The sequence below is a fragment of the Ornithorhynchus anatinus genome, chromosome 3 (assembly GCF_004115215.2).
Source record: "Ornithorhynchus anatinus isolate Pmale09 chromosome 3, mOrnAna1.pri.v4, whole genome shotgun sequence".
Taxonomy (NCBI): Eukaryota; Metazoa; Chordata; class Mammalia; order Monotremata; family Ornithorhynchidae; genus Ornithorhynchus; species Ornithorhynchus anatinus.
This window is the reverse complement of record NC_041730.1, coordinates 19,621,396-19,693,046: the sequence shown is the minus strand read 5'-3', so window position 1 is coordinate 19,693,046 and position 71,651 is coordinate 19,621,396. Positions and strand designations below refer to the sequence as shown.

The 71,651-nt window shown below is 46.8% G+C and overlaps 2 protein-coding genes, 1 long non-coding RNA gene and 1 other non-coding gene across 5 annotated transcripts in view; 2 read left to right on the top strand and 2 right to left on the bottom strand.

Annotated features, from left to right (window-relative positions):
• Positions 1 to 181: 181 nt before the first annotated feature.
• Positions 182 to 2,331, bottom strand: LOC114810252. The gene is made up of 2 exons (XR_003757971.1): positions 2,215 to 2,331; positions 182 to 441 (listed from the first exon to the last, which is right to left on the bottom strand). It is a non-coding gene; the product is annotated as an uncharacterized LOC114810252 (long non-coding RNA).
• A 17,427-nt stretch (positions 2,332 to 19,758) lies between these two features.
• Positions 19,759 to 20,727, top strand: LOC100084088 (olfactory receptor 1009). Its single transcript, XM_001514559.5, has one exon. It carries the CDS (start codon positions 19,759 to 19,761, stop codon positions 20,725 to 20,727), a length of 969 nt encoding a protein of 322 aa, XP_001514609.5.
• A 12,429-nt stretch (positions 20,728 to 33,156) lies between these two features.
• LOC114810433 lies at positions 33,157 to 33,294 on the bottom strand. Its single transcript, XR_003758133.1, has one exon. It is a non-coding gene; the product is annotated as a small nucleolar RNA SNORA7 (small nucleolar RNA).
• A 34,996-nt stretch (positions 33,295 to 68,290) lies between these two features.
• Positions 68,291 to 71,651, top strand: part of LRRC55 (leucine rich repeat containing 55) — a 7,001-nt gene continuing 3,640 nt past the window's right edge. Inside the window, exons 1-2 of one of the 2 annotated variants that reach the window (XM_001517377.4) lie at positions 68,291 to 68,590; positions 70,453 to 71,651. The exon at positions 70,453 to 71,651 is cut by the window's right edge and continues 460 nt beyond it. In XM_001517377.4, coding sequence (XP_001517427.3) covers positions 71,403 to 71,651 — 249 coding nt within the window. In that variant the 5' untranslated portion in view covers positions 68,291 to 68,590; positions 70,453 to 71,402. Of the gene's footprint in view, positions 68,591 to 68,827; positions 68,990 to 70,452 lie in introns of those variants that run through there. The other variant, XM_029061726.2, reaches the window with a different exon arrangement.

Below are 71,651 nucleotides of genomic sequence, written 5' to 3'. Positions count from 1 at the left end.
AGCCAGCCAAGAGGGATGTGATCAACTTCAGTGAGTGATTCTTCCCAGCGTGAGATTTGGGATGAATCTGAAATGATTCCCAAAATTTAGGATGAAAACAATGACTCACTCAGGGCCTCAGGTAGGACACTGAATTGTAATAATCCACTCCCATTCCTGTTCGATTTCATCACACGTTTAATCATCATGAAAAAGTATTTATTAATCCCCACAAGTACATACTGCTTCACCGGGCACAGTCTAAGGGAACGAGTGAGGCGTTTAAATTATTTTCCTTGATCAGACACAAAGTGGGGAGGGGTTGGGTTATTTCATAAAATGTTGCTCAGTCTTTAATGAGTATCCAACACATACTGGTAACTTCTTGTTTTCTTGGTTCCAAATGCTTCACGGTTGATGATAAATTCAAAGTTCAGACTTGGTTCAGAGGAGCAGGGAGGCCTAATGGAAGGAACATAGGCCTGGGTGTCAGAGAACAGTGCTTGGCACAAAGTAAGCATTTAACAAATACTCTAATTATTGTTATTATTATCTGGCTAATCCCAATTCAGCCATTTGTTATGCCATCTCGGGGAAGGCACTTAATTTCTCTGGGCCTCATTGCTCATTTGTAGAATGGGGATTCATTGCCCTTTCTCTCTCTTACTTAGACAGTGAGCCTCATGTGAGACAGGGACTGTGTCCGACCTGGTTAACTTTTATCAATCCCAGCACTCAGAACAGAGCCCGTCACACTGTAAGTGCTTAGTATAATAATAATCATAATAATTTTAAAGTTTTTCTGACAAGTACCAGTTGCTCTGAAACAGAGCTGAAAGTTAGTCTCCACTCTATTCACTGCACACATTTTCAGTAAAGTTCTTACTTCACAGTCTTTCATGCAGGATTGATGGATGGGAAGACCCTAGAAATTAAAAGGACTTCATGGCCCGCATCTCTTTAGTTGACTGAAAAGCTAGTGCCCGAGTTTTAACTTCTCAATAAAATACATAAACAAAAACTCACAGGAGAGAACCAAATTCATTCTCAATAGCTTTTTAACCTCTGGCTTCTCTGTAATGAAAGTCCCCCCAAAAAATGGATTATGGACCAGAGAAAATAAAATGACCTCGAGCAGGAGTATTTTTCGAGTACCCATTTGGTGCTTGTACTGTACTAGGTGCTTGGGAAGTACAGAATAAACAAGCGACATGTTTCTTGTGCACAAGGAGCTTACTCTACTGAGGGAGACAAAGATTTTTACGACTAGAGGGTTCCAAAATAAAATGTGGAAAAATATGCATGAGTGCTAAGGGAGGATGTAAATAAGTTTGTAACTGCTAGAGTTGGCTGGAGTGAAGTTATGGCTCAGGGTGCTGGGAGATTAACTGGGGAAAGCTTGCTGGAGGAGGTGGGATTTGAATGAGGGAAGACCTACAGCCTGTCTGATGTGGAGGAGGGAGGGAGTGCTAAACTGGGGAAAGAGTTCTAATTCCATTCCACACTGCGTGGATGTCCAAAGGCAGCTGTTTAGGAGTTCCTTTTGAGGCCCAAATAAGAAGGGAGGTCAGAGCTGGGTGCGGACGAGTTGATAAGAAAAGGAGTGACTGAGGGACTCCAGACCACACCATCCCAACCCACAAAGGTGCCCTTAAAAAGAGTCAAGGAAGTCTCTTCTACTTTGTCCTCTGCATTTAATCAAGCAAAGCGGTTTGGCCTAGTGGATAGAGCACGGGCCTGGGAGTCGGAAAGCTCTGGGTTCTAATCCCGACTCTGCCGATCTGCTGTGTGAACTTGGGCAAGTCATTTCAATTCTCTGTGCCTCAGTTACCTCATCTGTAAAATGGTGATTAAGACTGTGGGACAGAGGCTGTGTCCAACCCGATCAGCTTATATCTACACGTCCGCAAACTCTGTTGCACTGTACTTTCCCCAAGCACTCAGTACCCTGTTCTGCAAACAGTAAGCAGCGTGGCTCAGTGGAAAGAGCACGGGCTTGGGAGTCAGAGGTCATGAGTTCGAATCCCGGCTCAGCCACTTGTCAGCTGTGTGACTGTGGGCAAGCCACTTAACTTCTCTGTGCCTCAGTTACCTCATCTGTAAAATGGGGATTAATTGTGAGCCTCACGTGGGACAACCTGATTACCCTGTATCTACCCCAGCGCTTAGAACAGTGCTCGGCACATAGTAAGCGCTTAACAAATACCAAAATCATTATTATTATTAAGCACTTACCTTTTATTGACTGAATCCAGGCCAAAGCCTGAGACCCCAACTATCCCCAGGAATGGGCCGGTAATCACTGGCCTAGCCTTCTGGCCATGGGAATGACTGTCGAGTTGCTTTTCACCCTTCCCCTATTCAGGATAGAACACACAGGAGCCTGGTAGTGATGACATTTATCAAACACGCATTAGGTGCTATGCATAAATACTAAGTGATTGAGAAGTAAAGTGCAAGCAAGCGGCAGTGCCCTTGACTACAATGAGTGTCCTAGTAGAAAGAGCGTGGTATTGGGAGGCAGAAAACCTGGGTTCTAATCCCACCTCCATCCCCTGCCTGTTGGGTGACCTTGAGCCAGTCATTGACCTTTTCTGTGCCTCAGCTTCCTCTTCCATAAATTGGAGATTCAACACGTGTCCTCTCTCCTCTTCAGTTTATGAAACCAATGTGGAGCAGGGACTGGGTCCGATCTGATTGTATCGTGTCTATCCCAGCGCTTAGCATTCACTTAACAAATACCACAGTTAACAGGAGACAGGCATAAAAATGTTCACAACGGATCAAAGTATGCAAATTCTAATTAAACAAGCATATATATTAAAGACATGAGCAAGGACCAGCTTCAAAGGGGCAATAGCTCCCAAGGCTGCATGAGCTAGCTAATTGATAAGGCCCAAAGTTAGGGCTTTCTGGTCTCCTAGATTTTTGAAGCCCCTTCTAATCCCCATTCTCCTACAGTCCCTACCCGCTTTCCACCCTAGCACTGAAAATGGAAAGCTGAAACCTATGGATGGGACCCTTAAACTCTAGTTCCAATAAATCCATTGCAATCTTGGTAAATATACATCTAAGAATCAGCATTCTAACTGCTCCCCTGTGGTGAGAGTCAGGACCAGATTACCATATGAAATTTTGATCAACGGCAATCCAAGACTGTAGCAGGGAGATTTCCATCTCAATCGGTGTTATTTATCGCACACTTAACTGTGCGCAGAGCACTGTACCGAGCACTTGGAAGAGTACAATACAACAGGTTCGGGAGATTCCCTCAGCAGTGAGATTTCAGTGATTAAGAAAAAACCTAAACTGCCTTCCGTTAATACTCAGAGTCAGGGGATGGAGAAGATTTTCGGGCAACATTAATCCAGTTATTTCATTGACATCAAAAAGTTCAAGCACCGAAGTAATGAGATTTAAATATTCAACCAGAAGGAGAAGTCTCCTTCTCTGTAATGAAATTTATTGCCATGTCCTAAGAGGAGATCATGGGGTGGGGGAAATCTAATTAAAGAGAGAGATTCTAAATATGATCCCTTCTATTTTATGACCATGTGCTTTCAAAGCACAGAGGAAGAGGGTGATGACTGATGGGCAGGAGGCCCAGAGCACTGTGGGTGAACGGCCACATCACTTATCCTCAGGCAACTGTGCCGGAAGTCGGCAGTCGTGTTGGAGAGCGGATCGAAACACATCGTGACGGGGACAGAGGATGGGGCACGAATCTCGGCGCTCACCATTTTCCAGTCAACCACAAGTAGGCCACCACCTACACCCTCCATCACTGGGAACAAGATTTGTAAGCAGCCTTCAATTTAGGGACCCATGCGAAAATTTCAATGATTTCCAAAACCTGCCCAGCGACCCAGAGTTGGTCACACACTCCAGGACCAAGTAGAAAGATCAAACGTTCTGTCAATGCTTTTTCTGCCATTTCGACTTAATAAAAATCCAGATTTTCCCCCATATACACACTGGGTTCTTGGGATGAGTGATCTTTGGCTAATGAGTGGTTAACCAGAGTAATGTCTAGAGCCATCCTAAATCGAGCCAAGATTATACAAATACTCAAGTGGGCTTCCAACCTAATCAATGAGTGCCAAGAATTAAGGAGAGTCACCTCTCCCTATCACCACGTGGGGATAAATCTGGTATGAGTCCCCCCAAGGGATGGGGACCATAATTAATTCCCCCCTCTATATTCTTTCCCAGAGCTCAGCATAGTGTTCCACACACAATAATCACTTAATGAATACTATAACTACTGCTCCCCTGGAGACACCCTGGCCAAAACTCTAGTTAAAGACCTACCTGTGCTGCGGCAAAGCTTGCTCTGACTCGATCAGTTGGAAGTTTTTAATCCTCCGAAGCCCCTCAGCCTTATACAATCCTGCAGAAATACTTCCCCGCTAAGGCACACCAAGATTACGGTGTTAAATCACTTCCGCCAACCTGTGTCCTGAGTTGTATCTCCTGAAGGCATAAGAATCATTTGGGGGTGCACTATCCAATCCCATTGGTAAAACCAGCTGTGTTTGAAGGGATGTTCCAGAGTCTAAGGCTCCCTAAGGAAGCAGCATGGAATAGTGGGTAGACTAGGCCTCAGAAGGTCATGGGTTCTAATCCCAGCTCTGTCATTGGTCTGCTGTGGGACCTTGTCAAGTCACTTTACTTATCTGTACCTCAGTTACCTCATCTGTAAAATGTGGATTAAGACCGTGAGCTCCATAAGGGACAGGGACTGGGTCCAACTTGCTTCTTGTATCTACCTCAGTGCTTAGAACAGTGCTTGGCATATAGAAAGCACTTAACAGATGCCACAATTACTAGCAGCTTGGCTCAGTGGAAAGAGCCCGGGCTTGGGAGTCAGAGGTCATCAATTCAAATCCCCGCTCTGCCACTTGTCAGCTGTGTGACTGTGGGCGAGTCACTTCGCTTCTCTGGGCCTCAGTTCCCTCATCTGTAAAATGGGGATTAAGACTGTGAGCCTCACGTGGGACAACCTGATTACCCTGTATCTACCCCAGCGATTAGAACAGTGCTCTGCACCTAGTAAGTGCTTAATGAATACCAACATTATTATTATTGTTATTGTCCTGCTTTATTTTGGATATTGAAAGGCAGCAGGAGCCTTGGGAGGTGCTTGGGACCGCTGGGTTGTCACCCCTTGGGCCCTCTTTCCACCGAGCCACACTGCTTCCCTGTCGAGTACTGTAACGACCGTGTCACGGAACGAAGGGGGAATTTATTTTGCTGGAGAACACAGACCAAGCTCGTGGCAGAGTTGACGCTAAACATGAAGTCAACCCTAAGAGCAATCAGGGATATCCACCTACAAGTTAAAAGCCAGTCCAGACCTTTAGGGTTAAAGACAAGTGCTTAGCACAGTATTCTGCAGACAGTAAACATTCATTTAAACCACTGATTGATTGAAAGATAGAGATTAGATCAGTTTTTGCCTTGCTCGTGGAAGATGCATTTATCTACTGGGGACTGGGGAAAAAAGGCATTAATTATCATTGGCTCCCAGTTGCCTAGAAGCAGCATGGCCTAGCAGATAGAGCACAGGCGGGGCATCAGAAGGATCTGGGTTCTAATCCTCCTCCAGCACTTTTCTGATGTGCGACCTTGGGCAAGTCACTTCAATTCCCTGGGCCTCATCTGTAAAATGGGAATTATTAATAATAATAATAATAATAATAACAATGGCATTTGTTAAGCGCTTACTATGTGTGAGGCACCATTCTAAGCACTGGAGGGGATACAAAGTAATCAGGTTGTCCCATGTGGGGCTCACAGACTTAATCCCCATTTTACAGATGAGGTAACTGAGGCCCAGAGAAGTTAAGAGACTTGCCCAAAGTCACACAGCTGACAAGCGGCAAAGCCGGGATTAGAACCCCCAAGCCCAGGCTCTTTCCACTGAGCCACGCTGCTTCTCTACCCTATGTGGGACAGGGACAGTGTCCAACCTGATTATCTTGTACCTACCCCAGAGCTTAGAATAGTACCTGGTACATGGTGAGCACTTAACAAACACCATAATTATGATTAGTTATTATCCTAATGAAGTGGCCTAGTGAATGGAGCACAGGATGGGAGTCAGAAGAATCTGAGTTCCAATCCCACTTTCACCACTTGTCTATGTGACCTTGGGCAAATCACTTCACTTCTCTGTGCCTCATTTATCTCATCTGTAATATGGGAATTATGACTGTGAGCCTCATGTGGGACAGGGGCTGTGTTCAATCTGATTAACTTGTATCTACCCCAGCCCTTAGTATAGTGACGCATAGTTAATGCTTTACAAATACCATAAAAAATATGAAAAAATATAAAAAATAAAAATAGGCATCACATCTCCCTTCTTGCCAGATTGAACCTCTATTCTAACTCCCTACATCCACTCAAAAGGCACCAAACCCAGATTTTAAGTCCCATGAGAGCCCATCCCCACCAACATACCCAGCATTTGAGCTAGCAAAAACAGCACTGAGGTCCAAGTCCAAGACAGATGCCATTTTTAACACCCTCCCAACTCATGCAGCCTCCATGGCTCATGACTAAACTGCTGTATTTTAAATAATACATTTTTAAATAATGAAGAAACAAAAATGAATAAGGGTGCGTTTTCACAGCCACATATAATTCTAGCTATGACCCACGCAACCCCGGCCCAAAGATAATTCTGTAATGTCTGTGGGTGGAAATGCTGGCCGTCTTTGAGAAAGGCAACATGGCCTACTGAATAGAGCATGGATGGGAGTCAGAAGGACTTGGGTTCTAATGCCAGCTCCGCCCACTCGTCTGCTGGGTGACTTTGGGTGAATCCCTTCACTTCTCTGTGCCTCATTTACCCCATCTGTAAAATGGAGATTAAGACTGAGCGTCATGTGGGACAGGGACTACTCCAACCTGATTTCCTCGTATCTATCTAATGCTAAGTACAGTGCCTGGCACGTAGTAATCATTTAAATACCAGAAAAAAAAGAAGACTGAGCATAGACAGAAACCAATGGGTGGAACATATTGAGATTTTCAAATAAAAGAATCCTATTGAAAAGTTTCACACTCTAGGCTTTTATTAAAACAGTGGAGTCAGGGGATAGATAGAGGGGAACAGTATGTTATGGATAGATACAGCGAAGAAATGAGAAATAGCCTAAGGATAGAGGTTTCTACTTGGAACAGTTTAAGCAGCAAGGTCAGTTATGATATAAAAGTCAGTGGTTCAGAAAATCCCCAAGGTTACAGATGATGTTAAGCTCTCCTGGGTGGTGAAGTTGCTGATCGGGGTAGACTGTGGAAAGATCACATCAAGATAAAAGAGGGGTCAGGACGTGGTAAATGAGCTAATAAAGGGAATTGAAATTCGGAGAGATAATCCAGATTTCATGCCTCAGGAAAGATCTGGGAGTCATTACCCACTGTTTCCTCTAATCGTTGGCTCACTGTCAGGCAGAAATCCAAGATGTCAACAAAATTGGGGATATGATCAAGAATGGTATCAGACCAATAACAGAAGCAAGGTTTTTCCAGTCTAGAAAGCCATTCTTCATCCTGGAATCCCAGTATCTCCAAGGGTCTTGCTGCCATTGTCTGAGACAGATTGTAGAACTGGATGGGTCTTTACTTTTACCAAGAAATGGCATTTCTTAAGAAGATTTGGGGCAGTCATAACTGGAAAAAAGGTTCTTCAAGGAAAACTAGAGAAGAGGGATGGACCGGTTAGGAAAAATAAAAGTTGAGAGGGGGTGGGATTGAAGCTTTTAAAACTATGAAGGATTTAGATGGGGAGAGCTTAAAAATAATAATAATTATGTTATTTGAAGCACTTACTAGGTCCCAGACATTGTCCTAAGCACTGGGGTGGATGCAAGCAAGTTGGGGTGTACACAGTCCCTGTCCCACATGGGGCTCACAGTCTTAATCCCCATTTTACAGATGAGGTAACTGCGGCCTGGAGAAGTGAAGTGACTTGCCCAAGGTCACACAGCAGACAAGTGGCATATCAGGGATTAGAATCCAGGTCCTTCTGACTCCTAGGCCCGTGCTCTATCCACTAAGCCATGCTGCTTCTTGTTGTTATTCACCAACTCCCAAAAACAAGAGGAAGCAGTAGGCCAGGGATAAGAGAAACGGAATTAGTTTCGAAGAAGAAAGTTTAGTAAGCTCAAGAAGGTTTTAAATAGGTTCAGGGATAATAGACCCATAATAAATTACCACAGCGGAAGGTGAGAGATGATAGAAGATATATCCCTAATCACTAGGGTGCATGTTTAATGCGGTATTAAGCGCATTGTATCCTTAAGTGCCACTGTCAGTGATAAAATAGCAGGTTGGATCTGTCAGTGCTTGACACGCTCACAAAACAGAAGAAGCGGAGTTGTTTAATGTAAAAAAAAAATGGTCCTGGGAGTCAGAGCTCTAATTAATTTTCTCATCTCATGTAGGATAGTAGGAAAAGATAAGGTGAAGGATCCATTTCTGGCAGGGGCAGGTCGAAATACTCCATCCGTTTGTGGGCCTCACTCAGCGGTCCAATTAGATGGGTTTTCATTCATTCATTCATGTATTCAATTGTATTTATTGAGCACTTACTTTGTGCAAGGCACGGTAAAAAACAATTGGGAGAGTACACTATAATAACAAACAGACACATTCCTGCCCACAATGAGCTCACAGTCTAGAGGGAGAGATAGATGATAATATAAATAAATAGATAAATAAATGAATAAATAAATAAATTACAGATATATATATATACATATATATGCTGTGGGGATGGGAGGGAGGGTGAATGAAAGAGCAAGTAAGAGGGACGCAGAAGGGAGTGGGAGAAGAGGAGAGGAGGGCTTAGTCAGAGAAGGCTTCTTGGAGGAGATGGGCCTTCAGTAAGAGTTTTTGGTTACCTCATGTGGCAAGATGATCTTTAGGCATTGTAGTGGGATCTAGAGATCTAGATAATAATAATTATTATTATGGTATTTGTTAAGTGCTTACTATGTGCCAAGCACTGTTCTAAGCACTGGGGTAGATACAAGTTAGGTTGGACACGGTCCCTGTTCCACATTAGGCTCCCACTCTTAATCCCCATTTTACCGATGAAGGAACTGAGGCCCAGAGAAGTGAAGTAACTTGCCCAAGGTAACAGAGCAGACATGTAGTGGAGTTGAGATTAGAACGCATGGCCTTCTGACTCCCAGGCCGGTACTCTATCTACTAAGTCACGCTGCTGAATTCTGCCCTTTCCATTCAATCAGTGCTTATTTATTGAGCGCTTACTGCACTTACAGCTGTGTACTAAGTGCTTGGGAGGGTACAACAGAACCGACAGACACGTTCCTGGCTCACAAGTAGTTTGCAGTCTAGAGGGGGAGACAGACGTTAAAATAAATTACGGTTATGAACATTAGAGTTGTGGGGCTGAGGGTAGGTTAATTATCAAGTGCTCAAGGGTAATGCAGAAGGGAGAGGGAATTGGGGAAAAGAAGGCTTAATCAGGGAAGGCTTTTGGGGGGAGATATGATTCTAATAAGGCTTTGAAGGTGGAGAGAGTGATAGCTCAAGAACCCAGTGTTGAAAGCTCTGAATTATCTTGGTCTCAAACTCCTTGGGAGGATCATCCATACTTGATTATCCCATGGAAATCCTTTTCCCAGACTAATCCGGACTACGGAGTAATCCATTGGATCATCCGATGTTGGATGATCTAACTACGGCTTACTTCTTTTGGCCTTTGGAAATGTAGCAAGAATGGCGGAAGATAGTTCAATTATTAATATCACCTAAAGTTGAGCAAAAGACTTTATAATCAATCAGTGGTACCTACCGGGTACTTTCCGTACACTAAAGTAGATATGACCCCCTGCCTTCAAGGAGTTTACATTTGTGATAGGAACAAATGGTCAGCCAGTCAGTGGATTTGGATATACGCAAATCTTTTTTTTTTAATGGTATTTGTTAAGCACTTGCTATGTGTCAGGCACCGTACTAGGATAGAGACAAGCTAATTAGGTTGAACACAGTCCATGTCCCACATGGGATTCACATTCTTAATCCTCATTTTACATAACTGAGAGACAGAGAATTCATTCATTCATTCAATAGTATTTATTGAGCGCTTACTATGTGCAGAGCACTCTACTAAGCGCTTGGAATGAACAAGTCGGCAACAGATAGAGACGGTCCCTGCCGTTTGACGGGCTTACGGTCTAATCGGGGGAGACGGACAGAGGAGAACAATGGCAATAAATAGAGTCAAGGGGAAGAACATCTCGTAAAAACGATGGCAACTAAATAGAATCGAGGCGATGTACATTTCATTAACAAAATAAATAGGGTAATGAAAATATATACAGTTGAGCGGACGAGTACAGTGCCAAGGGGATGGGAAGGGAGAGGGGGAGGAGCAGAGGGAAATGGGGGGAAAAGAGGGTTAAGCTGCGGAGAGGTGAAGGGGGGGCGGTAGAGGGAGTAGAGGGAGAAGGGGAGCTCAGTCTGGGAAGGCCTCTTGGAGGAGGTGAGTTTTAAGTAGGGTTTTGAAGAGGGGAAGAGAATGAGTTTGGCGGAGGTGAGGAGGGAGGGCGTTCCGGGACCGCGGGAGGACGTGGCCTGGGGGTCGACGGCGGGACAGGCGAGACCGAGGGACGGTGAGGAGGTGGGCGGCGGAGGAGCAGAGGGTGCGGGGTGGGCGGTAGAAAGAGAGAAGGGAGGAGAGGTAGGAAGGGGCAAGGTGACGTAGAGCCTCGAAGCCTAGAGTGAGGAGTTTTTGTTTGGAGCGGAGGTCGATAGGCAACCACTGGAGGTGTTTAAGAAGGGGAGTGACATGCCCAGATCGTTTCTGGAGGAAGATGAGCCGGGCAGCGGAGTGAAGAATAGACCGGAGCGGGCCGAGAGAGGAGGAAGGGAGGTCAGAGAGAAGGCCGACACGGTAGTCTAGCCGGGATATAACGAGAGCCCGTAGCAGTAAGGTAGCCATTTGGGTGGAGAGGAAAGGGTGGATCTTGGCGATATTGTAAAGGTGAAACCGGCAGGTCTCGGTGACGGATAGGATGTGTGGGGTGAACGAGAGAGACGAGTCAAGGATGACACCGAGATCGTGGGCCCGAGAGACGGGAAGGACGGTCGTGCCATCCACGGTGATAGGGAAGTCTGGGAGAGGACCGGGCTTGGGAGGGAAGATGAGGAGCTCAGTCTTGCTCATGTTGAGTTTTAGGTGGCGGGCCGACATCCAGGTGGAGACGTCCCGGAGGCGGGAGGAGATGCGAGCCTGAAGGAAGGGGGAGAGGACAGGGGCAGAGATGTAGATCTGCGTGTCATCTGCGTAGAGATGGTAGTCAAAGCCGTGAGAGCGAATGAGTTCATTAAGGGAGTGAGTGTAAATGGAGAACAGAAGAGGGCCAAGAACTGACCCTTGAGGAACTCCAACAGTTAAAGGATGGGAGGGGGAGGAGGCGCCTGCGAAGGAAATCGAGAATAACCGGCCAGAGAGATAAGAGGAGAACCAGGAGAGGACGGAGTCCGTGAAGCCAAAGAAGTGAACTGACTTGATCCTAGGTCACACAGCAGACAAGTGACAGAGCCAGGATTAGAACCCAAGTCCTCGTCACTCCCAGGCCATTCTCTAGGCCAAGCTGCTTCTCAATCATTGTACACTCCAGCCAATGCATTCTCTCCAGAGACTGGCATGTGCAGAAGGGTAATGAAGGAAGGAAAGTACTAATTATACAACAAAACCAAGGCAATACATCTGGGTTCAGTTACCTTGGGATTCAAACAAAGGTGAGAATTTCTGAGCAGATTCCCCAAGGAACAGCACGAGGCAGAGATTGGAGACCCCCAGGCCCAATCGGTTTCCCCCTCCTCTGTGATGCAGTCCTATACCCATTTAAGGGACCATTTCAAACAAACTGTAGAGACAAAGATAACCTGAAATGTATTCCCTCCCAATGAGCAGCAAATCACCGCAGTGACTGGGTAAAGGAGCATAAGAAGATATCATGAAATTTCCAGCACCAAGGCTTCCTGCAAAGAGTTTCTCCCCATTTTTCAAGGTAAGTGAAGGAGAAAGAAAAATAAGTTACAAGAGAAAAGGGGGAAGAGTCAGCACATTTAGGGTTTTCTTTTCCCTTACACACTGGAAGTCAAAAAGAGTTCAATTAATCTGAGAAAAGAAACTGTGTTGTAAGAAAGGAATTGCTAAGACTGGGATATGGGGAACCTGTCAACCCACTCTGTTACATAGTACTCTCCCAAGCAGTTAAAGCAGTGCTCAGCAAATGCTCACTAAATATGATTGATTGATTGATTGGATACCCACGCCCTGGGGAGTCGAACCATTCTTATTTAACCCGTGCTGGGTGAGGCATTTAGGCATAAAGAACCGACAGCAAGGAAACAAGCCTTTCCCCATCCTATAAAAGCACAAGTTCAGGCCGGAGTCAGATTGTGTCTTATGACTGGTAGATGTCAACCATAGGAGACATGACTCCTTTATGGATTGTGATTAAACCCCTTCTGCTAGGGGTTAATAGAGTTGGTAGAGTTGGTTGGGCGCCCAGACACATCTTGTAATCCAATTAAATACCTGTCACACAAATCACACCCCATGTCAAGTACCCAGTGGAAAGAAGCCTGGGGGACTGATGACAACTGACCAAAAACTAAGTCAGCATCCTAACTTTTGAAGTAATTGCATTATATGAATGGGAAAGGAGACATGTAAGAGTGCTAAAAAAGAACTTTCCCATACCCCTCTGCTGGGATCATACCTCTATTCGAGTACAGTGCCCGGTCTTGATGAGCATACTTCAAAAAGGATGAAAAGAAGCTGGAAAGGATACAGGGAAAAGTATCCAATGGGATTATAAAGTCAAAAAGTAAATTCTCTCAAGAAAGGTTCAAGGGAGTGGGTTTGTTCAACCTAAAAGAGAAATGACCAAAGAGTGATCACCTTCCAGTGAAGATGAGTTGGTTTTTTTTAATGATGTTGCCTATTCGTTGGTTGCAATGTCCACTGGGGAAAAATGAACAGAATCAGGTTTAAATGGAACAGGAGAGAATTCAGGTAAACATCTAATAATGTTAAGGTCTACAAACTCTACTGTACTGGTATTCTCCCAAGAGCTGAGTACAGTGCTCTATACACAGTAAATGTTCAATAAATGCCACTGATTGGTCACGACGATTACTAGGTATCTGTTAGATAGCAAGGTCCATGCAGAGCACTGGATTAAATGCAAGATAATAGATCAGGTATAGTCCTGGCCCCCACACAGGGCTCATAATTTAAGAGGTGGAAAAAACATGGAGAAGCAGCATGGTATAGTGGATAGAGCACTGGCCTGGGAGTCAGAAGGTCATGGGTTCTAATTCTATCTCTGCCACTTGTCTGCTGTGTGACTTTAGGCAAGTCACTTCACTTCTCTGTGCCTCAGTACCCTCATCTATAAAATGAGGATTGAGACTGTGAGCCCCATGCGGGACAGGGACCCTGTCCAACACGACTCATTGTATCCATTCCAGTGCCTGTCAAATAGTAAGTGCTTAATAAATACCATAATAATATTTTTTAATTTTTGTTTTTAATTTAATAATTTTAAAAATAATTTTCTTATGGTATAGGTTAAGAGCTTACTATGTGCCAGGCACTGTACTAAGAACTGGGGTGGATACAAGCAAATTTTATTGTTATTATTATCATATCCTATTTTACAGATGAGAAAACTGAAGCCCAGAGAAATTAAGTGGCTTGTCCAAGGTCATACAGTAGACTAGTGATAGAGGAGGAGGAGGAGAAATATCTTGTGATATCCAATCCCATGTTATTTCCACCAGACCCCTCTGCTTTCCTATCAGCGTGCTAGACCCCTGGAAAAGGATGCCAAGGGTCATTTCCATTTTCAACAGATCTTTAAGAATAGACATTCACCGATTCTGGTTGGTTACACCATTCACCTGCCTGGAAGCAGGGGTTGGAGTTCTTGAGATCACTTCCAGCCCTCTGACTGATCTGGTACTAGAGTCCTGAGCCCTGAGAAAAGAAAATATTCCAGAGAAATTAGAAGTGTTGATCTTTTAGTCAACCCTATTCCTAGAATGTAGGCCATCCCCTTAAACTAGAAATTTTAGACTGCATACGGCAGCTTTTTGCAACCTAACTAGCTGCAGTGGAGCCAGTGGCTCTGATCTGGTGGGTGAAATAGAGTAGAAAACAGCCTCGAGGTGAGCTTCCTCCTAAAGAATATTAGCTCAGGAGGCATCTGTGGGAAGATACTCACATTGGTAAGCATCAAAGATCTCAGAAGGAGAGAGAGAAAAAGAGAGGGAGAGAGAAAATGAGAAGGAGAAAGGGAGGGGGCTTGGGGGTCTCAATAACAAGAAACCCTCTAAGAGCCCCCCATTCCTTCAACAAATATAATAATAATAATGTTGGTATTTGTTAAGCACTTACTATGTGCAGAGCACTGTTCTAAGTGCTGGGGTAGATACAGGGTAATCAGGTTGTCCCACGTGGGGCTCACAGTCTTAATCCCCATTTTACAGATGAGGTAACTGAGGCACAGAGAAGTTAAGTGACTTGCCCACAGTCACACAGCTGACAAGTGGCAGAGCCGAGAGTGGAACTCATGCCCTCTGACTCTGAAGCCCAGGCTCTTTCCACTGAGCCACGCTGCTTCCCATATAGTGCCTAGGGCTACCAGGATTTCTGCCCCCCATCCCTTTAAAAGATCTGCTAAAAGCCTGTTTCTTCAAAAGCCGGAAAGGATTCCAGAGGTTCAACCAAAATAAAAATAGAAACCTCAGAGGATGAAAAGTGACCACACTCCAGCTCTGATGGTAGAATCCCAGCTTCCTGATCCAGAAAGGGATTTCCAGTTTGTGAAAGGTAAAAGAAGATGGGCAAACTGGCAATCACATACGGAGTAGTGGCCTGAGAAGTAATTTGAGCAATTACTTACTAATTAGCAATTCAAAAGCCTCTGAAATGATGGCTGTCAGGTGCACACTATGTAGTTCTCATAGAAGCAGCCTGGCTCAGTGGAAAGAGCATGGGCTTTGCAGTCAGAGGTCATGAGTTCGAATCCCAGTTCTGCCACTTGTCAGCTGTGTGACTGTGGGCAAGTCACTTAACTTCTCTGGGCCTCAGTTACCTCATCTGTAAAATGGGGATTAAGACGGTGAGTCCCACGTGGGACAACCTGATTCCCCCGTGTCTCCCCCAGCGCTTAGAACAGTGCTCTGCACATAGTAAGCGCTTAACAAATACCAACATCATTATTATTATTATTATTCTCTGCGTTGCTATTGAGCTCTTCTTCATTAGAAGGACCCCAGGATTTCACTGCTCTTGTGTGACCTCCCTTCCCTTTCTCTCGGCAGCCTATCTCTATTACTGGTTGGGACAAGTACTAGTCAATAAGGACCTTGTTTACTGAGAGATGCCCAGTAACAGCAGATGCCATCAAGCAGCTGAAACTCCCTCTCGTGGATTCAGGCACATTTCTGAGCCACCCATCTCAGGTAATATCGTAAGCACCTTTAAGGCAGAAACTTCCCCTTGTATGTTCCCCGAGTACTTAGTAAAGGTTATCCACTGTGAAGCTCCTCGAGGGAAGGGATCGTGTCTATTGTACTGTACTTAGTACAGTGCTCTGCACACAGTAAGCACTCAATAATTGCCACGGGTTGATTGAATCCTCATTACAGAAAAGGTCACGGATCAAGCCAATCACGGGCCACAGGGAAGAGCAGACCAGGCAACCACACCACCAAAATGGACTCCGAGTGGAACAGTAGGAAAAGCCCGGGAATTGGCTGAGAAAATAATCTCAAGTGTAAAGTCAGAGATGCAATGCCAACTTGGCAGGAAGTTTTCCACTGGAATCCACTAAATAATAATGTTGGTATTTGTTAAGCGCTTACTATGTGCAGAGCACTGTTCTAAGCGCTGGGGTAAACACAGGGGAATCAGGTTGTCCCACGTGGGGCTCACAGTCTTAATCCCCATTTTACAGATGAGGGAACTGAGGCACAGAGAAGTTAAGTGACTTGCCCACAGTCACACAGCTGACAAGTGGCAGAGCTGGGATTCGAACTCATGAGCCCTGACTCCAAAGCCCGTGCTCTTTCCACTGCGCCACGCTGCTTCTCAGTTCTCAACAGGGCCCAATACCAAGTGTTGTTGACTTGAAGAAAAGTGGATAATAAGCCTACATTTTCATGGCTTTAAATGGAGGTCGGTGGCCAGGACTTGAGGCTCTTTGCGATTCTATCCCTGCACTCTGGACAACTTGGTTGAATGGTCAGAGTTAAATGAGCTGACATCAGTAAGGAAGAATGCAAGGCGGTGCACTGAAGAAGGAAAAATTGAATTCCACAAATCCAATTGAAAGGGCAGGACAGACTTAAACAGAATACAAGGCAAAGAATGTAGAACAGCTGGAAATAAAATGAAATTGGAGGAATTCGTGGATGAAAAATAAATTCTACACTCTATGGGTCACTGAGGAAACTCGGAGATCAGATCCAGTTTGGGATACCACATTTGGAGAGAGACAGGGATGTGCTTAAGAGGGTGAAGAGGAGAAGGGATGAAATGGCTCCAGGGACTATGATGGTGGAGATTTATTTGGACTTATTTGTTCTGTGCTGCCTAATCCAGTTTCTAACATGGATACAGTTTCCCAAATTGTGATTCTTCTTAGAAAAATTTTCCAAATGGCCAGAAGGCAGGGAGGAAGGAGATGGAAGAGGGCTGACTGAACCAGTAACTGACCAAGGAACTGAAAACAGAATGAAAACAGCAGAGAGAATGAAGTTATCCATCAATGGATTGACATGCTACAGCCCTAAGAAGGAGATGAGGCCGAGAGCCTGAACCAAGATGCTTCCCCAGCCTATTTTTCCCCAAAGATAATTCAGTAATTTGACATAGTAAACTATGGTTATAGAACCATCCTCCCAGGAGATTCTAACTACAATTATAAAAATAATTATGGTGTTTGTTAAGCGCTTACTGTGTACCAAGCACTCCTCTAAGAACTGGAGTAGATACAAAGTAATCAGGTTGGATTACAGTCTTTGTTCCTTATGGGTCTCACAATCTTCATCCCCACTTTACAGATGTGGTAACTGAGGCACAGAGAATAATAATAACAATGTTGGTATTTTTAAGTGCTTACTATGTGCCAAGCACTGTTCCAAACACTGGGGTAGATACAGGGTCATCAGGTTGTCCCACGTGGAGCTCACAGTCTTAATCCCCATTTCCCAGATGAGGTAACTGAGGCCCCGAGAAATGAAGCGACTTGCCCAAGGTCACACAGCTGACAAGCGGCGGAGCCGGGATTAGAACCCGTGGCCTCTGACTCCCAAGCCTGGGCTCCTTCCACTTCCATAAGTGAAGTGACTTGTCTGAGGACACATAGCAGAGAAACGGCAGAGGCGGCATTAGAACCCAGGTCCTTCTAATTCCCAGGTCTGTGCTCTATCCACTAGACCACTAAGCCACGCTGCTTCTATGTGAAGCCGTTGAAGATCACTTGACTAGTGAACGGAGGAAAAATGTCACAAAAACATGACCTTGAGATATCTGGGAGGAAATTCTACTTTAGTACTGGAGTACGGAAGTGTACGTGAACAGAATTGAAGTCACCAGCTAACTCGGCCATTGTCAAAAGGATGACACCCAAGGCAAAATTTGGATCACTGAAGCTCTTCAATTCCACCAGGGTTGAGATTTTGGCACTAGTGAAAGATGTCCCACTAAGAGTGCCTGATTTCTGATCCCCAATCCTAGTGATTTCACCTCTTAAGAAGTCTCTAAGGACATTAGATGTACTGCTTGAAAGTAGCAATGATAATGAGAGTGACTTAGTGGAAAGAGCACGGGCTCAGGAGTCAGAGGAAGTAGGTTCTAATCCCACCATCGCCACTTGACTGCTGTGTAACTTCTCTGCGTCACTTACCGCATCTGTAAAATGGGATTAAGCCTGTGAGCCCCACGTGGGACAACCTGATTACCTTGTGTCGAGCTTAGAACAATGCTTGGCACATAGTAAGCACTTAACGAAAGCATAATTATTGTTATTACTATCATTAATAATATAGCAATAGCTGTGGAATTTCTTAAGCATTTGTCATGTACCAGGCACTGTTCTCAGTGCCGGGGTGGATACAAAGAAATGGGATTGGACACAGTCCTTCTCCCACGTGGAGCTCACATTCTTAAAGTAGATTGCTGCAGTTGATCAATTAATGTCATTTGAGCACTTATTGTGTGCAGAGCACTGAACTAAGCCTTGATAAAGTACAATAGAGCAGAGTTGGTAGACACATTCCCTGCCCACAAGAAGCTTACAGTCTAGAGGAGGAGAAGAGAGAAAAATAAATTCTACATTCTATGGGTCATTGAGGAAACTCAGATATCAGATCCAGTTTGGGATACCACATTTGGAGAGAGACAGGGATGTGCTTAAGAGGGTGAAGAGGAGAAGGGATGAAATGGCTCCAGCATTTGTTCTGTGCTGCCTAATGGAAAGAGCACAGGCTTGAGAGCCTGAGGTCGTGGGTTCTAATGCCAACTCTGCCACTTGTCAGCTGTGTGACTTTGGGCAAGTCACTGAACTTCTCTGAGCCCCATCTGGGTCAACCTGATAATCTTGTATCGCCCCCAGTGCTTAGAACAGTGCTTGGCACATTGGAAGTGCTTAATAAATACTGTCATTATCATTAAATGCGTAGCACAGTGCTCTGCACAAAGTAGGCACTCAGGAAATGCTATTGAATGAAAGACATTAAGTTAAATTACAGGTATAAACAGAGTGCTATGTTCTCAGTGCTTCAGGGATGAGGGTGAGCTGAATATCAAACGGTTAAAAGGTACAGACCCAAGTGCGTAGGTGAGGCAGAAGAGAGAGTAAGCCTGGCCCAAGGAAACTAGTAATAATAATTGAGGCTTTTGTTAAGCACTTTACTTATGTGCCAAACACTGTACTAAGCACTGGGGTGGATGCGAGATTCCCCTGGAGAGTCGCACCTGGAGAGTTTCCAGTTCTCTACCAGTCTCAACCATGGGAGGGAGAGTTAAGCAGAGGCCTGTCCATTCCATTCCTAGCTTGGGCAGTGGCTAGCGAGTGGAAAGCGATCTGCTACAAGTCAAAACTCCCCTGTGCTGGGCAGCAGCGACATGGGAGAGAATTAAGGGCGAAGACTCGAGTTCACTGCGTGGAAGGAGGCGATGGTAAACCACTTCCAGATTTTGACCAAGAAAGCTCTAAGGATTCACTACCAGAACGATTGCAGATGGAAAGCGGGGAGTTCTGGGAGAGATGCGTCCGTGGTGTCGCTAGAGGTCGGAGACGACAAGACGGCATAAGACAAGACAAGATGCGAGACACAGTGCCTGTCCCATGTGGACCTCACAGTTTAAGTAGGAGGGAGAGGGAGTATTGAATGTCCATTTTACTGATGAGGAAACCCGAGGTCCGGAGGAATTAAGTGACTTGCCCAAGATCACGCAGCAGACAAGTGGTGGAAAGGGGATTAGAACTCGGGTCGTCTGACTCCAGGGGCTTTGGTATTTCCACTAGGCCATGCTGTTTGTCCCAGTCTTTCACTCTAACTGGAGATAGATTGAAAGTCACGGGCGGGAACGATTTCTTTACTACTATCGCATGTTACAGACCTCTAGTTCAATGCTATGCCCACAGAGGGACTCGAAGAGCGATGATAATGGAGGTCTAGTACTAGGAATGGTCCATCGAACCTCGCTTAATGTTTCTTATCTTCTATGCTTCTTCGGCAGAAACAGATGGAGAAAATGACACAATCTCCGGGTTCATTCTCATGGGACTGACAGATGGTCCAGGACACCAAATCCCGCTCTCCATCCTATTTCTAATGATCTATGGGATGACCCTAGTGGGAAATCTCGGAATAATTACATTAATCGGGATGGACTCCCGTCTTCAAACCCCCATGTACTTTTTCCTCAGCCACTTGTCTTTCGTTGACCTCTGCTACTCATCAGTGGTTGCCCCAAAGTTGCTAGAAATCCTCTTCACTGAGAAGAAAGCCATCTCTTTCCTGGGCTGTGCAGCCCAAATGTGGTTCTTCGGCATACTGGTGGCTACCGAATGCTTCCTGCTGGCTGCCATGGCATGTGACCGCTATGTGGCTATCTGTAGCCCCCTAGTTTATACTATCATTATGTCCCCAAAGACCTGCATCCAGCTGGCGACTGCTCCGTATGTAATCGGGTTGGTGAACGCCACGATCCACACGACTGCTACCTTCGGCCTCACTTTCTGTGGCTCCAGGAAGATCAATCATTTCTTCTGTGACATCGCCCCACTTCTCTCCCTGTCCTGTTCCAGCATTCAGGTGAACGAGATCCTCACTCTTCTCATGGCGTCTCTGATTGGAGTACTGAGTGGGGCGGTGATCCTCATTTCCTACACCCGCATCGTCTCTGCCATCCTGAGAATCCGGTCTGTGGAGGGCAGATATAAAGTCTTTTCCACCTGCGCTTCCCATCTGACTTCTGTCATCATTTTCTACGGGACCCTCTTCTTCACGTATGTCCGACCTCCTTCCCAAGATAACGCTGACAAAGTGGCTTCCGTGTTTTACTCTCTGGTGATCCCAATGCTGAATCCCTTGATCTACAGCCTGAGGAACAAGGAAGTGAACAACTCTCTGAGGAGGATGATAGCAAGGAGAAGGCTTTCTACAAGATATTAAATATGCTTTAGGACACTATATCTTCCCCTTTCCAGAAGATGGCTTGGTGGGAGTATCTTTTTCAAACTGTCCTGTACGGTTCTGACAGTTTTCCATTGTCATTACTGAGGTGCTCTCACCTACATGGTTGAGTTCACTGAAATCATCCTTTGTCACACTATTCCTTTGGAGAAATCCGGAGCCCTGAAGGACCTTATTCATGAGGAAAAGGAGAGGCTGGCATGGGGAATGAGAACAGCAGTGTGGCCTAGTGGGAAGTGTACAAACCTGGGAATCAAGGAACCTGAGTTCTATTCTCAACTCCACTATTTGCCTGCTGTTTGACCTTGTCAAAGTCACTTCACTTCTCTATGCTCTGTTTCTTCATCTGTAAAATGGGGATCAATACCTGTTCTCCCTCCCTCTTAGAAAGTGAGTCCCATGCAGAACAAGGACTACGTCTGGCCTGCTAACTATCCCAGTGCTTAGTTTGGTGCTTGGTACAATGTAAATGCTAAACAAATAACAAAATTATCATTATCATCATCATTATTACTATTAGGGAGGAAAGGGAATCAAAGGATAGGGAGGAAAGTGAATCATACAAACATAAATATATAAGAAATGTCTTATTAGATCAGCACAATCACCTTTCCAGTCCGGAATTTTACCTCCGACAGAGGGATCGATGGACATCTGAAGCTGATATTTCCACTCTTGCAGTCCATTCTCATTCTTAGCGACGTAACCTCCAGCATCCCTAACTTTTCCCTTCAACAACCAACCATAGATCCATTATCCATGAATTTACCATAAACCTCTTGAACCACTATTTTCTGCCCACATGCTTGCACCATTGTTTTCATATGCAGGGAACATGTCTACCAACTCTGTTGTATTGTACTCTCCCAAGCACTTAGAAATGGGCTCTGCACATCGTAAGCAGTCAAACACCACTGATTGAAGAATATTTTCTTGTTTTTTGCTTTCTATCTACACTTATTGTCAAGGTGTATCTTCTAGCTCTGAAGGGATTTGGTAAACAATAGCTTTTCACTCATTTTGACACTCCTTTCATGACTTTGTACATCTCAGTCACATTCCCCCTGCCTAGGACTGATGGCCCAAGGGACAGTGGAATTAGGTGGGGTTGTTGTATAATAATAATTAATAACAATTATTATGGTATTTGTTAAGTGCTTACTATGTGACAAGCGCTGTTCTAAGCGCTGGGGTAGGTACAAGGTAATCAGGTTGTCCCATGTGGGGCTTACAGTTTCAATCCCCATTTTACAGATAAGGCAACTGAGCCAGAGAGAAATGAAGTGACTTGTTCAAGGTCACACAGCAAACAAGTGGCAGAACCAGGATTAGAACCCAGGTCCTTCTCTCTCCCAGCACTAGACCATGCTGCTTCTCAGTCCACAGGGAAACCAATGTGACTCCCTATTTACTGAGTGCTTACTGTATTTAAAACTCTATACTAAATATTTGGAAGAGGACAATACAATAGAAACGATCCTTTTCCTCAAGGAACATATAGGCTAGCAATCTTCCACTCCCTCCTGCGTATATGCATATATCTATAGATTTATTTATTTGTATTGATGTCTGTTTATTTGTACTGATGTCTGTTTCCCCTTCCCTAGACTGTGAGCTTGTTGTGGGCAGGGACTGTCACTCTTTATTGTCGTACTGTACTTTCCCAAGTGCCTGGCACAGTGCTCTGCACTCGGTAAGCACTTAATAAATACGACTGAACAAATAAATGAATGGTTCCCCGTCAGACAGAGCTCCTCAAGAACAGAGACTGTGCGTTTCACTTCTATAATACTCTCTGACATGCTTAGTAAAGTAGGCGCTCCAGTGCTATTGAATGACTGCTACCGGCTCCACTTATTGCTTGAGTTTTTCTCGCCTGTGACTCAGTTTGGAGGAGATCCTTTTGTCATATACAGTTAGAGAAAGCCTTCTTAAGGGCTGAGTGGCGAGGGCAACTCGCAGGAAGAGATGCTTTCATTTTGGCCCACACATAAGAAAAGGAAGAGGAGACCGTTCTGGGCAGAAAGAATTGCCAGACAAGTACTTGGTCATAGGACCAGCCGTTAAAGAACACGTAGAGCACTGAAACACTCTATTCCAACTGGCAGACCAAGAATGCCACAATAGCAGGGAGAAATTATTACCAGAAGTGGCTAGACCCTAGCGACAGCATGTTCTAATGGAAAGAGCACAGGATTGGGAGACCCTGATTCTAATCCCAACTCGGCTGCTGGTGGAATAACATTGGCCAAATATTTAGCTTCTCAGTGCTTGGGTTTCCTCGTCTGTAAAATAGAGGTAAAAAAACGGTTCTAGTCGGTCGGTCGATCGTATTTACTGAGCACTTATTGTGTGCAGAGCACTATATTGAGTGCTTGGAAGAGTACAGTACCACAATAAACAAACATATTCCCTGCCCACAATGAGTTTACCGTCTGGAGGGTTCAACGCAGTCCCTTTCCCTCACAGTCCCTTAATCCCTTACTCTCCATTTTACATATGAGGTAACTGAGGCATAAAGAAGTGAAGGGACTTGCCCAAGGTCGCACACCAGACGAGAGGCAGAATCAGGTCCTTCTGACTCCCAGACCCATGCTCTAACCAATCTACCACACTATGGCTGGGAGTCCCATGTGGGACTGGGCCTGATCTGATTCTCTTGTCTACCCCAGCACTTAGCACAGAATAAGCATTTGCTACACTCTTCAAAGATTGAAGGCACATCTCCTCCAGGAGGCCTTCCCTGATTAAGTCCCCTGTTTCCTCTTCTCCCACTCCCTTCTGCAACACCCTGGCTTGCTCCCTTTGTTCTTCCCCCCTCCCAGCCCCATAGCACTTAAGGACATATCTGTAATTTATTTATTTATATTAATTATAAATCTGTCTCCCCTTCTGGACTGTAATCTCACTGTGGGAAGGGAATGTGCCTGTTTATTGTTGTACTGTACTCTCCCAAGTGCTTAGTACAGTGCTCTGCACACAGTAAGTGCTCAATAAATACAACTGAATGAATGAATGAATAAATACCATTATTATTGGGCCAGTCCCCCTCAAAAACAATCAATTTGGAGACTTTAGTACAGTATCCAGCACATGATGAAGTTCAGTAAATACTGATAACCTGATGACTTGGGCAGGAAAAAAAAAATCAAGAGAGCCAAGAAAGAGAGACAGAAATTGTTTTACTTTGAGGGTTTTAGTTGATAACCCTTAGGAAGAATGAATTTTTGTCTAGATATCCTAAAGGAGAGTTTGTAAAAGTCCTGTCAGCTTTTTCACAACACATCTTAAGCAGGTGGCATCACTTCAGCAGCTCAGGGACAACCTTACTGCCTTCCACATGTCTCTGCCAAGTGCCACCTCTCACCCTTGGGTGTCACAAAGAGGAAAACAGCCCTCACCCTGCAGACGTTTCCCCCCTACCAGCTAGATGGAGGTTTTAAACGAGTAAAAGAGAAGGCAAATCAATGCTGTCTCACCCCAGAGACTGCCAGGGAGGGTGCTTACATAGCAGAAACGTACAGTTATCCTCTTATGAAATTACAGTGTAATTGGAATTGGTGGTTTTCCGAGACGTTCAGCTGTCAGTTAAGCCATAATAAACTTCTAGACCTGAAAGTATTCAAGGCAATCAAATGGGTTGGAAGTTAATGACATTCATTATCCAGAAAAACACAACAGGAAATAGAACAGCACGCTACTCTGCGGTATAAATTCATCTTAATTACGAATAAATTTAGAGTTACTTGTCAGGCAGCAAAAAATGCTAATAAGAAAACTGCCCTTAAATAGGAGTCAAGTTGGACTGCTTGGCAGAAACTGGGAAGCCAAAAGAGGTTCAAGTTTACCTGTGGAGCCCTACTTCTGTTCTCTGCCAACACCCACTTCCACCCAACTCCTCCTCCCCGAACCTGACGGGAGGAAGGCCTGAGGCAAGCCACAGTCCCCTGGCCACTCCCGCCAGATCCATTGTGATCCAGTTTTAACCACTGATAGACAACCCTAAAATGAAAGGTAATTGTGGACAGGGATTATGTCTCCCCAGTGCTTAGTACACAGAAGCAGCCTGGCGGAGTGGATAGAGCACGGGCCTGGGAGTCCGAAGCTCATAGTTCTAATCCCGGCTCTGTCACGTCTGCTGTGTGATCTTGGGCAAGTCACTTAAATTCTCTGTGCCTCAGTTACCTCTTCTGTAAAATGGGGATTGAGACCATGAGTCCTATGTGGGTCAAAGGACTGTGTCCAGCCTGATTTGCTTGCATCCACCCTAGCGCTTAGTACGGTACCGGGAAATAGTAAGCGCTTAACAAATGCCCTAATTATTATTAGTAGTACAGTAAGTGCTCAACAAATACCGCTGGTAGGAGACTATCAGAAGAGAGGGCATTTAAGACAGAAGATGGGGCTTACTAGAGAAGGGTAAAGGCAAGTCAATCCTGGCTGAGGGCCAGTGAAAAGAAACCAAGGTCAGAGTTGGGCCATAATTACCTATTAGACTTACCCTCCCATATTGCGTGTTCGAGCTACCTAATTCCCTCTTCCACGCTCTTCCTCAAACTACATTATAACACAGTTTAATAATCAACCCTCCTTCTCTTCCTTCCCCAGAGGCAAGGAGTTGAACGAGATGACTCCTCTACCTCTCTGAGTCAGTGGTGCCGCGTCCTATCACAGCCCATCTCCTTCTTCTATAAAACCCAGCTAATTTATGATCTTGTTCAATAGGCAGCTGTCTTTTCAGCAAAGTTACTGACCCCCTCCGGAAAGTGCTAATCTTTCTCTACCAGGTGTCCTGTCATGGCCATCTTCCAGGCCCAAACAAGAATAACTCAGCAAGAATAACTCGGCAGCTTCCTACTTACTATCCTTCTCTAATTAGCTAGGCGGTTCAAACCTCCCTCCAGAGACATAAAAGCAATTAACAATGCATATTTAACAGGTATTTTCAAGTTTGATTAAATGTAATTTCCACTTCTGAGTTTTAAGAGCAGAGGGTTTAGGGCATTCTGGATCTCTGGATTTGCTCCCGAGAAGGAGAAAATTTGTGTGATCAAATGATCGGCATACTCTACTAACCCAGAGAGTTGTGCGGTGCTTAAAGTTCTGTCACTGACTGGCTGAATGACCCACTGTACTTGACCTCTCTAAATTCCTCAGTATCCCAGTTTATAAAACAGGGATGGAGCATTTACAGCAATCATTCCGTGGTATTTATTAAGTACAGAGCACTGCTCTAGAATTAGTAATAAAACAGAATTAGCAGACACATTACCTGCCCATAATAAGTTTATAGTTTATAGGGGGAGACAGACATTAGTATAAACAAGTAAATTGTAATATAGAATTTAAAGATATATATATATATATAAAATCACCCTACACAGACGTGGCTCTAATGGGCTTGAAGCTTTTTGGAAAGTGATTGGCTTAAATGAAGAGCTATTGCTTATTTTATATTTTCAGGCCCTAGTCCAAACAGGCTAACGCTTTCCACCTTCACTTGATTGGATAGCATCTTTTTATTTTAAAATTTGCATCGTTCTGGTGTTACCAGCTTTACAATTCTGTAGCATTCCCCCTACTCAATTTTCTTTTAGAGAAGCACCATGGCCTAGTGGGAAGAATAGAGGCTTGGGAGTCAGGGGATCTGCTGAATGATCCCGGGCAAGTCACTTATCTCCTCTGTGCCTCAGCTACCTCATCTGTAAAATGGAGGTAAAATACCTGTTCTCCCTCCTCTTCCTGTGTGGGAAAAGGATTGGGTCCGATCTGCTCATATTGGCATCAACTCCAGTGTGTAATACAACCTTTGATACATAATGAACCCTTAACAAATATCAAAATTATTACTTTACTTTTTGTGAATTCCACCTAGCATTTGGATGTGAATGTACTTTGTTTTCACTGAGAATAGGAAAAGAGCAGCAGAGGGATTTAGATTAGACTTTAGGAAATGTCCAGACTAGAAGCAGAGTGGCCTAGCGGATGGAGCATGGGCCTGGAAGTCAGAAGGACCTGGGTTCTGATACCGGCTCTGCTGCTTGTCCGCTGGGAGACTTGGGGCAAGTTGCTTTCCTGCTCAGTGCCGCAGTTACCTCATCTGTAAAATGGGGATTAAGACCGTGAGCCCAATGTGGGACAGGGATTCTATCCAAGTCAATAAACTTGTACCTACCCTAGTGCTTAGTGAAGTGTCTGGCACATAGTAAGCACGTAACAAATACCACAGTTATTATTACAAGAGCTGCAAGTGGCACTAAAACAAATATTCAAAAATTAAACCACAAATGACCAGTCCTCTAAACTGAAGGCCTGTTGTGGGCGGGGAATATATCTGTTTATCGGTGAATGCTACTCTCCCAAGAGCTTAGTATCTGCTATGCTCTGCCCATAGTAAGCATTCGATAAATAATAATAATGTTGGTATTTGTTAAGCGCTTACTATGTGCAGAGCACTGTTCTAAGCGCTGGGGTAGACAGAGGGGAGTCAGGTTGTCCCATGTGGGGCTCACAGTCTTAATCCCCATTTTACAGATGAGGTAACTGAGGCACCGAGAAGTTAAGTGACTTGCCCAAAGTCACACAGCTGACAAGTGGCCGAGCCGGGATTCGAACCCATGACCTCTGACTCCAAAGCCCGTGCTCTTTCCACTGAGCCACGCTGCTTCTCATATGACTGAATGAACAAAGGAGGGTCAATCCGTCAATCTGATCGCAGCCCATTCATCGATTAACCCAATCACCATCCCATGGACAGAGTGCCCCATCAGAACAGCCCCTCTTTCCACCTAAAGCTGCCCCTTCCATGCCATGCCATGGAACAGCTGGAGAGGAGAGGAGAAGAGAAGGAGTCACATCAATCGATGGGCTCCCCTCCGTTCCAGAGGGTGGGCCGGCCTCCAGTGGGAGGCTTCACAGTAAGCGCTCAATAAATACGATCGAATGAATGAATCCTTTCCACGGGAGGACGCAGAACCAATCAGAGCAGCTTTCTCTGCTCCGACCAAAGAGACTGTAGCAATTAAAACAGGGTACCGTTATTCCAACTTCACCCCTCTTCCTTTCAGTGCGGTGACAACTCTCATAATAATAATAATAATGGTACTTATTAAACGCTTGCTGTTGCCAAGCACTGTTCTAAGCACTAGGGACTGATACAAGTTAGTCAGGTTGGACACAGTCCCTGTCCCACAGGGGCTCACACTTCTAATCCCCATTTGACAGATGAAGTAACTGAGGCCAAGTGAAGGCACTTACCCAAGGTCACACAGCAGATATGTGGCAGAGTCGGGATTAGAATCCAGGTCCTTCTGACTCCTAGGCCTGTGCTCTATCCACTTAACCACTAATCCTCAAACCCTGGCAACGCCACAGAGTAGCCTTAATTCATTCGTTCATTCATTCGATCATATTTATCAAGTGCTACTGTGTGCAGAGACCTGTACTAATCCCTAGCTACTCCTCCATTCCATTCTAGGGGTCTTTTATTAGAGAAACCCCCATCACTCAGAGGAGCCAGGACAACTCCATCCACTAAACGATTTTTTAAAAAATTATCTGCCAGTTGGTGAGTGGAATTTGTCAATAAACTGGCCATTGGAGGTTGCATTTTCGATTAGCGGTCGCTTCTCCGTTGTTGGGCAATGGAACTGGTTTCAAGAAATCAGTATCGTGGAGTCTTTGTCTCTAAGGGGTTTTTGTCATAGGTGAGGAGACAAACTCTCTGGAAACTTTGGTGCAACCCTGCCTGGAGCGAAGGGGATGGATTAGATGACCTGTCAAAGGTCCTCTTCAGCCCTAGAATTCTACAACTAAAGAGTTTTTGTGGAAATTGTGTCTTTTTTTCTTACCTACCTTAAAATTCTCCCTAAAAGAGTCAAAGAAGGGGGAAAAAACTCCGTCCATTAGAACGATTTGTTTCTTTCATTTTAAAATAAGAGTCCAAAGAAGCGCTTACTTAGGGGTCCGGTAATGGGCCTTGCCCTGCATCCTCAAAGATAAAGTAATTAATGGGTAACAGTGCATTATCTGGGAGCAGGAGGAAGGAAATAGCCCTCAGCATTTTCCCGGCCACCTGACTGTGGCTAATTAGCACTTTCGCCGGAGGATTAGCTTCAAATCCTTTGTCCCTAGCTGAATTAAAATTAGATCTCGGAGGGGTTGATTGAATTTTTGATGGGCAGGGAGCAGATCTACCAACTTCATTATATTGTACTCTCCCAAGCTCTTAGTCCGGTGCTCTGAACACAGTAAGCACAGAACAACATTGACTGATTGATTGAGGGGCAGGAGCATGGCAGTGTGGCTCAGTGGGAAGAGCCCAGGCTTGGGAGTCAGAGGTCACGGGTTCTAATCCCGGCTCTGCCGATTGCCAGCTGTGTGACTTTGGGCAAGTCACTTCACTGCTCTGTGCCTCAGTTCCCTCATCTGTAAAATGGGGATTACAACTGTGAGCCCCACGTGGAACAACCTGATTACCTTGTATCCCCCAGTGCTTAGAACAGTGCTTTGCACATAGTAAGCGCTTAACAAATACCAACATTATCATTATAATTATTACTACATTATTATTTATTGTAGCAATTAAAACAGGGTACCCTTATTCCAATTTCACACCTCTTCCTTTCACTGCGGTGACAGCTCTAATAAGAAGAATAATAATGCTACTTATTAAACGCTTGCTATGTGTTAAGCACTGTTCTAAGCACTAGCTTACGGCTTAGCACTTAGTTCTCAGTGCTTAGCTTAGTTCTTAGCACTAGCGACTGACACAAGTTAGTCAGGTTGGACACGGGTCCTATCCCACAGGCAGTGTGGATCTACCTGAAGTAGAAGAGGAGGGTGGGATGAGAAAGAATGAAGGTAGGAAAGCGGCAACAGCAGCCTGAAGAAAACAGCTCCTCTCTGGAGGCTTTGCTCTTCCCTCAGAAGCCCCAAGGGGTTTCTTCATGACTCAAAGGTCCTAATAATAATAATAATGATAATAATGGTATTTGTTAAGAAGTGCTTACTATGAGCCAGGCACTGTACTAAGCAAATTGGGTTAGACACAGTCCCTGCCCCACATGGAGCTCACAGTCTCAATCCCCATATTACAGCTGAGGTAGTTGAGGCCCAAAGAAATGAAGTGAGTTGCCCAAGATCATACAGCAGACAAGTGGCAGAGCCGGGACTAGAACCCATGACCTTCCGGCTCCCAGGTCCACGCTCTATCCACTACGTCATGCTCCTAAGCGCCTCCGGAGACTATTGCTGCCTTTCAATATAGAACCCTGGTCCTTCTGACTCCCAGGCCCGTTTATCCACTAGGCCATGGTGCTTCTCTGCCTTGCTCTGTACCTCCCGGAGTTATTCACTCCATCAATCGTATTTATTGAGAGTTTACTGGGTGCAGAGCACTGGACTAAGCATTTGGGAGAGACCAATATAACAAAGTTGATGGACACGTCCCCTGCCCACAATGAGCTCACAGGCTAGAGGGGGAGGCAGAAATTAATGTAAATAAATCATGGCTATGTACGGAAGCGCTGTGGGGCTGAGGGAGAGCTGTGAATAAAGGGAGCAAATCCAAGTTCAAGGGGAATGCAGAAGGAAGTGGGAGAAGAGGAAATGAATGCTTAGTCAGGGAAGGCTTCTTGGAGGAGATGTGCTTTTCAGGAAAGCAGCGAGGCCTAGTGGGTAAAGCACGGGCCGGGGAGCCAAAGGACCTGGGTTCTAATTCCGGCTCCGACACTCGTCTGCTGTGTGACTTTGGGCAAATCACTTAACCTCTCTAAGCTCAGTTTCTTCAACTGTAAAATGGGGATTCAATACCTGTTCTCCCTCTTACTTGGACTGTGAGCCCCATATGGAACAGGGATTCTAAACAGCCTGATCAACTTGTATCAGTGCTTAACACTAGTAAGCCAAATAGCATAAAAAAACTCTGCCCTCTTGAACCATTATAATTTTGAAAAGTAGCATGGCCTAGAGGGAAGAGCATGGGCCTGGGAGTCAAATGACTTGGGTTCTAGTTCTGGCTCTGCCACTTGCCTGCTAGGTGATCTTGGATAAGTCATTTCACTTCTCTGTGCCTCAGGAGCTTCATCTGTAAAATGGGGATTCAATACCCGTTCTCTCTCCCGATTAGACTGTGAGCCTCACATGGGACAAGGACTGTCTCCAGTCTGATAATCTGGTATCTACCCCAAAACTTAGTTTGGTCTATGGCACCCGGTAAATGCTTTACAAATACCATCATTATTTACTGAGCAATGAATTAGATGCTTGGGAAATAAAGAATGACAAAGGGACACATTCCCCGCTCAAAATGTGATTACACTCTAATAGGGGAGGCAATGTAAAACCATGTATTAGTGACAAAATAAAGAAATTGAATGGACAGAGATGAATGTGGACGTTTCCCCCACTAGACTGTAAACTCCCTGAGGGCAGGAATTATATCTACTAACTCTGTTCATTCATTCATTCAATTGTATTTATCGAGCGCTTACTGTGTGCAGGGCACTGTACTAAGCCCTTGGAAAGTACAGTTCGGCAACAGATAGAGACAACCCCTACCCAACAACGGGCTCACAGTCTAGAAGGGGGGAGAGAAACAACAAAACAAGTAGACAGTCATGAGTAGCGTCAATATAAATAGATAGAATTATATATATATATATATATATCATTCATAAAATCAATAGAATAATAAAAATGTATGTATATATACACGCTCCCAAGCACTTAGTACAATGTTCTCCACCAAATTTGTATTCAATAAATATCACTGATCAAGTGATATGTGAGTATTAAGAAAGGTGTAAGTAAGTTTATAAGAACTAGAGATGGCTGAGGGATGATATAACGCAAGGCCCTGGGAGATTAATCTGGGGATGGCTCGTTAGAGAAGTCCTCAGAAGGAAGAAGAGCCTGGAAGAACTTTTGGGACTATTTAGATAAGGCTCTAAGTCTTTTCATCCTACTTCCTGGGAGGCAGCCCAAAATTCTCCCTTTCTTCCCTAAGGTTGTTGCCTTCTAGGTATTTATAGGATTTGCTCAGGTCCCCACTGATTCTCCTCCTCTTTTCTATGAGATAAATATAACTTCCTTTTGTGTCTTACTTTCTCTGGATTTGGTGGGCTTCGTTTCCCTGCTTTTTTCCTTCTTTGTTTTCTTCGACAGCTACTTTCATCTGCCGAGCCCCGAACGTCTTATTCAGAGGAATTTCTCCGGAGCCAAACCCAACTCTGGTTCTTGATATCCTTTACCGTGCAATGCTCCGTAACTCTCCTTTTAAAAGGTGGTTTCCCCCACCACATCGATAATCCCTTCTTTGAGCATAAGAACCTGAGAACATGAGGGAAGCAAGTAGCCGAATGGATAGAGCACGAGCCTGAGAGTCAGAAGGACCTGGGTTCCACTCCCAGCTCTGCCTCTTGTTTGCTGTGTGACCTCGGGCAAGTCATTAACTTTTCTGTGCCTCAGTTAACTCTTCGGTAAAATAGGAATTAAGACTGTGAGCCCCGTGTCCGGCCTGATTACCTTGTTCCAGGGTTCTGTCTCTGACATTGGCAACAGGATGCTTGGAGGATCCATGAGGAGCAGCGGGGCCTAGTGGAGTGAGAGGACCTAGGTTCTAAACCCAGCTCTGCCACTTGTCTGCTGTGTGACCTTGGGCAAGTCACTTACTGCTCTAGCTTCAACTTTCTCATCTGTAAAATGGGGATCCATTGACCTAGGTTCTAAACCCAGCTCTGCCACTTGTCTGCTGTGTGACCTTAGGCAAGTCACTTACTGCTCTAGCTTCAACTTTCTCATCTGTAAAATGGGGATCCATTAGCTATTCTCCCTTCCTCTTCAACTCTGAGCCCCACGTGGGACAGGGACTGGATCTGGCCTGATTAGCTTGTATTTCCCCTTTGCTTAATACAGTGCTTGGTCCATAGTAAACGCTTAACAATGAACACTATTATTATCATTACTCCACTCTGTGCTGAGATCTGCCAACCTCCAAATTTACTAATCTGCTTCCTTCTAAAATGTCTTCTCAGACCAGACCCGACTTCTCTCTGGCTCTTCTTTCCATTAGACCCCATGAGACTGAGCTGTGAGAGAGGGACATTCGTCCGGGTTTCAGCTGACCTGTCCCCTGACTACTACTGACAAGAGACTATTTGCTTTTGTTATTATCAGTAGTAGCCTTGTCTTATGCCGTCGAGTCGCCTTCGACCCATAGTGACGCCGTGGACACATCTCTCCCAGAGCACCCCACCTCCATCTGCAATCGTTCTGGTAGCGAATCCGTAGAGCTTTCTTGGTAAAAATCCGGAAGTGGTTTACCATGGCCTCCTTCCGCGCGGTGAACTCGAGTCTTCGCCGTTAATTCTCTCCCGTGCCGCTGCTGCCCAGCACGGGTGAGTTTTGACTTGTAGCGGATGGCCTTCCACTCGCTAGCCACTGCCCAAGCTAGGAATGGAATGGATATCCCTCTGCCTGACTCTCCCTCTTGTCATGGAGACTGGTAGACTCCTGGAAACTCTCCAGGTGTGACCCTGAGAGAGGATCAATAGTAGTAGTCATAGTAATAGTAATAGTAACAGCATGGCATAGTGGAATCAGATCATGGGTTCTAATCCTGCCTCTGCCACTTGTCTGCTGTGTGACCTTGGGCAAGTCACTTCACTTCTCTGGGCCTCAGGTACTTCATCTGCAAAATAAGGATTGAGACTGTGAGCCCCATATGGGACAGGGATTGTATCCAACCTGATTTGCTTGTACTCACCCCAGTGTTTTAGTACAGTGCCTAAGGAAGGGCTTAATAAATAACTTTTTTTTTTAGCAGCACCAGGTAGTATTTGTTAAGCACTTAAAATGTGTCCAACACCATGCTGGGGTAACAAGAGAATCAGATCAGGCACGGTCCCTTTCGCTGCTCACAGTTCAAGGGGGAGGGAGAAAAGTCATTTTATCCCTGTTTTTCAAAGGAGGAAACGAGACCCAGATAAGTTAAGTGATTTGCCCAAGGTCACACAGTAGGCAAGTGGCAAGAGCTGAGATCAGGACCTCAGTCTCTGACTCCCAGGCCACGGTCTTTCCCCTAGGCTGGCGCCTCTTCCTGATGCCAGTCTGCATCCCAGGATCAGAGGGCTGCATCTCCGCCCCACGGGGGATGGTCTCCGGAGGCTGGGAATGGGGTCCTCACCGGGGGAATGTCCGGAAATTGGGTCTGAGATGTTAAAGCCTGCAGAGCAGTTTGTCGGTCAGCTGCCAGGGCGGGCTGAGATGGAGGAAGCAGGTCCAGCCCTTAAATGTCCTCTGGGTGTTGACAACATCCCTCAAGATGAAGATTGCTTCATGCATCTGGGAGATTTGGAAGCAGCGCGGCCTAGTGGGAAGAGCGTAAGCCTGAGAGTCAGAGGACCTGGGTGCTAATCCCAGCTCCCCCACTTTTATTCTGTGTGACCTTGGACAAATCACGTCACTGCTCAGGCTTCAATACTGGTTTCTCCCTCCTACTTAATAATGTTGGTATTTGTTAAGCACTTACTTTGTGCAGAGCACCGTTGTAAGCGCTGGGATAGACACAGGGGAATCACGTGGGGCTCACAGTCTTAATCCCCCTTTTACAGATGAGGTAACTGAGGCACAGAGAAGTTAAATGTCTTGCCCACAGTCACTAAGCTGACAAGAACCCATGACCTCTGACTCCCAAGCCCGGGCTCTTTCCACTGAGCCACGCTGCTTCTCCGTCTACTCCGTCACAGTCTACTTAGACTGTGAGCCCCGTGTGGAACCTGATTATCTCATGTCTACTCCAAGTGCTTAGTATAGTGCTTGGCACATAATAAGTGCTTAAGAAATTCCACTATTATTGTTAGTATTAATATTATTGTTATTGAATCAAACCAAATCAAAAACCCAGGCGGGCTTGGCCTATAATTTCATTTGCTGTTCATGCTTACGGCCACAGGGTGGCAGTGTGGCCCCACCCCCAGCTTCAATTGATGGCGACAGCTACGTGGAATCGGAGTAATAATAATAATAACAATAATAATAACGATAATTATGGTACCTGTTAAGCGCTTACTATGTGCCAAGCCCTGTTCTTAATCTCCATTTTACAAATGGGGTAAATGAGGCTAAGTGAAGCAGCGTGGCTCAGTGGAAAGAGCGAGGGCTTGGAAGTCAGAGGTCATGAGTTCGAATCCCTGCTCTGCCACCTGTCACCTGGGTGACTTTGGGCAAGTCACTTCTCTGGGTCTCAGTGACCTCATCTGTAAAAGGGGATTAAGACTTTGGGCCTCACATGGGACAACCTGATTACCCTGTATCTACCCCAGCTTTTAGATCAGTGCTCGGCACATAATAAGTGCTTAACAAATACCAACATTATTATTATTATTATTCTCTGTGCTTCAGTTACCTCATCTGTAAAATGGGGATTAAGGCCGTGAGCTCCACGTGGGACCACCTGATCACCTTATATCCCCCCACTGCTTAGAACAGTGCTTTACACATCATTCATTCATTCAGTAGTATTTATTGAGTGCTTACTACACATAGTAAGTGTTTAATACCATCTTTATTATTATGATTATTATTCAAGCTAATCAGGTAGAACACAGTCCATGTCCCACATGGGGTTCCCTGGCTTAATCCCCATTTTACAGATGAGCTAATTGAGGCACAGAGAAGTTGGAAAGTATATTTGCAAGGAGAGACCCCCTGAATTTGAGTGGCCAAGCTTTAGCATGCTGAGGACATTACAAAGCCTTAACACCCTGGTAGTATGGTTAATATGGCAGAAATCTTTCCTTCCTTCCTTCCTTCCTTCCTTCCTTCCTTCCTTCCTTCCTTCCTTCCTTCCTTCCTTCCTTCCTTCCTTCCTTCCTTCCTTCCTTCCTTCCTTCCTTCCTTCTTTTCTTCCTTCCTTCCTTCATTCAATCGTATTTATTAAGCACTTACTGTGTGCAGAGCACTGTACTAAGCGCTTGGAGTGTACAATTCGGCAACAGCTAGAGACAATCCCTGCTCAACAACGGGCTCACAGTCTAAAAGGGGGAGACAGACCACAAAACAAAACAAGTAGTCAGGCATCAACAGCATCAAGATAAATACAAACATAGATATAGACACATCATTAATTCAATAGTATTTATTGAGCACTTACTATGTGCAGAGCACTGTACTAAGTGCTTGGAATGAACAAATCGGTAACAGATAGAGACAGTCCCTGCCCTTTGACGGTCTAATCGGGGGAGACTGACAGACAAGAACAATGGCAATAAGTAGAATCGAGGGGATGAACATCTCATTAAAACAATAGCAAATAAATAGAATCAAGGCGATGTACATTTCATTAACAAAATAAATAGGGTAATGAAGATATATACAGTTGAGCAGACAAGTACGGTGCCGAGGGGATGGGAAGGGAGAGGGGGAGGAGCAGAGGGAGATGGGGGGAAAAGAGGGTTTAGCTGCGGAGAGGTGATAGAGGGAGTAGAGGGAGAAGGGGAGCTCAGTGTGGGAAGGCCTCTTGGAGGAGGTGAGCTGTAAGTTGGGTTTTGAAGAGGGGAAGAGAATTAGTTTGGCGGAGGTGAGGAGGGAGGGCGTTCCAGGACCGCGGGGGGGCTTGGCCCAGCGGTCGATGGTGGGATAATAAAATAGAGTAATAAAAAATATATATAGATATACATAGATACACCAGTGCTGTGGGGAGGGGAAGGGGATAGAGCAGAGGGAGGGAGGAGGGAGAATGGGGAGGGGGGGAGGGGCAGAGGGAAAGGGAGGGCTCAGTCTGGGAAGGCCTCCTGGAGGAGGTGGGCTTTGAAAGGGGGAAGAGATTTAGTTTCCACACACACACACACACACACACACACACCCCAACATCCCTCCATCATCCTCTCTTTGCTGAGAGGGTCAGCATCCCGCACCTCATTCCATCTGAACTGAGAGTTTTCCACAAAAGTCAAGACCTGAGAACCGGGCTGAAGGCCCGGGTGCCGGGTGCCCAGAAGGAGATCTCAGAGCCACTTCCTCACCCTGATTTTGGCTGGGCCCTCGGGCTTCCAGCAGAAGTGAAGAAAGAACTGTTCCCTGCCATCCTTCCTGAGTTCAGATGTCAGAATTTGTGTTCGGTCTCACATCTGGAGCTTAAAGCTGTTTAATGACTGCGCCCAAGGCCTGACTTTGAAACGCGCAAGATGAGAGAGGTGAACAGCTTTCAGCTCGTGTTTATCAAGTTTCTCCCTCTCCCCAGCCAACCCGGCGGGGGGACAGGGACTTTAAAATCCTCTTAGAATCAACGATTATGTTTTCGGAATGATTGCCTGGGGGTAAGTAGTAGCAGTGATAATGATAAAAATAATAATAATAATGCTGGTATTTGTTAAGCACTTACTATGTGCAAAGCACTGTTCTAAGCACTGTGGGATACGAGGTGATCAGATTGTCCCACGTGGGGCTCACGGTCTGAATCCCCATTTTACAGATGAGGGAACTGAGGCACAGAGAAGTGAAGTGACTTGCCCAAAGTCACATAGCTGACAAGCGACGGAGTCGGAATTCGAACCCATGACCTCTGACTCACAAGCCCGGGCTCTTTCCACTGAGCCACGCTGCTTCTCTGATAATAGTAACTGTTTATTGCCTACTATGTGCCAAGCACTGTATTAAATGCCAGGGTAGATATGCGATCATCAGAACAGTACCCTTTCCACATGGAGGTCGCAGTCCAAGGCTGAAGGAGACGAGGTATTTAATCCACTTTACAGATGAGGAAACTGTGGCCCAGAAAAGTTAAATGATTTGCCCAAGTTCACACAGCAGGCAAGCAGCAGAGCCAATATTAATAATAATAATAATGAGGATGGTATTTGTTAAGCGCTTACTATGTGCCAAGCACTGTTCTAAGCACTGGGGTAGATACAGGGTAATCAGATTATCCCACGAGGGCCTCACAGTCTTAATCCCCATTTTACAGGGGAGGTAACTGCGGCCCAGAAAAGTTAAGAGACTTGTTGACCAGAGTCACACAGCTGACACGTGGCGGAGCAGGGATTAGATTCCCAGGCCTGATTCCCAGGCCCCTGCTCTTTCCATTAGTAATAAGAGTAGGACTAGTAATAATTTATTATTAAGTGTTGTCAAGTCGTTTCCGATTCATAGAATAGTAATGGTATTTATTAAGCACCTACTGAATGCAGAGCACTGAACTAACTACTGGGAGGAAAGTACACATCTGAGAATTAGACCTAGCTTCCAGGTCATTTACAAAGAATAAGGTGAGAGAGAGAGGGATGCGATGACAGATACGCAAGGAAAAATAATATACTAAAAGCAGTGGTGGAACAGAGCAGGGACCTACGTATGGGAAGCCTCAGTGGTGAGGGAACAGAGCAGCTTTTCCCCCGGCTCTGTGGAAAAAAGATGAGGACAAAGGCCTTCTAGTCTAAGCCATCCTTTGATCAAGATCCTGGCTTTTCGGATGGGGAAACTGAGGCCCAGAGCTGGAAGTGATTCAGGAAGCTTTGGGCCTGAAGTAAAACTCGGGCCAATTTCCCTTTCAGTCGCATTTCCCCGTGGACATGGAACGTGTTCGTTCGGTTGAATTTATTGAGCACTTGTCTTGTCTTCTGCCGTCGAGTCGTCACCGACCCATAACGACGCCACGGACACATCTCTCCCAGAACGCCCCGCCTCCATCTGCAATCGTTCTGGTAGTGGATCCATAGTGTTTTCTCGGTGAAAATACGGAAGTGTTTTACCACTGCCGTCTTCCGGGCAGTAAACTAGAGTCTCCACCCTCGACTTTCTCCCATGCCACTGATGCTCAGCACAGGTGAGTGTTTACCAAATCTGTTATATCGTACTCCCCCTACTATCTAGTACAGCACTCTGCACACAGTGAGCGCTCGAGAAACATCACTAATTGATTCAACGCTAACCGCTTCATTCATTCATTCAGTCGTATTTATTGAGTGCTCACTGTATGCAGAGCACTGTAGAGAAGCAGTGTGGCCCAGTGGAAAGAACCCGGGCTTGGGAGTCAGAAGTCATGGGTTCGTATCCCAGCTCTGCCTCTTGTCAGCTGTGTGACTGTGGGTAAGTCACTTCACTTCTCTGTGCCTCAGTTACCTCATCTGTAAAATGAGGAGTAACTGTGAGCCTCACTTGGGACAACCTGATTACGCCGTATCTACCCCAGCGCTTAGAACAGTGCTCGGCACATAGTAAGCACTTAACAAATGCCAACATTATTACTAGATAGTTGGTAGATTACAATAAACGGGCAGGTTTCATTCTTCTACAAGGAAGGAACCAGATGGTGCTTCAGTGTTCAGAAGGCCCTGCTGAGCTGGGGAGCAGGGGGACCGGAGGAGTGGATGGGGCTGACCATTTAGCAGCACGGCGTAATGAGTAGAGCCAGGCCTGGAAATCAGAAGGACCTGGCTTCTAACCCCGGCTCCACCACTTGTCTGCTGTGTGACCTTGGGCCACTCACGTCACTCCTCTGGGCCTCAGTTACCTCATGTATATATCTTCATCACCCTATTTATTTTGTTTAACGAGATGTACATCACCCCGATTCTGTTTATTTGCCATTGCTTTCATGAGGTGTTCTTCCCCTTGACTCTATTTACTGCCATTGTTCTTGTCTGCCCGTCTCCCCCGATTAGACTGTGAGCCCGTCAAACGGCAGGGACTGTATCTGTTGCCGATTTGTCCATTCCAAGCGCTTAGTACAGTGCTCTGCACATAGTAAGCGCTCAATAAATACAATTGAATGAATGAATCTGGAAAATGGGGATTGAGACCGTGAACCCCAGGTGGGACAGGGACTGTGTCTAACCAGATTTGCTTGTCTCCACTCCAGTGCTCAGTACAGTTCCTGGCACGTAGTAAGTGCTCGACAAATACCATAATAATAATCATTTGGCAGAAATAGACCTTTTTGGCCTCAGATTGGAGCACACAACCCCTTACCCCTTGGGGAATTTAGCCCAGGATGCTGCTGAGGAAAAGGGCCATGGGATGGCAGTGTGGCTTCAAACAGAACGTGTGATGGGCAAGGGAAACTGTCGAAAGAATTCAGGAGACTTGCCCCCCTTCTCCAATTCCCCCTCACCACCCTCACACCAGGATCTCCGCCCCCAGGCTGCCCCAATTTCCTGCTTTCCCTAGTGCTTTTTTTAAAGAGCTCCAAGCCCTTCACACCTACCACCTCATTAATTCTCACTCTAGCCCTGTGGAGGAAGCAAGGAGTCCTTTCAAGCTGAGGAGGCTGAGACCTATAGAAGTTGCAGTTAGTGACTTTTTTATGGCATTCGTTAAGCTCTTAAGTGTCCAGCCTGATGTGCTTGTACCCACCCCAGCGCTTAGTACGGTGCCCGACACAAGGGAAGCGCTTAACAAATACCAGAATTATTATTATTACTTATTATGTGCCGGACACCGTAGCAAGGGCTGAACGGGACACGGGGCTCACAGGAAAAGCAGCCTAGGGTAGTGGATAGAGCACGAGCAGGGGCCTGGGAGTCGGAAGGTCATGGGTTCTAATCCCGGCTCCACCCACTTGTCTTCTGTGTGAGGTTGGGCAAATCATTTCACTTCTCTCTGCCTCAGTTACCTCATCTGTAAAATGGGGATTGAGACTATGAGCCCCACGTGGGACAGGGACTGTGTCCAACCCGATCTGCCTGTATCCACCCCTGCGCTTAGAACAGTGCCTGGCTCATAGTAAGCACTTAACAAATACCATTATTATTATTGTTATTAATTTTAACAATCCTCATTCATTCATTCAATCCTATTTATGACAGCCCTTACTGTCAACAGAGCACTGTCCTACATTTTAGTTAGACCCATGCTCTATCCCTTAGGCCACGATGCTTCTCTAAGGCAACTTTTGCAAGGTCACCCAGCAAATGAGTGGTGGGGCCTGCTCCGATGGCAGCAGAGTGCCAACGCCCTCGCTTTAATCCGGAGGAGCAGTGCAGGCATCCCCAGGTACACCAAGCAAATATCACATTAGATGCCTAAAAAATACGAGTACTAGTAGTCACCAGATTTCAGTCTCTGTCATCTCTCACACTCTCCCTTCTTTTCTGCTTTGTCTCCTCCATAATTCCCTTCATTTTTGCTCCACCTCTCCCCTACTGCCATGTTCTCTTATCTGCCTCTTCTAGAAGTCTTCTCCTAACCAGATTCCTCCCTCTCTCCTCCATCTTCCCTACCCCTTTTATCTAATCCCTTTCTCCCATTATATTCCATATCTGCCCCCCCATATCTGCCTCCTCACTCTTTCATCGCACCTCCTCTTATCTGACCTCTCTGTCCCATTACGCTCTATATCTGCCTCCTTTCTCTTCCATCACAGCTCCTCTTATCTGCATCCTCTCTCCTCCATCTTCCTCATTCCTTCTTATCCAGTCCCTCTCCCTTCCATTGCTCCGCTTATCTGACCACCCCTCTTCCCTCTACCACTACTATTTATTTTTTCTCTTTCTTTTAAACTACAAAGTCAACTTTGAGACATTTAGGAATTGGATCCAGGGTGATGTCAGATCCTTGAAAGAGGAAGGTGTAGGTGGTCTCGAGGAAGGCCCCATTCCCAGAATAGAACCAGATCTGAGCCCCCACGAAGAGCCGAATTGTCCTTGGTCAAAGACAACGCTGCTGCTGACGGCAAGACCGTGCCCAAGAGCCTAAAGGTCACGGAGAGCGGGACAACCCCCTTCCCGTCCCCCCACAAACGGCCACCCCTCTGGCCCGTATCCCGCCTCGACTGCTGCATCAGCTTCCTTGCTGACCTCCCTGCCTCCAGCCTCTCTCCACCTTCCAGTCTGCACACCACCAGCTGCCTGGTTCGTTTTTCTAAAATAGAGCCTTGAACACTGAATCAGTCATATTGATTGAGCGCTTACTGTGTGCAGAGCACTGTACTAAGCCCTTAGGAGAGTGCAATATAACTATAAACGGACATATGCCCTGCCCACAACTAGCTTAGCGTCTAGAGCACGTCTCCCCGCTCCTCACAAACCCCAGTGTTTGCCCATGCCTCTCCACATCAAGCAGTAACTCCTGACCACTGAATTTAAGGCACTCAAATGACTATCTCCCATCCACCTGCCCTCGCTTCTCTCCCACAACACCCCAGCCCACATTCCCCTCTCCTCTAATGCCAGCCTACTCGCTGTGCCGCATTCTCTTCTCTCTCACTGCTGACTTCTTGCTCATGCCCCTCTTTCTTCACAGAACTCCCTCCCCCTTCACATCTGGCAGTTCACTACTTTTCCCATTTTCAAGGCTCTTGTGAAATCACATCTCCTCCAGGAGAAACATTCGCTGACTAATTTCTCATTTCTCCGCCCTATTTTTCCCATACCTTGAAATTCTGTTGCTTCCCTCTATCTGTAATTTATCTTAGTGCTTGTCTCCCTGCTAGGTTCTAAACTCTTCAAGTGCAGAGATCAGGTCAACTAAATCTGCTGCACTCTCCCAAGTGCTTAGGACAGTGCTCTGCAAAGAGGAAGCGCTTAATAAATATTTTTGATTTATTGATTGACTGTAGGTAAAGACATAAAAAAGGACAACTTTTCTGTTTCCCCATTTTGGCTGGAACTGTGGACCCTACATTGGACATTTCAGCCTCCACACACTCAAGGGTGAATTTCACCATCAGTGGCTTCCCTACATCCTCTTTTCCTTTTCTTCAACTCCCTTCTGGGTCACCCTGACTCGCTCCCTCTATTCACTCCTCTCCCAGCCCCAAAGCACTAATGTCCGTATCTGTAATTTATTTATTTATAATAATGTCTGTCTCCCCTTCTAGACTGTAAACTCGTTGTGGGTGGGGAATGTGTTTATTGTTATACTGTACTCTCTCAAGTGCTTAGTACTCAGCTGTGCACACAGTGAGTACTCGATAAAAACGACTGAATAAATGAATGAATGATGTCTTCTTCAATCAATCAATCAATCAATCCTATGTACTGAGCGCTTACTGTGTGCAGAGCATTCTACTAAGTGCTTGGGAGAGTACGACATGACAATATAACAACAACTGTACAACAACTACACAGAGAAGGGCAAGCAAGATGATACTGGTATTAGAGCAGCTCCTTTGAGAAGATAGACTTAAAGAGTTATAACATTAATAATAATAATAATAATGTAATGTTAAGCTCTTACTACGTGTCAAGCACTGCTCTAAACACTGATTCAAGTGAATCAGGCCAGTCACAGTCCCTGTCCCACTTGGGGCTCACAATCTAAGTAGGAGGGCGAACAGATATTTAATCCCCGTTTTCCAGATGAGGGAACTGAGGTCCAGAGATGCTACGTGACTTGCCCAAGGTGACACGGCAGGCAGTTGGTGGATCTGGGATTAGAACCCAGGTCTTCTTTCCACTAGATCATGCTGCTTTCCCTGAAGAGTTTGGACACTTCTGTCTACAAGGACGCAGGCTGAGAGGGGACATGACGCCATTCACAAAACCATGAAAGAGTGGACAGGACAAATATGGAATTGTTCACAGGGGAGCACACCCATTGGAGTTTAAAGGAGGCTATAAAAAGCAAGCAAAAGCAGACCTCCCCACCCTCTTTTACCAGCAGGCTGTAAGCAGATGGAATTCTTTGCCAAAGGCAGGAAATTTCCACAGGATCGAGAGATTTGGCTACATTCATGAATGAGAGCCACCACCCCCCCCCCCCCCGCCCTTTAAAGGACCCCTTCAGAAGCTGAGTAATCAATCAGCGGAATTTATTGAGAAATCTCTGTATGCGGGGGGGACCTGTACTAGTTGCTTGGGAGAGTACAGTAGAATTGGTAGACTTGACCCGGGCCCTCAGGGAGCTTACAGTGGTAAGACAGTGAGTTAGATCTTCCAGAAGGCTTCTGTAGGGCTTGAGGGACACCTGAAGGAGGATTACAACTTCCAGGGAGGAAGAGAAAGGCAAGAGAGATCTCAAGACGCTACATCCCCTTGAGCCATTTCAGGCATCCTTGCCAGCACTTTGCAGTCTTTCTCACCATGTTGATTTCAGGATGCCCAGAAGGAGCAGCAGCACTTAGCAGCACCTTCTGATGACTGAACAGCTGCCTTCTGGAGGTGATTGTTTTCAGGAGCCTGTGAATTTGAACAACTGCCTTCTGGAGGTGATCGTTTCAAGAGCCTCTGAGGTTGAACAACTGCCTTCTGGAGGTGATGGTTTTCAGGAGCCTGTGAGATTGAACAACTGTTTCTGGAGGTGATTGTTTTCAGGAATGTGTGAGGTTGAACAACTGGGTTCTGGAGGTGACTGTTTTCAGAAACAGACCTCCCAGGAGAGAGTAGCCACTCCTGCAGAACTTCAACAGCTGCTGCATGGTTGTGGAACAAGATATCTGATTATGATAGTTTTGATTTGGCAGAAAATTGCAGAGGCTGGGAAAATCTCAGGTCTTTTTACTTACCCTCCCGCTTGAACCCATGAGGCAGCCCACAGTGGCCATTTTCACAATGGTCTGGGCGTCAGAAGACCTGAGTTAAAAACCCAGCTCCTCCGCTTGTTTGCTGGGTGACCTTGGCCAAGTCACTTAAATTCTCTGTGTTTCAGTTTCTCATCTGTAAGATGGGCAATAAATACCGTTTTCCCTTCCCCTTAGACTGTGAGCTCCGTGTGGGACAGAGACCATATCCATCCCATTAATCTTACATCTTCTTCAGCACTTGGTACAGTCTTTGCTATTTAGTAAACGTTGAACAGAAAAACAACTATTTACATCTTGGGGAGGTGGATTGGAGAAGCTCCTCCTCCTGGGATCATTCCCATGGTGTACCTCTCTACTGACACCCCATCCTACAGTACACCCACTGCCTCAACTTCCTCTCCTCCAATTCTCTCCTCGACCCTCTCCAGTCTGGCTTCCACCTCCTTCACTCCTCAGAAACTGCCTTCTCAAAAGACACCAATGATCTCCTTCTTTCCAAATCCAACGCCCTCTACTCCATCCTAACCCTCCTCGACTTCTCAACTGCCTCTGACACTGTCGACCACCCCTTTCTCCCGGAAACATTCTCCAACCTCGGCTTCACTGACCCTGTCCTCTCCTGGTTCTCCTCCTAGCTCTCTGTCTGCTCCTTTTGTCTTATTTGCGGGCTACTCCTCTGCCTCCCACCCCCTAATTGCAGGAGCCCCTCGAGAGTCAGTTCTGGGTTCCCTTCTATTCTCCATCTACGCCCACTCTGAGAACTCAATGGCTTCCACGGCTTCGACTGCTTTCTCTCTGAGGCCGAATCCCAAAACTACATCTCCGGACCTGATCTTTCTCTTTCTCTGAGGTCACGTATTTCCTCCTGCCTCAGGACACTTCTACTTGGATGTCCCACTGACACCTCAAACTTAACATGTCCAAAATAGAACTCCTCATCTCTCCACCCAAACCCTGCCCTCACCCTGACTTCCCATCACTGAAGACAGTACCACCATCCTGCCTGTTTCACAAGCATTACGCTCAATTCATCTCTCTCATTCAACCCACAATTCAATCTGCCACAGAATCCTGTAGGTTCAACGTTCACAACATCACTAAAATCTGTCCTTTCTTTTCCACCCAAACTAGTACCGCATTGATTCAAGCACTTATCTTGCCTTGATTTCTGCATCAGCCTCCTTGCTGAGCTCCCTACCTCCTCTTTCTCTCCACCTCAATCCATACATCACTCTGCTAAAAAGCCATTCAGTCCATGTTTTTCCATGTTGCCCATCCACTCTGCATCAGGCAGAAACTCCGCACTATAGGCTTTAAAACTGTCAATTACCTTGCCTGCTCTTACTCTACCTCTCTGATTTCTGAATACAACCCAACACAGATGCTTCACTGCTCTAATGCCATCGTACTCACTGTACTTTGATCTTGTCAATTTGACCATCAGTCCCTCCCTCTCGTCCTACCTCCGTCCTGGAGCTCCCTCCTTCTTCATCTCCTACAGTCGCTCACTCTCCCGACCATCAAAGCTTTACTAAAAGCACATCTCCTCCAAGAGGCCTTCCCTACTAAGCCCTAATTTGCCCTTCTCCCATGTCTTTCTGTGTCACCCTTGCATATGGATTTGTACCCTTTATTCACTCCTCCCTCAGTCCCACAGCACTAATGTTCATATTCATAATTTATCTATATATCATTATCTGTCTCCCCCTGTAGACTGTAAACTTCTTATAGGCAGGGAACATATCAACCAACTCTATTATACTGTAGTCTTCCAAGAGCTTAGTACAGTCTTCTGCACATAGTAAGTATTTAATAAATGCAATTGATTGATTGATTGATTGATTAACTGAGAGAACTGTATCAAAAAAACTAAAGTTAGATTGAATTTCCAGGAAAAGAGAAGGGCTTCTGGCGGCAAAGGGAGCAAGAGATGATAAGATCCAGTGTGCATTCAAATTGATATGTGGGGGAGCTGGGGTGGAATAGGTAGTCAGGACAGTTGAGGGAGGAAATAGGGGGCTGGGGTGTCTTCTTTCCCTGGGAGTCAGGGAGAATGGAAGAAAGAGATGATGATAATTGTGGTATTTGTTAAGCACTTACTATGTGCCAGGCACTGTACTAAGTGCTGGGGTGGATAAAAGCAAATCATGCGGGTCACAGTCCCTGTCCCATGTGGAGCTCACCATCTCAATCCCCATTTTACAGTTGAGGCAACTGAGTCCCAGAGAGGTGAAGTGACCTGGCCAAGCCCACACAGCAGACAAGTGGTGGAGCCAGGATTAGAATCCACGACTTTCTGACTCCCAGGCCCTTGCTGAGGCCCCTCAGAAGAGACCGGTGCCAGCAAAATAGAGCCAGGTCTCCATGACAGGGAAGAAGAGGAGGAGAAGGAAGAGGAGTGGACAGAGAATGTGTCTACCAACTCTGCTATATTGTACTCTACCAAGTGCTTAGTAAAGTGCTCTGCATACAATAAGAGTTCAATAAATAGCATTGATTGAGGAGCGACTGGGTTAGGAATAATAATAATAATAATGACGGTATTTGTTAAGTCCTTACTATATGCCAAGCACTGTTCTAAGCACTGGGGTAGAAACAAGGTAATCAGGTTGTCCCATGCGGGGCTCACAGTCTTAATCCCCATTTTACAGATGAGGTAACTGAGACACAGAGAAGTTAAGCAACTTGCCCAAAGTCACACAGCTGACAAGCGGCGGAGCTGGGATTAGAACCCACGACCTCTGACTCCCAAGGCCATGCTCTTTCCGGGAAGAGGTTCAGGGTCAAAGGAAGTTTGTTCATGATGGAGCGGGGATTCCACAGGCCACAGGTGGACAGGTTCGAAGAGTCGGGGACCGGAGAAGATAGGGCACGAAGGATGGAAAAGGGTCGGACAGTCCCTGCTGCTGGGGAGGGGTGGTTTACAGCAGTGAGTGACAAGAGAGGAGACGGGGAGCAGAGAGAGGAATCATAGGGGTGGGAGATGTGGTGAGAAGAGGACCGTGGTGAGCCGGGAGTGAAGTGGAGGAGGATGTGGTGAGTGGAGTGGAGTGGTTGAATGGGAAGTGGTGAGCAGAGAAGGGAATGGGTGAACAAGAAGTGGTGAAGAGGGGGATTCTGTGAGCAGAGAGTAGAGGGGTGAACAGGAAGTAGTGAGGAGGCAGTGTGGGTTGCGGTGAGAGGGGAGACAAAGACATGGTGAAGCTCTGGCTCCTCAGGACCGCAGCTTCCAAGCCTCCTAAAAGCCGTGAAGGCAACCAACTGGTGGCTGGCCCTCTGAGCTGTTAGATTGCACTGTCGTCTGTCAGGTAGCCGTCCATCAGGTTGGGAACAGCTTCCCCCTCCGTGTACTCCAGACGCCACCGCTCTCCTCTCCTTCAAACCCTTAGTAAGGTCACATTCATTCCATCGTATTTACTGAGCACTTACTGTGTGCAGAGCACTTTGCGAAGCACTTGGAAAGTACAATTCAGCAACAAATAGAGACAATCCCTGCCCATAACGGGCTCACAGTCTAGAAGTGGGGAGGCAGACATCAAAACAAGCAAGGCGTGCGGGCTGGGTTGTGGTACAACAGTAGGGATGTGGGATGTGGAAGGAAGGTGTTTGAGTGCTTTGAAGATGGTGTTTGTTAAGCACTCTCTCCTCCAAGAGACCTTTCCCAATTAAGTCCTCTTTCCCCTACTCCCTCTCCCTCTGGATCGCCCGTGCACTTGAATCCGTATCCTTCGAGCACTTGGTATTCACCCCACGCTCAGCCCCGCTCCACTTTTGTCCATATCCTTACCTTATTTATTTATATTAATGTCCATCTCCCCCCCAAGACTGTAAGATCCTTGTGGACAAGGAACCCCTCTACCAACTCTCTTGTGTCTCCTCCCAAGCACTCCGTTAGTCCCCCCAGGGGTTCACTTGGGCGAGGGAGTGATCCTGAGTGGTAGCCGCCGCTGAAATCTTGTTCCTGGAATGAATCTTTGCTCCCTCAAAGGCTCTGGCACACATCCTCAGCCCTTTCTGTATTTGCCAGAGTGCTGACTGCCGGTCACTGCTAAAACCCGAGCAGTATTTCACACCTCTGCTCCCACCCCAACCTCGCTGGGCTCAGGAACAGCTGCTGCTCCGTCCGCACCCCGAGGCTGGGGGAAGGTGAGGGCGGCTGTGGATGCTACACCAGCCAGCGGGGAGCAGATGGGGCTTCGGAGGGCCAGAGCCACCCCCTGCCCCGCTGCTGCCGCCGCCGCCCCAGTCAGAGCGGTTTGCCATCTGTTCATCTGAGTGTCGGCTGGTTGGTGCCTACGACGGTGACGCCTTTGCCTTCGAGAAACGACGGCCCACCCCACCTTCCCCCGGAGTTAGGGACCCAGACCTGTGCCGAGGGACCCAGCGCGTTCAGGGCAATGTCAGCCGAGCGAAAGGCAGGCCTGCTTCCAGTCCGGCCGGGGGGCCGGCTGGGCAGTGGGTATGAAGAGGAGAAGGAGGTGGAGGAGAAACAAGGGGGAGAAGAAGGAGAAAGAGGTGGAGGAGGAGGTGGAAGAGGAGGAGGAGGAGGAGGAAGGAAGAGGGAGGAAGAGGGAGGAGGAGAAGGGAGGAGGAGGAGAAAGACAGAAGGCAACAAAGGGCTAGAAATTAGGCCCAGAGTTAAACAAGGGAGGGAGTTAAATTGCAAGTCAGAATCCAAGGGAGATGGAAACAGGCTGGAGAGAAATGGAGGAAGAAGATGACAGGGAAGAGGGGGAGAAAAGCGGCTGGGAAACTTAGTTAACAAGAGTGGCAACTGCATTCCTATTTTTAAAAATGAACCAGCATGCTGCTCATTTGCATATTTTGCACAGATTTGCATATCGAGGTCAAGAAGCCTTAACTCCAAGTATGCAAAATTAAACACAAAATGAATTAGGGTTGCCTTCTGGGATTTTATTCAAAGATAAAATTCACGGCAATTCCCACCCAAAATGTGATATCTAATCCATTTTTAAATCAATGCATTAAATCCCATCATAGTTTAGGAGAGACAATTGCCTATTAGGGAAGAGTAGGGTAGGAGGGGAGATCCAGATAGCCAACCGGAGGCTCTTCTTCCTTCTCAGACAGTCCCATCGCCCTACCGGCCTCAAGGCAAGAGGACTTCCAGCCAGGAAAAACTGAGTAGCCACCCTCCGTTGGCCAGCTGAAGAGCCAGGGCCTGGCTTTTGAGAGCCCTGTGTGGCTGGACCTGTTTGGTAGGGGAAAGGCTAAGACCACTGGCCTGATGACCTGCAGCCCCTAATTGGGAGGGGGAGGCCAGGACGATGGCAACGGTGGCCGGAGAAGCAGAGCTTCCCTTCTGGGGGCCTGGGATGACCTCTTCCCACACTGGACCTCTAGTGCTACCCTGGGGCCCTGGCTTGCTGTTGGGATTCCTGGTCTATCACGACATCGATGAGTTATACTCATTGAGCTCCTACTGCATTACAGTGGTACTGAGATCTTGGAAGAGTACAACAGAGTTATTAGACATAATCCCTATCCTTAAGGAGCTCACAATCTAGCAGGAGAGGCAGGCACTAAAATAAGTTGCAGGTAGGGAAAGTAACAAAGTTTTAATCAATCAATCAGTGGTATTTATTGAGTATTTACTATATGCAGAGCACGGTGCTAAGTACTCGAGAAGGTACAATAGGGCAGAATTAGCCACTAAGTGCCCTACTCATAATGTTGAGATATGAAGCTAAGTGCTGAGGTCATGAGGGTGAGTTCAGTTCTTAGGTACTTAACAAGGGAAAGGGCAGAGGCCTGGGAGCCAAGAGAGCTGGATTCTAATCCCAGCTCCACCACTTTTTTGTTTCTTAATTGGTATTTGTTAAGCACTCACTATGTACCAGGCACTGTACTAAGTTCTTGGGTAGATACAAGAAAATCAAGTTAGACGCAGTCCATGTCCCACGCAGGATTCACAGTTTTAATCCTCATTTTACAGATGAGGTAACTGAGAACAGCAAAGTTAAATGACTTGCCCGACGACACACAGCAGAGAGGTGATATTCTTGATTCTATTTAGTTGCCATTGTTTTTACGAGATGTTCTTCCCCTTGACTCTATTTATTGCCATTGTTCTCGTCTGTCCGTCTCCCCCGATTAGACCGTAAGCCCGTCAAACGGCAGGGACTGTCTCTATCTGTTGCCGACTTGTTCATTCCAAGCACTTAGTACAGTGCTCTGCACATAGTAAGTGCTCAATAAATACTATTGAATGAAAGGTGATAGAGCCGGGATTAGAACAGGGGTCCTCTGACTCTCGGGCCTACGCTCCCTCCACTATGCCACACTGCTCCTCTGCCTCTTGTGTGACCTTGGACCAGTCACTTAACTTCCCGCCTCAGTTCCCTCATCTGTAAAATGGAGATTAAGACCCACCCCACAGCACTTGTGTATATTTGCACATATTTATTATTCCGTTGATTTGCTTAATGCTGTGTATATATCTATGATTCCATTCATCTATTTTGATGGTATTGATGCCTCCCTACTTGTTTTGTTTTGTTGTCTGTCTCCCCCTTCTAGACTGTGAGCCCATTGTTGGGTAGGGATTGTCTCTATCTGTTGCCAAATTGTCCTTTCCAAGCGCTCAGTACAGTGCTTGGCACGCAGTAAGCGTTCAATAAATACGGTTGAATGAATGACTCTGAGCCCTATGCGAGACCGGGACCGCGTCCAACCCGATTCGCTTGTATCTACCCCAGCGCCTAGAACAGTGCCTGGCACATAGTAAGCACTTAACAAATACCATAATTATTAATATTAGTAATAGTATTATGAAGAAGATACCACTGATGGTGAAATTCACCTTAAAGTATTTATGTAGCTGAAAAGGCCAGTGGCAGTCACGTTGAACATACAGAATGTTTCCTGGTTATGCTGCGTTGCTTCTCTGTTTTTTCTCATTCCTTGTATGGCAACTCTATAAGGCAGAGTCACTAACGGAGGAAAAGTCAGAGTTAACGGTCGCTGCACTGTCTTCATAGTAAGAAAGAAATGGTTCTCTTCAACAAAAGCTTCATAAGGATTGAGTTGGTGAATTCTAGTCGTCGTTTGACGAAATGTGAAATCAGCTCTAGCCAGGTGAGTTTCCACTGCAGGAAGCAGAGCCAATAGCAAGCATCAGGGAAGGGTAAATGACATTTTCTTCTGGGGAAATGGAGTCTTTCTGTCTTCCTCTGAGGGCTCTATCTCTCTGGCAGTTTTGTTTGGCTGGCCGTGCTTCAGGTGACAGTTTGGAACAGAGCTAGAACAGAGGTTGCAGTCGCCTGAGAAGAGGCCTGGGGTCACTGAATTAATTAGGGAAACAGTGTGCCTGGGGACTTCAGAGTGGAATTAGATTACCACCCCACTGCCAAAATTCAGGTACAACTGAACCTCGAAAAAAGTCTTCCCTAACAGCTCTCTCATTCTTAGAGATATTGACGGAAAGCTTTAAAAGTCTAATGATCATTTCCTTTTTCTGCTAGACAGGACCAGGGGAGAATGGGAGTGTGGGGATAGGGAGAAGGTTAGTTGTATGTTTGTTTGGGGGGCAAGAGGGAAAAAATGGTAAAAACTGAGCCACCCGACTACCCTCTCCTTGTTCTGGTGGTAGGTAACCGTTGCTTCCGCACTCCTGATCATTGGCATTTGCCTAATCGACCTATCTCCCGGAGAGTTGATTTAGCTGTAGCCCTTGATTTGGCTTGATTGCCGTCTCCATTAACTGAGTTGAGACACTTGCTTAGGATTGTTTCCGCCTCAGGTCCAAGCTCTTGATTAGGTGTTTTTCCATTCTTGCCTTGTCCTTAGAAAGTAGATCTGCAATTTGGGCAAGTGCTCTTTGAATGAAAGGAGAGGTCTAGATTGTCAGCTCCCTCCAGACCGTAAGCTCCTTGTGGAAAAGGGAACGTGTCTACCAACTCTGTTGTACCGTACTCTCCCGAGAGCTTAGTACAGCGCTCGGCACAAAATAAGGGCTCAGTAAACACTGTCGATTGACTGACTGATTCAACGGGCCTTCCGCTCCTCCTCAGGAGTGTTCGCGTTTAAGCCTGGGTCTTTGGACTTTGTTGCTTTTCCATGGTATTTGTTAAGCCCTTATTATGTGCCAAGCACTGTACTAAGCACTAGGAAAGATGATACAAGATATTAATGTCTGTCTTTCCCTCTAGACTGTATGCTCGCTGTGGGCTGGGAATGTCAGCCAACCCTGTTGTATTGTACTCTCCCAAGAGCTTAGTAAAGTGCTTTCTGTGCATAATAAGTACTCAATCAATACCACTGATCGATTGATTGATAATCCGCATAAGACTCAGTCTAAGTAGAATGTGCAGATATATCTAAATTCCCAGAGGAGGGAGCCATTAACTAACCACCCACGCTGAGGTCACCTACCTAATAATAACAATAATAATAATATTTGTTAAGCGGTTACTATGTACAAAGCACTGTTTTAAGTGCTGGGGGGATACAAGGTGATCAGGTTGTCCCACATGGGGTTCACAGTCTTCATCCCCATTTTACAGATGAGGTAACTGAGGCACAGAGAAGTTAAGTGACTTGCCCAAAGTCACCCAACTGACAAGCGGCAGAGCAGGGATTAGAACCCATGACCTCTGATTCCCAAGCCCGGGATCTTTCCACTGAACCACACTGCTTCCCACCCCTACCCGCTCAAGGCAGCTACTTTGGGATGAGGTGGAACTTTGGAAACATCATTGTACTGAGCCTCAAGCTCTTTGTGAGCAAGGATCATGTCTACCACCTCTAAAGAACAGCAGAGCTAGAGAAGCAGTGGGGCCTAGTGGAGAGAGCATGGGCCCAGGAGTCAGGAAGACCTGGGTTTTAATCCTGCCTCTGCCACTTTTCTGCTGTGTGACCTCGGATGAGTCACTTTACTTTTCTTTACCTCAGTTACCCACATCTGTCGAATGGGGATTAAGACTGTGGGTTGGAAGCGGCAGGGCGTAGTGGAGAGAGCACGGGCCTGGAAGTAAGAAGGTCATGGGCTCTAAACCCTGCTCAGCCACTTGTCTGTTGGGTGGCCTTGGGCATGTCACCTCACTTCTCTGTGCCTCAGTTACCTCATCTGTAAAATGAAGATTAAGATTGTGAGCCCCAGTGTGGGACAGGGACTGTATCCAACCCGATTTGTACCCACCCCAGCATTCACTAAAGTGCCTGGTACATAGTAAACTCTTAATAAACACCTCAAGTATTTTTATTATTACATTATTATTTTTATTATTACATTGACTGTGTCCAACCTGATTATCTTGTACCTAGCCCAGTGCTGAGTACAGTGCCTGGCCCATAATAATAATAATAATAATGTTGGTATTTGTTAAGCGCTTACTACGTGCCGAGCACTGTTCTAAGCGCTGGGGTAGACACAGGGGAATCAGGTTGTCCCACGTGGGGCTCACAGTCTTAATCCCCATTTTACAGATGAGGTAACTGAGGCACCGAGTAGTGAAGTGACTTGCCCAAAGTCACACAGCCGACAAGTGGCCAAAGTAGGCGCTTAACAATTTCCATTTAAAAAATATACCAATGATTGATTGACTGACTGAGTCAAAAATCCTTTTTTCTCCCCCGTCCAAGCCTGCTATCATTCCCACCCTGGAGGAGGAGGAAATCGGCAAACCCAACAAGACCTGCCTCCCCATCAACTCCGAACTGATTTCTAGTCAAGCCACACAAAAGGCGGTTTGTCACAACGTCCCCGATAGACGGCCAGACTCTCCGGCAGCCCCGCCGTTCACTTTCTCCCGCGCGCCCCCCTGGTCCGACACTTGCACGCTCGCCTCTCCCGAAGCCAATTCCTTCCACCGAACCAAATCCGGCTCTGGAAAATTAGAGCTCGGCTTCCCCGCATCGTTTCTCCATCTAATCTTCCACCCCACATCCTGCCGGGAGGGTTCGAACCCGTCATCCATCTGGTCCGGCACATCCTGCAGGGGTGATCTGGACCGGCTAGATAAGACCAGCCACCGTTGTAAAGTCTCTGATGAGGGAGGCCGATAAGGCCTCTGATGCTCCCAGCAAAGCTTAAATGATAATAAACGTACAGTACATCGAAAAGTGATGATCCGGGGTAGGAAGCGTGAACCCAAATGGGAATCCCAGGAGGGAACGGGAGCTGGGATGTGCTGCTCACCAACGGAGCGGCGTTATCGACATCAGCGCTGGTAGCATCAGAAACTGAACAGCCCAATCTGTTGGCGAGCGTTTGGTCCGGATCCCCCGGGGGCAAGACGTCGGTTATCAGTAGTAGTAGTATTTGTTAATAATAATAATTATTATGATGGTATTTGTTAAGTGCTTAGGATTCATTCGTTCATTCAATAGTATTTATTGAGCGCTTACTATGTGCAGAACACTGTACTAAGCGCTTGGAATGTACAGATCGGTAACAGATAGAGACAGCCAGGCACCGTGCTAAGTGCCGGGGTGGGTACGAGCAAATCGGGTTGGACACAGTCCCTGTTCCACATGAGGCTCACGGTCTCAATCCCCATTTGACAGATGAGGGAACTGAGGCACAGAGAAGTGAGGTGACTTGGCCAAGGCCACACAGCAGACAAGTGGAGGAGCCAGAATTAGAACCCATGACCTTCTGACTCCCAGGCCCGTGCTCTATCCCCTACACCATGCTTTTAAGACTAAGCACTCGTCAGGCACTTACTATGTGCCAAACTCTGTTCTAAGCATTGGGGTAGATATAAGTTGATCAGTTTGCACACAGTCCCTGTGTCACATGGCCCTCACACTCTGAAGCCACATTTTACAGATGAGGTGAGTGAGGCACAGAACAGTGAAGTTACTTATCCAAGGTCACACAGCAGACACGTGGAGGAGCCGGAATTGGAACCCGGGTCCTTCCGGCTCCCAGGCCCGGACTATCTCCACCACGCTGCTCTGTTGGTGTAAGGGGCTTTGTAATCTGATCAACAGTCACTAACAATATTCTATCTGATACAGACCAGGGCTAAGCAGGTATTGTGTCAGTGTGTGTTTACATTCTGGCAGGATTCACATCAACTCAGTGTTTCCCTTTTTGCCGGGTAATGGGCATCCACTAGCCCGGGAAGGGAAAATAAACTTTCTTCAGTTCCCCCAGGGCCACCCCTCCCGTCCCGTCCCACCTTCATGAGAAGCAGCGTGGCCTAGTGGGTAGCGCCTGGGAGTCGGAAGGAGTTGAGTTCTAATCCCTGCTCTGTCACTTGCCAGTTTGACCTTCACTTAACTTCTCTGTGCTTGTTACCTCACCTGTAAAAAATGGGGATTCAAAATGGGAGCCCCATGTGGGCTGGGTCCAACCTGATTAGCTTCTATCTACCCCAGGGCTTAGAACAGTGTTTGACACATATTAAGTCCTTAACAAATGCCATCGTTATTAAAGCTCTTAGTTCAGTGCTTTGCGCACAGTAAGTGCTCATTAAATACAATTGAATGAATATGGGCTTGGAAACGAGACATCTTCCCTCAAGAAGGTTACACTCTCACAATCCCTATTTTCCCGTCTTAGAAAACAGCCCAGTTCCAGTGCTGGGCAGAGATCATCATTTATTCATTCATTCATTCAATCATATTTATTGAGCGCTTACGGAGTGCAGAGCACTGTACTAAACTCTTGGAAGAGTGAAATATAACAGTATAACAGACATATTCCCTGCCCACAATGAGCTCGCAGTCTAGAGCGGGGATGAGACAGAAATTAATGTAAATACATATATTACAGATATGTACATAAGTTCTGATGGGCTGGAAGCAGGGGAGAAGAAAAGGAACAAGTCAGGACGACCCAGAGCAAACCGAAGAGATTCCTGGCAAATGCATCTCTTTCGCCTACTTCTTGCCCTGCCCTCTGACCTCCTGAGGTAATGATAAAAATAATAATGTTGGTATTTGTTAAGCTCTTACTATGTGCAGAGCACTGTTCTAAGCGCTGGGGGAGATACAGGGTAGTCAGGTTGTCCCACGTGAGGCTCACAGTTAATCCCCATTTTACAGATGAGGTAACTGAGGCACAGAGAAGTGAAGTGACTTGCCCACAGTCACACAGCTGCTAAGTGGCAAAGCAGAGCGGAGGTGGGAGGATCTCCTTTCCTTTCTACTCGTTCTTTTGCCTGCGTAGAATTTTTTCTGGTTCCCACGTTGCTCTGCCCTCATGAAAATTCAAATAATAATAATAATAATGTTGGTATTTGTTAAGCACTTACTATGTGCCAAGCACTGTTGTAAGCACTGGGGAAGATACAGAGTCCTCTGGTTGTCCCATGTGGGGCTCACACTTTTAATCCTCATTTTACAGGTCAGGTAACTGAGGCCCAGAGAAGTGAAGTGATTTGCCCAAGATCACACAGCAGCAAAGGCGGGATTAGAACCTATGACCTCTGACTCCCAAGCCCGGGCTCTTTCCACTAAGGCACGCTGCTTCTCTGGAATTATGGTATTTGTTAAGCATTTACTCTGTGCAAAGCACTGTTCTAAGCACTGGGGTTGACACAAGGTATTCAGGTTGTCTCACATGGGGCTCACAGGCTAGCGGCTGAATGCGGGGGAAGACTAGCCAGTCCCCAGCAGCTTCAAGCAATGGGCCTGAGTCCCCTAAGCTATTAGCCAGTCGAGGGGCTCTGGTACGGGTAGTCCAAGTGGGCCCCATGCTGGCGGTTGAGGAGCTCCCTCAGGAATCACTACAAAGCGTCAGATCCCGGGAGTTTCTTCCCATCAAAAGCACCTGTGAGTCAACTCTGATTTACTCCAAGAAAGCCCGTGTAAATTCCCGTCAAGAGACAGGCCTCCTTCTTCTCTGGGACCTCTTGTCATTCCGACCGTTGAGAACAAACCCTCTGGGTGACCACTTCCTTAATCGCTCCCACACGTGGGCCCTCCATTCGGTGAGTCACAACAGCGTGGGCAAGTCGTCAGACACGGAGACCCCAGAGGGGCCGAGAGTTTAGGGCCGATGGATCTCGGGGAAGGGATGAAAGCAGTCGGAAGGAGAAGCAGAAGGGAGGACTTCAGGGCCAGACGACCGACGGGCTGTCTGAAGTGCAGCCGGCGGCGGTGCCCGGACCAGCGTCACTTCGGTGGAATTTGCGGGTGGTTCTGGTAATAACAATAACAATCGTGATATCTGGAAAGCGCTTACTATGTGCCGGGCACTGTATTTCGCGCCCAGATAGATACGAGGTAATCTGGTGGAACGAGGTCCTGTCCCGCACGGGGCTCAGACTTAATCCCCATTTTGTAGGGGAGGAATCTGAGGCACAGAGAAGTTGATTGACTTGCCCAAGGTCGCACAACAGCCAAGTGGCAGAGATGGGATTAGAATCCAGATCCTCTGACTCCCCAGGCCCCTGCTCTCTCAACTAGGCCACACTGCTTCCCCAGTAGAATTGGTAGATATGATTCCTGTCCTTAAATCGGTCGATCAGTCAGTCGATGGTATTTACTGAGTGCTTACTGTGTCCAGAGCACTGCATTAAGAAGTTGGCAGGGTACATTACAACAATAAACAGACACATCCTGCCCACAACGAGTTCACAGAGTAGAGGGATGATGGCATTTGTTAAGCACTGACTTTGTGCCAAGCGCTGGGGTAGATGCAAGCCAATCATCACCTCCCTTCTCTCTTTCTACAGCCCACCCCGTACACTCCGCTCCTCTGCCGCTAACCTCCTCACGGTACCTCCTTCTCGCCTGTCCCGCCTTCGACCCCTGACCCACGTCCTACCGCTGGTCCGGAATGCCCTCCCTCCTCACATCCTCCAAACTAACTCTCTTCTCCCCTTCAAAGCCCTACTGAGAGTTCACCTCCTCCAGGAGGCCTTTCCAGACTGAGCCCTCCCTTTCCCCCTACCCCTCCTCCCCTCCCCATCGCCCCGACTCCCTCCCTCTGCTCTTCCCCCTTCCCCTCCCCACAGAACTTGTGTATATTTGTATATATTATTTATTACTCTATTTATATTAATGATGTGTATCTATATCTATGATTCTATTATCTATTTTGATGGTATTTACACCTGACTACTTGTTTTTTGCTGTCTGTCTCCCCCTTTTAGACTGTGAGCTCGTTGTTGGGCAGGGATTGTCTCTATCTGTTGCCGAATTGTCCATTCCAAGAGCTTAGTACAGTGCTCTGCACACAGTAAGCAGTCAATAAATATGAATGAATGAATGAATGAATGAATGAAAGATTGAACACAGTCGCTATCCCACAGTCTTAATCCCAGTCTTAATCCCCATTTTACAGATGAGATAACGGAGGCACAGAGAAGTGAACTGACTTGCCCAAGGTCACCCAGCAGATAAGTGGCAGATCTCGGATTAGAACCCAGGTACTTTTGACTTCCAGGCCCAGGCTTTATCCACTAGGTCAAGCTGCTTCTTAAAGAGCTTACAGTCCAGTGGTGGAGACAGAAGAGCAGGCAACATCCAGGTTCCTTAACTTCCTGCTCCCCTCCCCCATCCCTGCCTGTAGATAAACACAGGAAAAGATTAAAGGAGCTAAATAGATTTAGGTTGCCTAAGTGATGGCTAAATGGGAAAATGGTAATACTGCAGATAGAAAAACGTTCAGGACATGTCACCCCACTCCTCAAAAAACTCCAGTGGTTGTCCAGCCACCTCTGCAACAAACAAAAACCCCCGTACCACTGGCTTTGAAGCAGTCCACCACCTCACCCCCTCCTACCTCACCTGGCTTCTCTCCTTCTACAACCCAACCTGCACATTTCCTAGTGCTAACTTTCTCACTGTGCCTCAATCTCGCCTATCTCACCTCTGAATCCTAGCCCACCTCCTGCCTCTGGCCCTCCCACTGCAAAACTGACAGACAATTCCTCTCCCTGCCCTTCAAAGCCTTATTGAAGGCACATCTCCTCCAAGAGGCCTTCCCAGACTAAGCCCCACCTCTCCTCATCTCCCACTCCCTTCTGCGTGGCCCTGACTTATTCCCTTTGCTCTTCCCCTCTTCCCAGCCCCACGGTACTTATATACCTATCTGTCATTTTATTTATTTGTATTTATGTCTCTCTCCCCCACTCTAGACTGTGGGCAGGGAATGTGTCTGTCTACTCTCCTAAGCACTTAGTATGATGCTCTGTACGCAGTAAGCACTCAATAAATGCGAAGGAATGAATAAACACTTAGTCCCCCAGTGTGATCAGGGAAGATATCCGTTATATAGCTATAGTGTACTCTCCCAAGCGCTTAGTACTGTGCTCTGCATACAGTGAGTGCTCAATAAATCGACTGATGAAGTGATAAATCATTCCTAGACCCTGGGGAAGGACACAGACAGTGGAAAGGACCGGTATTACCAGGCCTGGAGTAATAGCGAACAGTAAATCAGGTGTGAGATTACAGAGAGACATGACAGACAAAGGCTGGGGCTATTCTTGGCTGAAAGAAAAGAGGCTTCGAAATAGAGTCCCTGGGGACGCCCCAAAGAACCATCTCTCTGCATTTGTTTTCCCTCCAAACACTCCAAAGGGGGAGTTTCCTGTGTTCAGCTTGGACAACTTGAAAACTAAAGAGGGAACCTACTCTAGGGAGTTCAGAGAAGAGGCCCGGACCAATAAAGAAAGCTGAAGGGATTGGTTTATGAGGAAAGATTAAAGGAACTAAATAGATTTGGTTTGCCTAAATGATGACTAAATAGGAAAATGGTAATACTGAGCAAATATTTGAAAGGTGCCAACAGGGTGTGGGGGGGGCGGAGAAGGGGAGGAAGAGGAGGCAACATGGAAATGGGTCAGTGAAAGGGCTAGCTGGTGGGAATGGGCCAGAATGGAAGAGCGAAACTCAGGGAAAAATCCAGTCGATGAATGGAACGGTCTTCAAAGAAAGATGAAAGAGGACACTCTGTTTTTATCATCAAGCATTTTCTGGACTAAAAATTCAGCCCCGGGTTTTTTTTAGAGTGACTCTCCCACCCCCACCCTGTGTCATTACCTATCTAGTCATATAAATAAGGGTCTTGCCTCATTTAGTCATTCATTCGGTCATATTTACTGAGCACTTACTGTGTGTAAAGCACTGTACTAAGCTCTTGGGGGAGCCTACCACTATAACAATAAAGACACATTCGCTGCCCACAATGAGCTTAAACAGCAAGGAAGTGACTTCCTGGGATCCTAATGAGTTTCAGTTCCACCGGATCCCTTTGGTTTGGGGAAACAACAGAAACCTCTGCCCTACCCTAAGTGAGCCAGTCCCAAGAGGACCCAATTCTCATCGTCTCAGGACTTCCGGAAGTCAGTCGGTGATCTGATCGCTGTCGGGCTCCCCGCCTCCAGCACCCACTCAAGAAACTTATAGAAAGTCACCCGGATGGCAAGAGCGAAGAAGGGGGTCTTCCCTCTGCTTTGAGCAGCCTCGCCGTCGTCAACTCTTTCCTTCAAGATGGACCTATAACCTCACCCACTGGTAGATTCCTTTAAGCTCGTTCTGGGCAGGGAATGCATCTCTTAATTCTGCGGTATTGTACTCTCCCAAAAGCTTAGTACAGTGCTCTGCACATAGTAAGCACTCAATAAATACCATTAATTGCCTGATTAATTCAATATCCTAATCATGAGTGGTTTTGCCCATGAAGAAGCCAACAAAGCCAAGTAACTTGTCCGACGTCATTTGGCGGGGGAGGGAGGGAGGCGTGGCTAGGAAGGAGGGAGGAGTGGCCAGCAGAATCTACAACACATGTACATGTTGATAAATTATGTATTAAAAATACAAAATTAAAAATTAAAATTAAAAATAAAAATACAAAATACATAATTCTCCTCTAAACTTCACAGTTACATTTACGCTCGCTGTGGGCAGGGAACATGTCTACCAACTCTGCTGCATTGTACTCTCTCAAGCGTTTAGTACAGTGCTCTGCACACAGTAAGTGCTCAAGAAATACCATCGATGATGATGAGAAGAACCATGACTGAATTCCTAACCCATTTCTAGTGAGCTGATTCAAGGTAATTTCTTTAGGTCTTTTACAAGGAATCTAAATAAATCAATTGATGGCAAAATGTGGAAGTCTGCTGAGAAGCAGCACGGCCTAGTGGATAGAGCCCGGGCCTGGGAGTCAGAAAGACCTGGGTTCTAATCCCAGCTCTGCCACTTGGCTGCTTGGGCGAGTCACTTCACTCCTCTGTGCCTGAGTTATCTATAAAAATGGGGATTAAGACTGTGAGCCCCGTGTGGGATGGGGACGGTGACTAACCCGATTAGCTTGTATCTCCCCCAGGTTTTAGAACAGTGCTTGACACATAGTAAGTGGCTAAAAGATGCCACTATTATTATCATTATTATTATCATCACTATTATTAAGGTCTATGGTGCCTCGCTTGTTTCTGGTATCTGATTTCAAAGAGCTAGGAATTCCTTGTGGGCCGGGATCATGTCTGCCAACTCTTGTGTTGTATTTTCCCAGATTCTTAGTTCAGTAACTGCTCAATACATACCGATGGATTGATTGACTTATCTCTCTTATTCGCAAACCTAGTGCCCTACTAAATATTACTACTAATAATAATAATTGTGGCATTCGTTAAGCGCTTACTGCTGTTATTACTGCTACTAAAATTCTACCTTGCCTCCGACTCTGGTCATTCAGAAAGCCCAAGGTGAAGCTAAAACATCAGGGAATGGTACCATGTCTAATTTTCTCCTGTGTATTCCTCCCCAGTGCTCGGTCTAGGCCTCTGCACACCGTAAGTACTTAATAAATACTATTACTGATCCTCTCTTCCTTTCAATTAAATCAGGTTCCAGCTCGCCAGGTTCAAACTCCTTTTTCCTCCACACCTCACCTCAAGCCCTTCACTCACAAACACCTAATTGTCCCTGGTTCTCCTGACCCTGTCCCCTCGCTCCCACCTCTGCCCCCATGGACTGTGAGCCCGTCACTGGGCAGGGATTGTCTCTGTTGCCCAATTGTCCATTCCAAGCGCTAAGTCCAGTGCTCCGCACATAGTAAGCGCTCAATAAATACTATTGAATGAATGAATCCCTCCCACCTTCTACTTCACCACCTTCAGAACCCTTCTACCAAGCCACCTCCTTCTTAAAGTCTCCCTGGATTGATGCCCCTCCCTCCCTCCAATCCTGCAACCCCTCAGCCAAATAATCATAATAATAATTGTTGTAGTTTTTAAGCACTTACTCTGTGCTAGGCACTGTTCTAAGCGCTCTGGTGGATGCAAGCAAATCGGGTTAGACACAGTCCCTTTTCCAAATGGGGCTCACGATCTTAATCCCCGTTTTACAGGTGAGGTAATTGAGGTACAGAGAAGTGAAGTGACTTGCCCAGGGTCACACGGCAGACGCGAGGTGGAGCCGAGATTGGAACCCAGATCCTTCTGACTCCCAGGCCCGTGTTCTAATCCACTAACAATAATAATAATAATGTTGGTATTTGTTAAGTGCTTACTATGTGCAGAGCACTGTTCTAAGCGCTGGAGTAGATACAGGGCCATCAGGTTGTCCCACATGAGGTTCACAATCTTAACCCCCATTTTACAGATGAGGTAACTGAGTGAGGCACAGAGAAGTTAAGTGACTGACCCACAGTCACACAGCTGACAAGTGGGAGAGCTGGGATCTCTCTCAACAAATACCACTGATCAATTCACTTGTTCTCATTATTTCTACCTGTTCAATCAATCACTGAATCGAGGATATTTATTGGGTACTTATCCTGTACAGAGCTCTGTACTGAGCATTTGGGAAAATACAACTGAAATCATAAACACGACTCCTTTGTTTAAAGAGCTTACAGTAACAGGGGAGACAGAAGTTAAAATACAGGCAAAGGAAGCAACCAAGCATAAGGATATGCACATAAATCAATCAATGAATAGCACGCGTGGCTCAGTGGACAGAGCCTGGGCTTTGGAGTCAGAGGTCATGGGTTCGACTCCCGGCTCTGCCACTTGTCAGCTGTGTGACTGTGGGCAAGTCGCTTAACTTCTCTGTGCCTCAGTTACCTCATCTGTAAAATGGGGATTAATTGTGAGCCTCACGTGGGACAACCTGATTACCCTGTATCTACCCCATCGCTTAGAACAGTGCTCAGCACGTAGTAAGTGCTTAACAAATACCAACATTATTATTATTGATTAAATGCTGTGTACAGAGCACTGTACTAAGCGTTTGGGAAAGTGCAATACAATAGAGTTGGTAGACAGGATCCTTATCCTCAAGGAGCTTATAGACTAATGAAGGAGACAGATGTTAAAATAAATTACAAGTAAGGGACACAAGGAAGAATGAGTAAACATACATAGACCAATTTAAAGAGCAATTTTTCTATTCTTGCCTTCCCTTTCAGATTGCAAGATCCTCAAGGACAGGCCACATGATTTTTATGACTTCCCAAACCCGGGCTCCATGGGGATTAAGGCTGGGAGCCCCATGTGGGACACAGATTGTGTCCAATCTGATTATCTTGTACCTACCCCAGTGCTTAGTATAGGGGCTGGCTTATAGCAAGTACTTAATAAATACCATAAATAATTTTTAAAAATAAATGTGAAGTAACGATTATCCCTAGGGATTAAGTCCCATTGTCTTATCCACCTCTTGTCTTCCTCCCTCCTTTCCTCCCTCCCTCCTTTCTTCCCTCCTTTCCTCCTTTCTTCCCTTCCACCTTTTTTTCTCCCCGCTTCCTTCCCTCCCTCCCTTTTTCCTTCCCTCCCTCCCTTCTTCTCTCCCTTCTTCCCTCCCTCCCTCCTTGCCTTCCTTCATTCCTTGTAAACCATTCCTCCATCCATCCGCTCCCAGTCAGCTGCTCCAGGGCTTCAGGTTTGTTCTCATCCAACAGCTGGACCCCCCTCCCTAGAATTACATCGCTTCCCGGAATTACACAGCCTCACAATCCTCCCCCCCACACCATCTCACTGACCTGGAGGAAGCGTGGGAGGGCTGAGTCGGTGTCTGTAGCTGATTAGGAGAACGTTCAGTGGTCTGGCTGGGGAATCTGGTCAGGATGAGTATTTACTGCTGAATGGCATGATGAATGCGAGCGATAAACAGCTCCAGGCCCTGAGACCAAGGCCGGGAGTTACTGCGGGGAGAAAGAACAGGGCACCCAAATGGAGGCTGTTATCCGCGGCCTGAGAGAACAGCACCAGTTTAAATTGAAGAGAAATAGCTTGAATGATGAGCCGTGACCTCTATCAATCAATCGATGATATTTACTGAGCGCTTACTGTGGGCAGAGCACGGTATTAAGCGCTGGAGAGAGTCCATTACGAGTTGGTAGGCACGGGTTCCCTGCCCTCAAGGAGTTTACAATCTCCCCTTCCAAATATCCTCAATACTCACTCTGAGCAATCAGTGGAAATTACTGGGAGCTTGCTGCGTGCAGAGCATTGTTCTAAGTGTGTGGGAGAGGGGGAGGGTATAATCCAACAGAATCGGTAGACACATTTCCCGCCCACAGTGAGTTTACAGGCTAGTCCAAGTTTCCCCACAGTCCCCCATCGCCTCTCATTCGGGCTAGAGAAAAACACCAAGTGTCTGAGGTCCTGAATGAAGCAGTCTTTCCTTTGAGGATTCAGTCCAACATACTACCTGGAATGAAATTTAATGAAGCAGCAGGAGGAGTGATAGTAATAATAGTATTTATTAAGTACTTACTGTGTGCAGAGCTCCAAACTAGCGTGGCTCACTGGAAAGAGCCCAGGCTTGGGGGTCAGAGGACAGAGCACTTCTATAAACTTGTACATATTTATTGCTCTTTTATTTTATTAATGATGTGCGTTTATCTATGGTTCTATTTATCTATTTTGCAGGTAGTGATGCCTGTCTACCTGTTTCGTTCTGTTGTCTGTCTCCCCCGTTTAGGCTGTGAGCCCGTTGTTGGGTAGGGATTGTCCCTATCTGTTGCTGAACTGTACTTCCCAAGCGCTTAGTACAGTGCTCCACTAAGTGCTCAATAAATACGATCGAATGAATGAATGAATGACCATGGGTTCTAATCCCTACTCCGTCCACTTCTTTGCTGTGTGACCTTGGGCAAACCACTTACCTTCTCTGTGCCTCAGTTACCTCATCTGTAAAATGGGGATTAAGACTGTAAGCCCCAGGTGGGATAACCTGATTACCTTGTATCCACCCCAGTGCTTAGTACAGTGTTTGGCACGTAGTAAGCGCTTAACAAATACCATAAACATTATTATTACTGTTATTATTAACTAAGTGTCAGGAAAGAATATATAGGCAGGAATTCATTCATTCAATCGTATTTAATGAGCGCTTACTGTGTGCAGAGCGCTGTACTAAGCGCTTGGGAAGTCCAAATCGGCAACAGATAGAGACCATCCCTACCCAACAACAGGCTCACAGTCTAGAAGCGGGGAGACAGACAACAAAACAAGTAGACAGGCAACAGGAATTAGACATGGCCCCTCACCCATTGTGTGGGTTGTGTATGTACATTCAATGTCTATTTCGTTTTTGTCCTTTCTAATTGTAAGCATGTTCGTAGGTGTTTACTCCCCTTATTTGGTAAGCTCCTTGTGGACAGGGAATTTGTTACTTTGTTATTTGGTACTGCCCAGATGTCTAAGTACAGTACACCACAGGTGGGCTCTCAATAAAACCTTCTACTATTACAGCTGATAAAACTACTGTTCCAACTATCATTACTCTATCTATACGAGCCTGCCTCATTTTCCACCCGTCTTACATTTTTTGAGCAGGGAGACATGAAATGTTAGACTGTGATCCCAATGTGGAACAGCTACTGTGACTGATAATTATCTGCTGTGTGACCTAGGGCAAGTCCTTTCGCGTCTCTGTGCCTCAGTTATCTAGTAATAATAATAATAATAATAATGGTATCCGTGAAGGGCTTACTATGTGACCGGCACCCTTCTAAGCACTGGGATGATACAACCAAATCGGGTTGGATACAATCCCTGTCCCACGTGGAGCTCACAGTCCCAATCCCCATTTTACAGATAACTGAGGAACAGAGAAGTGAAGTGACCTGCCCCAGGTCACGCAGCGACAGGCGGTGGTGCCGGGATTTAGAAACCATGACCTTCTGACTCCCAGGCCCGTGCTCTATCCACTCTGCCTCTCTCATCTGTAAAATAGGGTTGAAGACTGTGAGCTCCATGGGGGACATGGACTGTGTCCAACCTGATTAGCTTGTACTTAGCCCAGCACTTAATAAGCACTTAACAAATGTTATTTTTAAAAATCATTTTGAGCACTAATATCAGATTTGCCAAAAGAATGGGCTCAGGCACTATCAGCCAATCGATGGTATTTATAATTATTATTATTATTATGGTATTTGTTAAGCACTTACTATATGCCAGGCACCTTACTAATCGCTGGAGTGGATACAAGAAAATTGAATTGGACACAACCCCGGTCCCACATAAGGCTCCCAGTCTCAATCCCCATTTTACAGATGAGGTAACTGAGGTCCAGAGAAGTGAAGCGACTTGCCCAAGGTCACACAGCAGACAAGCAGCAGAGCCGGGATTAGAACCCGTGACCTTGTGACTCCCAGGCGCGGACCCTGTCTACTCCGCCATGCTACTTCTTAGTGAGCACTTATTCCGCTTACAGTACTAACCTCTGGGGAGAGCGCAATACATTAGAGTTGGTAGATAGGCACAGTACCTGCCCTCAGTGAGTTTGCAGTCTAACCCTCCAAATACCCTCAGGACTCACTTTCGATCAGTCAGTCAATGGTCGTTATTGAGCATTTGCTGTGTGCAGAGCACTGTACTAAGCCCTTGGGGAGTACGTTATAACGGAGTTGGTAGACACACCCCCTGCCCACAAGGAGCTTACAGTCTTAGACTTTCCATTCTAGGTGATGGAGGAGTTGGAGACAGGCTAGTCCCATCCGACTTCTCTCCCAAGGAGGTGTTTCTCCTTTGGCTCTTTGGCCACTGCTTGGCCCATCCCAAACTCACGACAAACTCAAGAAAATGCAGTAGAGGGCTCGACTTGCTATGCTTACCTGGGTTTTCCCTTTGACAGGCACACAGTGGCTAATGTACCCCAGAAGTAGCAGGAGAACGTGACAAGTCGAGACTCCACGTGACAGAACATTAGAGAAGAAAAACAAAGCATCCCTGTGCGTCGGCCTGGTCCATCTACTGGACTGGTGATCTGTTTTCCCACATGCTGGGCCAGGAGGTAAAGACCAGTGAGGATTTCTTGCTCTTTATGTGTTGCCCAATCCAAAATGTCCCTCTTGACAAATGACCTGGGTACAGAACCAGGAGAAGGTAGGCTTTGGAGTGAGAGAGACAGAGTCCAGAGAGGAAATGAAACTACTTCCTTACAATATTCTTCCTCACATCCACTTCAGTTGCTTCTTTTGTTCTCTTTTTTCTACTGGTTTTTACTTTTTCAGCTCCCTTCCCCACCTTCTTTATCCCATTTTCCTAATCATATATTGGGTTTTGATTTAAGGTGTAGTCCCTCTAACTACCAGTGAGCCTGCTTTTAGCGTGGCTCAGTGGAAAGAGTCTGGGCTTGGGAGACAGAGGATGTGAGTTCTAATCCCGACTCCACCACTTGTCTGCTGTGTGACCTTGGGCAAGTCGTTTGACTTCTCTGGGCCTCAGTTACCTCATCTGAAAACTGGGGGATTAAAGACTGTGAGCCCCACGTGGGACAAACTGATTACCTTGTATCCATCCCAGTGCTTAGAACATAGTAAATGCTAAACAAATACCATGATGATGATGGTGATTATTATTATTACCTGCCTCCATCTCCCTCACTCTCCTTGATTACCTTTCCTTTCCTATTTGCGTGTCTCTCCCTCCCTCTGCTCTTGCTCTCTCTCTTTCTCTCTCTCCTTCTCCCCAGCTCTCCCCGTTTCTTTCTTTCCGGGGTGGCTATGGATTCCGCCGACTGCTTCTTTCCCCTCTCTCTCATCTCGGTGTGGTCTGCAGCCAGCTCTCCTGTTGCTCAGAGATGTGGAGGCAGTTGCTAAGAGACAGTGAAACGTCAGTACCTGGCCCTCGAGGAAAAAAAGAGAGAGAAAGGGAGAGGAAGAGGAGGGGGAAGGGGGGGAAGACCTAGCCGAAGCCACCCGCCCCAGCAGCCTCAGCATCAGCTGAGTTTCAGGGAGAGGCACTTGGGTACGCTAAACTTGACTCTGTGGCTTTCTCGCCCTTTCTAATCCCTCTGAGGTGGGCAAGGCCCGTGGTTTTAGGAGAAAGAGCCTCAGGGGCCGCTGGCCAGAGAGCCTGAGACATGGAGGAGGACAGGGAGGGAGAGACAAGAAGGGAGGGAGGGGAGGAAGACAAGCTCCTCTCCTGAAACAACTGGGGATTCCAAGAAGAGGGAGCCACTTGCCTGCATCCCAAATGATTGCAATGTCCTGGAGCCAGAGTGAGTATTTCCCTTTGGACTGGGGGTGCCGCGCGGACAGTGTGAGGTTTATGGGAGGAGGGGAGGGGGTGAAGGAGGAGGGGGAGAAGGTGGAAGAGGAGGATCAGGAAGAAGAGGAGGAGAAAGAGGAGGAGGATAAGGAAAAGGAAGAGGAAAAGGAGAAGGAGGAGGAAGAAGAGGAAGGGGAGGAGAAGGAGGAGGGGGAGAAGGAAGAGAAAGAAGAGGGGAAAGATGAGATGAAGAGGGACCCTGGCACTGGGAGGACCAGGTTTGGATGCAGGAAAGCTGAAACGGCTTCTATGTGTGAGAAATTGTGTTTGTAAATAGGAGCAGCTCTCTGACCTGGGATGTCAATTAGGTGTGAGAGACGAGAAGGTAGCGGATGAACAGACAGCTGAGGTAAAGGATGTGCAAGTGTGCCCAAGCAAGAGAAAGGGAATGCTTGAGGGAAATGGGTTAGAGCCTGTGTGTGTGGAGAGGAGGGGGCAGGAGAGATGGGGGAGGGGAGCAGGTAGATGGGAAGGGTGGCTATTTGTGGAAAAGGATGCTGGGAGGAGGGATGGGCTCTGTGTGTGTGTGTGTGTGTGTGTGTGTGTGTGTGTGTGTGTGTGTGAAAAAGCTGATGGAGGAAACACGAAAGGAAGTATGTGGGGAGAGGGGGTGAGAGAGAGAGAAAGAAAGGAGCCTGGATGGAGATGGGAGTGCTGGAAAACGGCAAGAGATAATAGGGGAATGCATGTGCTACAAGAAGAAGAGGTTGCATAGTTGAGCCTGCATCTCCGTGTTTATTTATGTGTGCGTATTTGTATGTTTGTCTGCTGAGTGGGCGGAGGAGAGAGAGAGAAAGAGGCAGTGACAGAGGCTGAGATGGAGGGATAGAGTCAGAAAGAGACAGAGAGAGAAAAGAGAGATAGTGAAATAGAAACAGAAAAGAGAGAGAGGGGAAAGCAGAGGGGGAGAATCAGAGGGAGAGAGAGACAGAGAGAAACATTCATTTATTCGATCGTATTTATTGAGCATTTACTATGTGCAGAATCATGAGAGAGATGGGGAGAAACAGAAGGAGAGAGATGGAGAAGCAGAGGAAGAGATAGACAAGAAGAAACAAAGGGAGAGAGGAGGAGACAGAGAAACAGAAGGAGCAAGACAGGGAAAAGCAGAAGGGAGAGACTAGGAGAAGCAGAGCGAGAGAGACAGGGAGGAGCAGAATGAGAAGAACGGAGCGGAGCGGAGGGAGAGGGACGGAGAGAAACTGAGAAAGATGCAAGGAGAAACAGAGGGAGAAATGGAAACAGAGAGAAAAAAGCAATGAGAGAAACAAAGAGAGAGAGAGAGAGAGACAATCCTAAAAAGACTGCCTGGGTCAGAATAAAGGAGCATTAGGTTGGCTATTCAATAGGAGTATTCATATCAGTCAATCGAACGTATTTATTAAGCGCTGACTGAGTGCAGAGCGCTCTACCCAGTGCTTGGGAGAGTATACTGTAACAGAGCCGGTAGACACATTTCTTTCCCACAACGAGCTTACAGTCTAAAGGGTGAATGTAGAGGAAGAGTGATAGTAGAAGGAGCAATAGGGGTATTTACTAAGCACTCGCTGTGTGCAAAGCACTGTATTAAGCACTGGAATAGAAATCACCGGTGGGACTGAGACAAGGTCCCTGTCCCAATTCAAGAAGGGGAGGGAGCCCACAGCCTAGAAAAGCTTGGACGGGGGATCGATATCAGGGGGGCAAGAGGAGGAGAGTGGAGGGGTCGAAAGGAGGAGGAAAAAAGAGCCCCAGAGAGGACGGAGACCTGCACTCGCAAAAATCAGTCTGTCTCCTTCTGCTCAGCGTTTGCTTCCCGTGATGTCTTGGCAGGTGATGCGGTTGTGAACGCTGCCAGGGCCTGCCAGCTGAATGCCAAGCCAGGAGGGAGTCTGTGATGAGTGAAGAGTTGGCCTGGACGAGAGACTTCCAACAGTTGCCTCAACTCTCCCGGCAACCAGCCGGGCCTCTGGACTTCCTGGAGATTACGTCCTTCAGGACCTGACTGGAACAAGGCGATGCGGAGACGGTCTCTCTCGTCTCGTCTCCTCTCAGGAGCCGCCGGAGCAGGAGTCGCTCCCCGTCATGTCAGGCCCTCGGGTGGACCCTTCGGCTTCGGTTCTCTTCCCCAGAGGCCCGGTCCTGTCTTCCATTCAGCTTGGGCCTCCTAAAGGCTTCTGGGAAAGAGCCCTGAACGCCGGCTTCCTGGGACCCGACTCGCTTCCTAATTAACCCGGGCCCAGAGGGGTCCAGAGCCGCTCTGCTTAAAGGACCAGGCCCTCTCCTCCCTCTGCAGTGGGGCATTGCGGGGTGGCGCACTGGAAGAGGCAGATCCCAGCCTGCCCTTTCCATCCAGCTCACAAGACCGGGTCTCAACAGGAGCGTTCGGGAGCGAGCCCCGGGAGGATCCCGTGGGTCATCTGAGCCTTAGGAGCGATTCCCCACGGATGGGGGCATCTGAACTCCTTTCACCTTTGATTTGATCAATCAAATTCCAGCAGGTGATCAGTTTCTCGGGCTCCAAAGGGCCCCGGGTTGAGTCTGTTCCCCAGCGGGTTCCTTCCTCCGGGCTCACCTTTCCCGGAAAGCCCACCAGCCCGGCACCCGCGAGTCCCGCTGAGCTCCCCCAGAGGGCCCCGGTTAACGCTTCCCATGCTCCCAGCGGGGCTCTAGCCAATGACAACCGTGCTTGGAATCTCCGCCTCTCTCCGCCTCTGGTCAAGATGTAGCGGTCTTCCCCACCTGGTGCCATCGCCGCGCCCGGGGACTCGGGGCGGGCCCTCATGCTCTCCCTCCGGCCATGTGGCCGGCAGCAGACTGACATGGGCCCCGGCCGCGCCCAGCCCGGGAGGGCCGTGAGCGGGCTCGGCCCCCGTCCCTCTACGTTGCTGGTCTGGCTCCTCTTGGCCACCGGGACGGCCCCGACCGACGTGGGCGGCAGCTGCCCGGTCCTGTGCACCTGTCGCCCGCAGGCGGTGGACTGCAGCGGCCAGCGGCTCTTCTCCGTGCCCCCCGACCTCCCGCTGGACACC

Excerpts from the sequence above, each read along its gene's own strand:
- LOC100084088 (XM_001514559.5), top strand. The coding sequence starts at position 19,759 with ATGTTTCTTATCTTCTATGCTTCTTCGGCAGAAACAGATGGAGAAAAT.